Source organism: Centruroides vittatus, unplaced genomic scaffold (genome assembly GCF_030686945.1).
Source record: "Centruroides vittatus isolate TY-2023 unplaced genomic scaffold, ASM3068694v2 contig_436, whole genome shotgun sequence".
NCBI lineage: Eukaryota > Metazoa > Arthropoda > Arachnida > Scorpiones > Buthidae > Centruroides > Centruroides vittatus.
In genome coordinates, this window is record NW_027122237.1 from 452,518 (window position 1) to 524,606 (window position 72,089).

General features: G+C 30.4%; 1 protein-coding gene across 2 annotated transcripts; it reads right to left on the bottom strand.

Moving 5' to 3' along the window:
• Positions 1-3,598: 3,598 nt before the first annotated feature.
• Positions 3,599-42,480, bottom strand: retm (real-time). Of its 2 annotated transcripts, XM_067272320.1 has the most exons (15): positions 42,258-42,480; positions 32,306-32,455; positions 27,798-27,929; positions 26,585-26,713; positions 25,523-25,724; positions 23,830-23,948; positions 22,831-23,020; positions 21,241-21,329; positions 20,675-20,745; positions 18,342-18,377; positions 14,749-15,055; positions 13,612-13,755; positions 10,824-11,111; positions 10,591-10,739; positions 3,599-4,685 (listed from the first exon to the last, which is right to left on the bottom strand). In XM_067272320.1, exons 1-15 carry the CDS (start codon positions 42,318-42,320, stop codon positions 4,592-4,594), a joined length of 2,163 nt encoding a protein of 720 aa, XP_067128421.1. In that variant the 5' UTR covers positions 42,321-42,480; the 3' UTR covers positions 3,599-4,591. The 2 variants fall into 2 exon arrangements, with proteins under 2 accessions (XP_067128421.1, XP_067128422.1); XM_067272321.1 differs by lacking the exon at positions 18,342-18,377.
• Positions 42,481-72,089: the final 29,609 nt, after the last annotated feature.

Genomic DNA, 72,089 nt, shown 5'->3' on the forward strand with positions numbered 1-72,089 from the left:
AGAAAAATCGGAGCTGCTACTGCCCCTCAACTCTCAAAACATACAGAATGACATAGCAGCTAGCGACTCGGGCTCCGGCTCAATAGCTGCACCGACCGACGCTGTTACTGAGTCGAAGACCGAGTCGCTATAGCTGCTAGTTGCTATTGTTTTCGTGTCAGTCAAGTCAACACGTGTTCTATCACTCGCCCGTCGCGGCTTGCGGCCGCTTCGCCCGGCTTTCTCTCACCGCGCATCATCATTTGCGTAATTAGAAGCCAGACTGAGACAGAAGCAGAAAGCACGCACTGTTTTTATTTAAGTAATACATAATTACTTGTATTTGTAAACGCTGTAAGTAGGTACGCGAGTATTGTTGTTGTTGCTTTGGTATTTATACAGCATAAATAGCATAATGTCGGATTCGGAAAGTTCAACGCAAATGACACCACCGAAAAAGAGGAAAGTCTAATATAGTACAAGCTTTAACGAAAACTGCTCGAACGATCAAAATACTTTTAAAGAATATGCAGAAAAATACTTGGAGCGACGTTTGACTAATTTGAATAAAGTGGTACGAATTTACGAGTACATTTATTTGTAAGAAAATGAACATTTTGACAATGGACGAAGAAATTGACTGGAATGAACTAAAAGATCTGAGTTCTTCTCTGAACTCAGATCTTTTAGTTGTCTTTGTCGATGTTCATATGGAGGTTCTAGCGTTATTCGCTTTTTCCTCCGAAGAGTAATGTTTTGATAGCTATGCGACCGAAGAGCCAGCCGTTTATCTTACGGCCTATACGTACGCGAGGGAAACCGTGCCGTCGAGGAGGACTTTTATGGGGAACTGGCCTCCTATTCAGTCGTTATTGGCTAGGAGAAAACCCGGAAAACTCCTAGCAGCCAGCCTGTCCGAGTCGCGGCGCGAACCCACGACCGAACTTCCCAGTGTTTAGGGTCTGGTCACCACCGCTATGAGCGGCAACGGAGACCACTCGCCCACTGGTAGATCTTTTAGTTCATCTCAGTCCTCTCATTTATAGGCACCGAACGTGCCTATAAATGAGAATAAATTGTATGACGATTACTGTTTACAGCGAGAAGTTCGTGAAGTTGTGGCAAGCAAAACAAAGAGAGTAGACTTGCGTTGAGTCAATTTTTTTAAATGTTTGGATGATTCTGGCAAAGAAATAAAAAACTTGTTGCATTCACTATTTCGATCCCTATTGCAAATGCCGCTGCTGAGCGTGTTTTCAGCGTAGTAAACGAACTTTGCTCAAAAAGTCGTAATCGACTGAATGAAACACATGTAAAATCTGAAATACTAAGTGTACACAAATTTCAAATACACCCGTAAAGAATTTTATGATTTTATCATCTCCAATCAAAAGGCATTGCAAGCTGCTCACAGTGTAAAAAATATATAACTCTAAATAAAAATATTAGATTATCATTGTTCTTTTATTTCACCTCCCGGACAGTGCTCTCGAATGCAGCACCTTATCTGGCGGAAAATTCAAAAGTACGAAAACCATATATATCAAACTCGAGCTATTTAATGCCAGTCAAAAATGTGAAGCCCGAGCGATACTCGAGCTCACGTGTTAAAAATATCATAAACATGTCATATCAAGGGATCAAGTTTTGATTCTGACGCTCGTAAAAATTGGAAGAAAACCTTAAATGAAATCGGGAAATAACAACATTATTAATCGAGAGGAAAAACAGTTTTTAAATAACCTTAAAAGGAGATGCTGATATTATGTGTCACACTCAAGGGCGTCGTCAGAGGGGGCAGAGCGGCAGTTGCCCCTCCCTAGACATGCGAAAAAAATTATTTAAATGCTAAGTCATTTATTGCCCGATTTATAATTCCCGCGCGAAAAACCCAAGAAGATTATGTTTTAATTAAAATAATCTTCTTAAGCTTCTTAAAATTTATGAATCGTTTTTATTTTACCTACATACAATTCATATCCTCTATCAATTTATATCATCTTGCCCCCCCTGGCCCATTGGCTGGCGACGCCCTTGGTCACACTTATAAGAATTCGAAACAATTGAATACCAGCAGGAGTTTCAAGTTGCGATTAATATTCCTTGATCGGATGAAAACACGGTGTCGAATTAAACCTTTGGTGGCCCGAAATGGTCTGTCGTCTGCTTAGATACAGAAAACCGACCAATCAGAGGCTGGAGATCCGGGAAAGAGAAATCTTATAAAAACCCGGATCTCAATGACAAGACAGACTTTTCCCTGCTTTCCCTAGTAAGTTAAGTGTAGAGACCTTTTCCTGACTGCTCCCAGCTTCTGTCCGTGTCGACCACTGTTCAGACTTCCCCCGGCTAACAACTATAATCAACTGTCCAGACTTTTACCTGCCTCTACGAGTGGACACCATCAGACTGAACTTCGGACTTTCACCATTCGTCACAACCTCCCACCGTCGAGCATCGACTGTCTGCCCCGGGACCAACAACCGAACCATCGCGAGTCACCAGAAGACAAGACACGCTAGATTGTAAGACAATATAAATAAACGGGTTTGTTTGTCACTGTAGCTATTTGCCTCAAATTCCTTCACCCCACATACGATAAGTCCTGACATTTGGATACCACGAATTCGGCGACCTCACAAAAATCTCTGGAATTTCCTGAAATGGTCTGTTCGGGAAATGTCGGGCCTCGCTCCCTCACCCCATTGTGGATCGGGCCGAACACCCTATTGCCTCGAAAAAAGGCCTTCTTAGTGTCGACGGGGCGGAGATGCGCAAGAAGTCGAAACCAATGACTTCATCTCCGAAATTTCAAATATCCTGAATGATTCTCGAAATGCAAATTTTTCTCGCACTTTAATCCCGCGCCTCCAATACTTATACAATGTTGAAGAAAACTTGGCCCAAACACAATTGAGTTTTCCTTACCAGTTGCATTCTATCATATAAATCTTTTATATTCGTAATTTTTTCCAAAATGGCCGCGACCGTCCGTTTTATCCGAGGTGGCATCGATCCCCTTTACCTCGGATAATCGGGGTTCTGTTAAACATCTACAGGCCCGCTGGCTCGCCAGACCGATAGCTCCCAATTTCTTTTGTGGGTTATAGAAAGTCCGACCCCACTCGAGGCACGAAACACGATTCCCTCGACCTTTAACCACCAATTTTAATAGCATCCGTGCCTCTAATACACAAACCTCTCTGAAAAATTTCAGAAAGTTTCGACAAAAGGCACAAGAGTTATTAATATTCAATTTGGGTTAAGAAATTCTTCCCCCTCACAAACATCCATACGGAAAACCCCAAGATTTAAGGTCCCGTGTCCAAAAACATGCAAAAATCTTGGGGACGGGACATTTTTCTGACCGATAACCACAGTTTCCCTCATTTATAACCAGAAATTAATCGGCTATAAATTTGCTATTATTCATGATTAAATGTTAAGTAATTTAGTATTAGAGATAGACGTTAGGCGCCATATTATTATAAATTTTTGATAATTTATTAACTAATTTGAACTTGAATTCTCAACCTCAGCTTAAATATTCACAGTTCCCCATAAAATGTTTCTGGTACATATGTATAATTACAAACTACACAACTATATACACAAAGAATTATAATTTAAATCAAACTTTTATTTCATGCTTATTATAATACATATTTTTAGGCCCACAAAAGCAATCTTTTGGAATATATATAATGGCAATTTTCCTGCAACTCTGTTGAAAAATCAGGCTGTTAATCATTACTTATCACTAGATCAACTACTTGTTATATTTATTGCTAAGGTATTTCATGCTATATGGAAGAACGATTTGTGCAAATACTGGAACTATATTTTCCATATACATATATGCATTTAGTTCCATTTTTAATAATTACAATAATCATATATTTATATACTTTACTAACTTAGAATAAATATTAATCATACATTTGCTAAAAAATTAAACTATACATTTTTCTTTGTCAAGTATCCTTATATAATCTCTAGCACCATGTACCTGTAATCGGTCAAATTTCACTAAATATTGCTACTTTATAGTTTTGTTCGTTCCAGAATAATTTGTCTTATAATTATTATTAATTTTTTTTTAATTGTGAACTATACAAAATATTATATACAGTCCAAATATGCATATGTATGTATATATTTATACCTTAAAACATAGTACAATATCCAATTTCCTTTTAAATAAAATGCTATTTTCTAAATCTGTTTTGTTACTTTGATGGTTTTTGTTACGCAGTTTTATATAAGAACTTGAAAGAATGTTAACAAAATCCCATGTTTTTAAACCTAATGGTAAACAGTGTATAATAATTATAATTGTAAATTATAGTTAAAATTTATTATAAATACGAAAATTTACTAAATCGTTGTAAGTCTAAAATTAAAGTCGAAATAGTCTTCCGTGGAAAATTTGACTGCATAACTGCTGTACACTTTAAAAGAAATATAATTATACGTTAGAACAAAGAATATTTTCCGACAATCTCAAATAATTGAATTTCTGTACAATTTACAGGTATTGTTCTAGGCAACTTGTGAATAAATCTTTTTTTTTTTTTTGTATTTAGGAAGAAATCTGCAGTCTGGTTTATTGTCATCTGGAAGGGCACGAGCTGGGAGCAGAGTGTTCGCCCGAGGACGTACATGTCGCACCGCTATGAGATGACTGAAGACTTGACATGGAGCCTCTATGTGGAATAAATACAAAAGATAAAATGTTTTAGCCTTGAATTTATATATTATATGCTATCGTTTTAATATTAAGACTATAAAACATGCACTGCTTTCAAACTTCCCTACATATTATGGTTTAATAAGTTTAACTCATAAAACTTATTTTTATTACCATTAGTTTAATTCAACACTAAGTTCTGAATATTGTATATTATATTATTACAATAAAATAGAACTGATTACATTATACCAACCGAATACTTTCTGATTAAGTACATTACAAAACATCTTATATTTGATATATGTAAAGAATATAGATGGTTAAAAGTACATTACTTTAATACGTGCTTTTATATGTGTATTTTGTGTGTCTACGTGATAACATTTAATTGAATATACAAGACGGTTCGGTCGGTTAACTGTAAAATGTCTTCAGATTGTTTTAGGAATGATTACAGTTTGTTTAGAATAGTTACATGTTTTTCATAATTCACTTACTTTGTTAAAAAGACAGTTCTTAAAATGTCTCAGTTACAAAATATATATCTATGTTTGATATATATCTTTATAGATTTAAAAAATCAATAAAAAAATACTTAAAACTGAAAAAAAAACGAAAGAAATGTGTTAATTTTGAAGAAAAAGCTTCAAAGTACAATTTCCTTTGTCTCGCCTTTCCGCGAAATCCGACACCAATGAGTCATTGTTTACACAGCTGGATGACCTTGAGAACAGCTGGTGTCGTCTTTCGCGGGACATTCTCGTGAAACTCTCGGGAGGAGAAGGGTAAAAAGTAGGGTGAATACTAGGTGGCGGTATATTTCTAAATATTTTTTTAAAATTATGATTTTAATTGAAATTTCTAACCCCTCCGACTTAATTAAACGTATATATAATAAAATCTATTAATTAAAAAAATTAAAAAACTATTGGATGTTGTTTTTGACATCAGAAAATAGCTTTAAATAACTTTACCGAAGTAAAATCGGCGCGCTAGAACTTTAGAAGGATGAACGAAGTTCCATAAAAAAATCCCATAAAAAACAATTGAGCGTTAATCGCGCGTCATTAAAGGTTAATTAAAATCGCAATAAAATTTTTTCAAAACATTTTAAGACTTAAAAAACATCCGAAAAATCAAAAAAACAAAAAAAAATTTTTGGGGCCCAAAGTACCGTTTGTTTTGTAACGCTATGTAATTGAGTTTGTGTGTTTATATTTTCTGCAAAATTTAACTGTTTGGCCAATTAACAATTGGAATTCAGCTGGGAATGGCACATTAGGATCACAATTAAAAAGAATTTTATTTCTTTTCGAAAACATGGATATCTACTTCTAAGGAACTATCTGCCGGTAAGATTGTGAGGCCATATCTTTAGTCCTTTCCAATTCTTAAAATCTGATTGATCAGTAATTATCAATTAAAATTGACCTAATAAAAATACAATACTCAAAAGCAAGCATTCACTTGCTTTTGACTATTGTATTTTTAAGTCAGTCACCAGGTAGAAGATTTGCTGGAGGTGAATTTGAATCTTAAGTCCATTCATTTTAAGAGAATATTCTTCGTGACCACCGCTAAAAAAACTAGTATTGTCTAAGGATAATCTCTTATTTTTAAAAAAGAAAATCATATGAACAAAATTTTAAAAAGATTCATATTGTCAATGAAATCTTTCCCAATTGAAACACATTCCTTCATTGAAAACAGAAATCTGAAAGAAAATCAAAATTCTTCCAAAAAGACAAAGAAAAGACAAAAACAACAGTTTTGTGTTTGTTACCAGAGCACAGCTTCGTAGTTCTGACAGTATAGGAATCTATGATCTCGTCGGTCAGATAGGCAAATCTCGGTATGTGAAAACTGATGTTTTTCAACAAAAACAAAGTAGTCATTGATTTCCACCGGATGAGAAAATAATCCAAGCAGTGGACCGGCAGGATTTTTATCTCGGGGACAAAACACACAATTTAGATCAAATAATTAATTTGATTTAGCATATTTCATGAACAGACTTATTTCAATTGAAATTTTAAATTTACATAGAATTTAAAAAGTAGCTAAACTGTCCAAAAAAACTTTTTAAAGTTTAATTCAATTTTCTACTTTCAACATTGATCAAATAGGTTTTGTTCAATAATTTGAATTAAAACAAGCTAGAATTAAATACACATATGCATAATGAGTTGTATTATAAAAAGCAAAAGAATAATGTAAATCTCAATAAAGTAATTGCCCGTTCTGACCCCGTGCAGCCACGAATTCAAGACATACAAATCCTAATTTTAACTTAATATGCCATTCACAACAGATTTTCAATTGTTAACTGGCCAGACAATGTGAAAAATTATCCCTACTTTATGTAGGGATAATTTTCCACATAAAGACTTTCCACTACTATACCATTAAATGATGAACTTAGTAATAAGTGATATTACTTTTATCTACCAAGTTATCTATAAAAGCTAATAAATGAAAATATATATTAACAAAATTTCAGATAATTATAATGATGTGCAGAGTTTAGCTAAAATTTTGTTAAAACTGAAAAAATCTGCTCATTTATCTATACTACTATATAGAGAGACAACATATTTTTTGTTTGTGACCACTATCCATGAAAACTACTGAACCCGTCGTTACCAAATTTTAACTGTAGCATCTTTATGATCCCTGGAATGTTTACCACTAATCAAACCTACAGATTTGTTATTAATTAAATAAAACTGCAACGGATTTTTGTCTGTCTATTTGTCTCTCTCTTCACTAGATGGCGACTTGAATTAGTACTTTCTGTCTATAAGAAAAGTCTATCATTTAAGTTTACTATTATATTTGAAGAACTGACGTTAAATTATAATTAGTTAATTAGCAAAATCTTCGAGGAATTAAAAAAAGTGACGTCATTGTGTTAGATGGCAGTATGTGTACTTATGATGGGTTTTTGAATCGTTATGCATTAATTTCTGCAGGTAATTGTACAAAATACTCAAAACAGTTATTGGATTTATCTCAAGTGAATATTTTTGAGATTGATTGATAAATAATGCATGGATTTTTGTCTGTCTATTTGTCTCTCTCTTCACTAGATAGTGATAGTGTGCGAAAGAAATGGCGTACCCAGGGATGTTGCCAATAAGAAAGGGGGTGACAGAGAAGGTGAGAGAAGAATGGGGGAAATGAATGGGGTGGGGGAGAGAAAAGGGGAGGGAAAGAAGAGAACAGTAGAGCGATATGCAGGGACCAATTGGATGGGATCCTGAAAATAAAGAGTGGTGTGAGCAGTACAAATAAGCACGTAGTAGACAGAGAAGAGTACGCTCTGAAAAGTAACAGTTGTACAGTAAAAAACAGATGTCCGCCCACTAAAAAACATGATTGATAAGCGGGGGCAGATTGGAGAAGGACACAAAGGGGCTAGCCCTTATAATGATCTCCACACATGGAAGCAAACTGGAATTGGAGTTGACAGATTTTGTGCTCGTGCTTAACTTGAAATTTTGGCGAAGTTTTTTATTATTTACATACTATTGTGATATATATTTGAATATTGGAAGTTAAGAAGAACCTGATGATGTCACAATTATGAAGATTAAAACCCGTTTTTGGGAATGATCTGCATTAGAAAGGTACTTCTTATACTAACGGCTTTGTAATGGTTCTAACGGTCGCTCGACTGCTTGACGCCATTTTTGAAGTGACGTCGTTATTGCCTACCAACTAAATCTGATATCGACCAACTGGATGGTTACTTCTGGTGTACTGGATTGTTAAATCTTGGAACTTTGCCTTTCCCCATCGGGTTTCCCCGACGGTTTTGGATTGCATTCAAACGGTTTTACCGTTATCAAAGGCTTTCCGTGACCACGTGGTCAGTCAGCCGTTCGGCGTTGTTCTGGCCGCTCGGAGTGAACGGTTCCTCAGCCTGTATCTTCTGGACGCAGTACTTTCCATTACCGAGTCTTCTTCAAGTGCCCATCGCCCTACCTCCCGGTGTTGCTTGTGTCGCGCTGTTTGGCTCAGTGGTAGTTATCGGCTTGTAGTTATACATCTAAGTAATCATCTCCTCACTTTGTTAGACTTTCTCGTGTGCTGTGACTTCAAACAATGGAAGATAGTTTGAACAACAGCTTTGCTGAAGAAGATCTCATATCTTCAATTAACCAAAACCTGAGCACTATCTTAGGTTCCTTACCTTCGGAAAGCAATATTGCTGTTCGTGTGGCCGATCGTTCACGTGTTCGGGATGCAGCAGTCCAGATGCACGCCGCTGCTAACCAAATTTTTGGCATGGTCTTGGTGCTCAGGGAGCGACTCAAAGAAATCTCTAATTCTACCAAAGCTTCCAATAAGTGCCTCTACTCAGAGGTTGTCAAGAAAAATCCCTGTCCATTGAGTGCCACAACAAAATTTATTACTGTAAATACAGCTAAACTCGAGGGGAAATAAAACCCCAAGAAAAAGAGACATAACGTCATTCTCTCACGCATTACTGGCCCGAATGAACCCCCTCTGATCCCAGAAGAAACAATGAACCTAATTCAGGATCATATAAACCCGTGGCAATTAGGAATAAAAGTTAACCAGATCAGGCCCCTCCCAAGCGGGGACCTCAATATTCAAGTCCATAGTCCATAGTGAGGAGGACTCAAATACCCTAAAACAAACTATTCAGACCCACTCCCTATTATCTCGTAAACTTAGAATCTCAACCAGAAACAAAAAGCAACCTAAGGTTATTCTATTCAATGTTTCTTCGACCATTGATGACTCAGAACTCTTCACTAGATGGCAACACATGAATTAGTACTTTCTGTCTATAAGAAAAGTCTATTATTGAAGTTTACTATTATATTTGTCATATTGAAGCTGTTGATCGAACACCTCCCACAACATGAGAGCTCATCTTGCAGGAGATGACCCTGCATTTCCAAAACAGTTACTGAAAATTGGTGATAGAACAGTAGACAATGAAAATGTCTACATCACTGTCAGTGAAAATGTAGGTAAGATAGTGAGTACAGTCAATGATTTTATTTCTGAAATTTATCCCGATATTTCAGATTTATTGAATAAACCATATCTTTGATTGTGTGAAAGGGCCATAATTTCACCTAGAAATATAATGGCAGAAGAAATAAACAACATTATTCTTGAAAAAGTCAATGGTAACAGCCAAGGTTATCTATCGATTAATAGTTTTAAGCACTGATGATGAGGTCCATTATCCACAAGAGTTTCTTAATGGTCTCAGCCCATCTGGATTCCCACCACAAATTAAAATTAAAAATTTGTTCTCTAATTATGTTGTTACGTAATGTTCAACCTCCCAATCTCTAATGGTACCAAGTTACAAATTACAGCTATGCATGACAATATCATTGAAGCTATAATTCTCACTGGACCAGCAACTGGGGAAATTGCATTTATTCCTAGAATCCCAATGATTCCTACCGATCTATCATTTCAATTTAAACATTTACAATTTCCAATTAAAGTTTCTTTTGCTATTACAATTAACAAATCGCAAGGCCAAACATTCCAACATGTTGGAGTGGATCTTCATATAGAGAGTTTCTCCCATGGTCAATTGTATGTAGGGCTTTCCAGAACTGGAAATCACTGGAAATCATAATGAAATAATTGTGATATCAACAGGTGACAAAACTCGAAATATAACTTATTCAGAAGTTTTATGATTTTATTTTTTTGTATTTTGCAATACTGTACTGCAATACTACACATTGATCACCCAAAAATAATTAATGAACAATTCAAATTTTTGAAGTTCTGTATGTATATAAGAGTGGGCGAGGCCGTGACAGGGGATGCTAGTATTGTATAATTTGATTATTTTATTCACTTTATTATTATTATTATTATATTCACATTACAATAAATGGAAAACTTATACTTACTTATAATCTTGAGATTTCAATACTTCATAATAATACATGACTTTTGCTTTGTGTGAGGATAATGGAAAGTCAAATGAATAATGATGCAATGTTTCTCCATGACGCCATTGTAAAATGTAACTTCCTTCAAATCTTGTTACATGAGATCCCTGACAAAATGAATTTTCCATTAAGCTTAAAAAATAATTTAGATAAAAGAAGAATAATTTATATTAGTTTTAACACATTAATACCTGCACGCTTTCCCCGTCGTGACAGGTAAGAGTCGGTTCGACGACAATGTAATCTTGATCTTGAACCCAATTTTTTGGGATGGCTGAGTGGAATGGAGGCGAGTCTAAGTTTAGCATAGCAAGAGGTAGAGCTGCATGTGCACATCCCTGAACTTCTTCATCACAAATTTGAGCTTCGGGGGGAGGAAGTGGTTGCCGAGTATACAGAACGGTAAAACGAACATCTTCTTTCATCACGTCGAAATCCCAACATATCACACTTCCTCTATCATTGATTTTAATAATTTTCTACATAAAATTTAAACTTCAGTTAAACATAATTTATGAAATAATTATCCTTTATATATCTGTTTTTATTACATTTTATAATTTTATTAAACATTTGTATAATTTATATAAGGTTTATAAAATTCTTTCATTTTAGTTGTAGGTTGTCATTATACTATCATTTCAGTTATTGTTTAAATAATAATTCAATAGTGACAACAGTCCACAACTTTAAATAAAAAAGTTTTAATAAAATATACTTCTCTATAGGATAGGTGTAAAGTAACTAGGCATTGAAAAATTTGATATAATTTCTATATTTCTAATGATAAAATGGAAATTATTTAGCATCTATCATATTAAACAAATACAGATGCATACCTTAAAATTCGATGTAGGCACCAGTGCCATTCACCAATGATATGTTTTCCTCAGATTGCAATGTGGATGCTATTCATCCACATTGCAATCTTGGTGCATATACAACTGAACATTTGGTCATTTTAGCTCCAAATGACAATTCTTGATTGTCTCTGGACAGACTGTGGCATGACATTCCTTTACCATATGCCACTATCTATGCACAGCAACCATTGATTTCAACACCCCATAACATGCAGAAATCTGCACTTATTCCCAAACAGACAAGTGATCAGCCATCTTTTTTTCTGCTGCAAGTACAGCCTCTCGCAATCACTGCCCACACCACAGATTTAAGAATTATAAATTTCCTTTGATTGATGTACATGTACGCACACATTTGAATTATGATTGATTCAATTGGTCCAAATCGTAGGAGCGACAAAAATATGAAATGAAATGGTTCAAATTTTTAGAAGATATTATTATTATTTATTGTGAAAAAATGCCACCCCCTAAAAGTGTCGCCCCCACTACGCTACGCCACTGGTTCCACTCTTCCAATATTAAAGTTTATATTTATAAATTTATTTTGCTCTATGAACTATAGTTTAACTAATGACTACAAAAGTATTATCTTCCTGCCATAAGAATGTTTTTAAAATAAATTTATATAAATAAAAATTTACCAGAGTTCCTAAGGAAATTACAATTTTCAAAATTTCCCCCCTAACCAGCATTCAGTAAGGGTCAAACCTCTGCAAATTTTTCTTTATAACATACTTAAATATTACCTTAAATCCACTAAATTCAAAAATCTTACTACATGCAGACAATATCAAACTTATCAATAGCAATCCAACCATATTACAAAAAATAATTACGTTAGATAACACACTAAAACCAGCAATGAGCTGCTTAACATTCCTGGCAACATTTTGTGGCATGATCTGTTATGATACTTGATTTTAAAAATTTCTTTTATATTATTAAAAAATGGCAAAACACTTAATTTTGAGGATAAGGACAGATTTTTAAATTTTGGAATAGTCCTTTGAATCCATCTTCAAATGTTATATTCCAAAAACTTAAACATTCAACATATTAACTGTTGGAAAACTCTGAAGGAGTTTGAAAATGTTTGTTGTTTGTTTGTATTTTTGCACCGGTTATTTTTCCAAGAATGTTGTTATATGTTTAAATATTATACAGTAGCACTCTGAATACTGATTAACTAAATATCCAGTTATCTGAACTATCACTTGTCCTCCTGTCTTCCACTGATGTCACATTGCAATTCTTACATCATGTGACTAAGAAATACACATGCGTATTCTCATGTTTAATTGAGATTTAACAAAAAGGCTAAACTGCCTCATCAAGCAGACCCTGTCATGCCATCAACAAAACCATCTCCTCCCTAAACTTTATGCATAATGAAGTGAAATTACTTTTAAATATCTCCATTGTCTCTAACCATTTAAGATGCTCCACTTGGGGTATAAAAGATGGATGTCCAACAAATGTTCTCAAATCCCGATTTCAATGGAGCATTTAGTTGACCCAATATACACAACGTCCCTATTGCATGTGTTGTCCCTAATAGGAACACTGTATATGGCTGGAAGTCTGATAGGGTTGTGAAGGTCTTTCCCGTTACATTTCATGTTGAACACAGAGGGACATCTGTAAGTAATACCAACCTTATGTTTTTTGGCAATTCTGGCAAATAAAGATTTTAAGTAAGGGGTAAAAATAATAGGGACCTGTTCCATCTGCTCAGTTTGGTCCACTATCAGCAAGTCAGCTACAGGTGTGGATCCTTGATAGTGTTCAAGTAGTCTATACATAATGTTAGGGTAACCATGTGCAATGGCTACCTGCTCTATAAAACTTAATTCCATTCCCAAAGCCTGGGGAGTAGAAGAATGCATGTATGCCCTCAAACCAAAGCCTCATGAAGAACTCTGAAGGTGTTTGAAAACATTTGCTGTTTATTTGTATTTTCGCACTAATTATTGGTTCCAAGTATGTTATTAACTTTATCCCGATGTGGTGTGTTGTTATTTATAAACATATGAATTAATTTATTACAAAATATACAAAAATAGGTCAATACATATGTTAATATAAAAATACATGAACACATTTCTTAACTCACTTCATGTACTTGTCCTTTTGCCATACTAACAGAATGATACATCGAGTCATCAAATAAATGATGACCTTCTGCCTTCTCTCTTTCATATTCTTCATCAGACATATAATAAGTTTTTGGTACCAAGCCTCCTTCTGGTATAGTTGTCTAAAAATTAAACAAAAGAGTAAGAAAATAATCTAGCATATATTTGAATAAAATCATGCAAAAGTATATTAAATTTGTTAATAGAACAGAAAATGGTGACAAATTCTTATGCTGCAGTTTGCTCATTAATTATTAAAATATGTCAGTATAAGAAAAACACTTCAAAAGAAATGTGATATTTGTAAAAGGGAGATTTTCTCAATTGATAAGTGTTTAAACAAGTTACAGATGATTGATGAATAAATAACAACAGAGTAGACCCAAGTTCATGACTGCCTGGATGACCAAAAATGAGAAGAGATACAGAAGAGACTGGGGTGAACTGGATGCAGGAAAGTCAGGATAGAAGTCACTGGAGAGACCTATGTCCTACAATGGACAATAACGGCTGATGATGACAATGCAATGCAGCAAAAGGATTGCAGAACTTAATAAATTGGTTGACATTTGTTGACATTGATTAGTTCAAATCAAGGAAGGACAATGCTGTGATACATGAAATTTCATTCAACTTTAAGAGTGGCAAAATACCATATATTACTTTAGAAGTGTTGAACACAAGATCACATGGCTTCTTTTCCACCTTTATTTAGTTCAACTAAATAAAGGTGGAAAAGAAGCCACGTGATTGGTTAATAACACAATCTCTAGTACAACACAGTTTCACAACAAATGAAGCATATATTACAGTGAAACCTCTCATATGGGACACCTTTAAATGGAACAAAGCCCTGTGCAATTCCAGTGTTCACAAAGTTACTGTATGCACAGATACTCTTCCATTTAGAATTGTAATGATTTTAGTTTGAAAATTGTCTAAGAATTTGTTAACAGAAAGCATATTAAACAAGGACTACATGTAGAGTATATAGAAATGCTATAATATTTCTATGACAAATAAGTAATGATATAATTTTTCAGAATTTATCTGTGTGAATAATAAAAATGTTTATATCGTGCAAAATTATTTGTAGTAGTAATAATTTCTCTTACCTGACATTCTCCACCAAGAAAATCAGGAATGACACTTTTATCAACAAATTCTAACAGACCTCCAGCACCTTGATAATCATTACCACCATAAAATACAAATTTAGAACGTGTGTTGTCATTAATAAATGTGCTAACAAGCGTCCAAAGAATGGGAAAGACACGAGGTGCACGAACAATTAACACTCTTCCCATAGTTTCTGGATAGTTGGCTTCGACAATTTCTATGATATGTAAGAGAGCTTTAACTCCGGGTCTCCACAAATGTCTCATGTTTAAACCTTCCAAATCCAACAAACAAGTCCAAGAACTAAAATGCAAACATCAATAATAGTATTAAGTTGAATTTGCAAGTTATTTTTGTACATTTATTTTAACAAAATTATAATGAAAAGGAGTATATTAATTCATTTAAATAGTATTTATATACAATAACTCAGGTGACAACATTTTACAATTAAAACACAATATCACCTCTATGTGGCATTTATAAAATTTATTCCAATAAGCAACTGCTGTGCGATCACACAGAAGCATGACTCGAAAGTTTGGTAGTGCTACAAGTTGTCAATTTGTGATATTTAAAGCAGCTTAAAATACAAAGACTCTTATTTTCATTAAAAAAAAAAATCTAATGTTATAAATGCTTGGCATTCTGTGTCTTGTATTTATAAATCAGATGAAAAAACACACATTAAATTAAGAATTTAAACAAGACATTCATCATTAAAAGTTTCACATACAATTAATATGGTGGATTATCGAAACTGGTTTTAGATAGAGACACATGCCTAAGCCACACTATACCAAATGATATTTTTAGGTATTGTTAACAATGCTTAGAAGCATCACAAGTTCTATACTGTAATTATCAAAGTTAAGGATAATAATAATAGTAAAAATGGTAAATTCCATTCACAAATATTCATTGATACTTCACAAGGACGGCAATAGTGAGGAGCCATTATATTGACGTTTGACTGTAATTACATCAATTACAAGAAACTGCAAGATTTCTGATAATAAAAATTTAATTTTTATTTATAAAGCATTTTGAAATAGTCGATTCCTTAAGTTTAAAAATAATTAAAAACTAAATTTTCATACATTATTGATTATTATAATCATTTAAACATTAAATCTTTCATTTAAATTTTAAAAAAATCTTCAATGAAAAAAAAAGGTCTCTCCTAGTTTGCAAAAAGGTAATTCAAGTTTAAACTTAAAGAACCAGTTATCGCTAAAAAAAATATATTTATATTATTGTAATAGAGATTAATTCTATAAGATAGCATTTCTTTTAAACTTAAAAATATCTAGCTTATAATATTTACTACTTGGAAAATATGCTTAAATTTAAAATGTAAATAAGCCAAGTCAAGCATAACTTCCACCATGCATGCTAAGAACACCATTATATTTAAAATTATTAAGTGCCCATTATAGAAACATGCAAGCGAAATTTCATTTCAAAACCCTTTTCAAACCATTAATGGAAAATTATTTTCCTACCAATCATAAACAGTTCCAATATTTGTATCATTCCGCAAAAGCTTGATTTTCCTTTTGAGATAGTTTAATATTGTTAAAACTTTAAAGTTTAGAAGAAAAAAATTATATAATTTTTTTAAATTCTAAAAATAATCCTAAAATAATATATTCCTCTTTATTAAAATATATTTTTCAGGAATAATTGAATAAAAGTTTGCAAGTTACGATTTACATGATAATACTATTTTAGAATTTCTAAATAAATTTTAACAAACATAAGCTTGAAGACTAAATTATTTTCAAGCTATATTTATGCTAATTTATTAATAGAATCTGGCCCAAAGGTAGGAATCTAGTGTCTTGGATTTAAATTAAATACTAATTAATTTAGAAAATTCTAGAAGAAAAGAGCAATTTGGAGTCATGTCGTGGCACAGACATCCTACCTGAATATCCAAGCAGGCGGGACTTTGGTGTCCTTTAGGAAACACAAAACAATTTATCTGATTGTCGACGTAAGGTTTTTCGAGAGAAACATTACGAATAGCAATAAATGAAAGTTTTCGGCCATAATGGCAGCAAATAAATTACGTGACATGAGCCCAGTCCCCACATAATTTAAAATATATAAAATAGATTTAAGAAAATACAAGATAAATGAAAATGGGAATGAATATTTCATATATAAACTATTTAAGATCTATTAGTCAAGAGCAATTTTCCTTATATTTGATTTTATCAAATGAGTCTGTATTGTCGGAGAAATTACATTATGACGACATTAAAATCTATTTCGCAATAAAACATGAAAAAAAAAAAAACAATTTTAAATATTGCCCGGAAAATTTTATTAAAATTTATAATTTTTCAGTTTATAATTTCTCATTTCTTTAATTTATAGTTTTTCAAGGGAAATAAATGAGAAAAATGGTTGCCCTACTAAGACCAAAATTATTGACTTTGGAATTCTTTATAAATCTGATTGTTGTAGAGAAATGTGTATAATATATAGTGTAAAAATTTTAAATACCAGAAAAATCAAAATTATTCTTATTTTATAATTAATTACCTGGCTATTAATAAAAAATCTAGTTGATTTTTCTTTATTAGCCAGGTAATTGAAGGCCTGCTTTTCTTTGGGTCAGCTCTGCTCAAATACTAACTAATATCATTCACTTTAATGCAAATTCAATGCAACATCCTACCAATCTGGCAGTTAATTTTACAAAAAAATTAACTGCTGGTCTATCATTTTTCAACATATTTTTCTAGATTTTTTTTAATTAAAAAATTACAAAAATGTATTATTGCTATCTTTGAATTTTTGTTGTTCTTTGAGATTTTCTTTGCTATTTTTTCACTTTTCTATTCTTCAAAATCTACCCTTTAATAATAACAACTGCGCAGAAAATTCAGTGAAAATTATCAATTTTCAATGCCCTTGAAATTCAAACATTTTTTTCCTGTCAGAGCTGGTTATTTTTGTATGGTTAAGACAGAGAAGTTTTTTTGGTCTGAAAGAAACAGTCAGATTTCTGAAAGTAAGCAGTAGCAAATGCCACTCAGCCATCCAGTAAGCGTATCTTTTCAAACATGCTCAGATATCTGCGTCACTAAACACATCTCAGGACAAGGCTTAAATCTGCCACTCCCACACACATTAGTTTTAGACCTATCTTCCTGTATACAGGAATTGGTATTTAAGTCTATGGATTGATCCTTTCATCCAAAATTTTCTATATTTAACTCATTTAAAATTAATTTCTATTATTAACTTGGATACAAGATCTACACAGCCATCTACCTTCAAGTTAGATACCATTAATAGGTAAACAAATGCAGCTTGAAAATAGGTTAGTTTTAGCTTACGTTTAATAATAGTTTTGGGTTTTAGTTATATTCTTTGTACACAAATGACTTTTCTTCTTTCTAACCTTAGATTAATTTAAGAGAGAATTTACTATAACTATAATTATTATGCATTTTTCAGAATAAAATTAAAAAAAAAAAAATCATGCAAAAATGCTCTACTCATTTAATAAATAGCAATAAAATTTTTGTTTAGTGAAAATTAGTTGTGCGCACACAAAAAGAATTTTGCTTACATGTGCCTTTCTCCAAAACTCTTCAAAGATGTTTTTCTGGGTGTAAGAATGTAGAATGTAGTCATTTACACAATGATCATTACATATATAGTATTATCATTATATATCAATTTATTCAAGATTTAATAAACTAAGTCTATGTTATTGTTTATGAAAAATATTTCATCCTTAATATTCTGTTTTAATGTAAACTAACAATCTTTCAAAAGCTCCATTTTATTATAGCATTAAAATTAATATATAATTTATTAGTAAATACTAAAGAAAGTCTGCATCTTATGGTTAAGGTTAATTTCTTAAGATTGTTTAATTTTCAAGAACTTTTTTGGCTCTTCTTTATCCTTCTTCAGTTTACTCTTACAAAAATGCTTGTAGAAAGCTTTTTGAACCTCAGTGTTTTCAAAATTTATCAAGTATTATTCATCTGTTTGTGTTAATCTAGCTAATTTTCATGAATCAATTTATTAACTACTTTACTGAAATCTATTTTACTTAAAATTGGCTTCCTACAATCTTTTGCATCATTGTAATCATGTATATGTAAATTTGCTCTATAATTTTTGGGACTGTCCATAAATGATGTCTGCATTGGGAGAAGGGGGGTTATGACAAGTTGGAAAAGGGGGAAGGAGAGTCCATAATTTCTTACATTAAGTTTATGCATTTTATTTTATTTGCTAGAAATTCCCCTGTCAAGCATGACAATACTTTTTTTGAGAAAGAGATTGGAGAATTGAGAAGATTTTCAGTAGCAATTTCAAGAAATTCAAGAAGTGTTGCTAATATTTCTACAAATTAAGTAGTTTATACTTGAGCTTGATGTTGTGATGCTGTTTCTGAAGTTCTTAACAAAGCCATTCTTAGTCTATGTTGTTCAAGTTGGGCTTCAGGGGTCTCAGTCATTCTTATTCTTTTAAATCTAGAATTTACCTAACCAATTTTATTCTTATGCTTTTCCCTAGGCATTTTTTTGAAAAAATAGCAAATCTTTTTAATTCCACATTGATCATTTAGTCCAAAGATGAATTTATGTACTGTACAGTGCATTACATAGATTACCAATAGTACTTTTAAATAATGGGCTCATTAGATCATTAGTTCAGTTGGATAATAGAACATCATGTGGTCACTAATGAAAATTTTAAAAAAAATTTGTTATAGAAGTGACGCTGTGAGACTATCTTTTTTTAAAGTTTAAATTTTAAATTAAATGAAGTAAGATTAAAATGCTTCATTTGCCAAAATATTTAAAAATGCAATCTATGGGAAATTCTCTCATCAAGCATGAACTAAATGAGGTCACTAACATCACTGTAACATAAGTGCTATCACTGATCCCAAACCGATAAAACATTTATTCTATAGCTAATATTTCCATAAAATAAGTAGCCTATACTTTTTCAGAACATAAAACAAATATAACCAAAATTTCATCTGGATTGGACAAAAATTTCAGGAACTATAAGTAATTCACACACATACAGATAAAGGCTTTTATATTAGTAATTTCAAAATTTCTTGTATATTTCATTTCGACTTATGGTATCTATCATTCATAAAATGATGAAAGGTTTAAGGAGGTTGAGTTTTATTGAATGTCGAAAAAGAGGAAGAGATTACAGAAATTTAGACAAACTGGAACCAGGAAAAAGTAAAAATTTCAAGAAAAATGCAAATGTAATTTATGGACAGCCCCTTTTGTTCTGCATTTTTGGATAATAGCAGGTTTTTTCCAGCATACAATTACTTTTTTCCCCTTGCCTATATCATTAGCCTAGTTGCTACACTGAGGCTATAATCTATTTTCAATGATATTTATTACCAATAAAAATACAGTATATTTCAATATATCAATTTTTTGACATTAAAGATGTCAAAAAAAATAATTTTCAAGTTAATTTTAAAATCTTCCCCTTCTCTTTTAATATTAATAAGTTTATTAGAATATATAATTAATAGTTACAGAGAAGATATATATATTATGCAGAGTAGATAATGGGAAAGTAAGAATTAGACAAATATACAAACTATTGTAATTTAAATTAGTAAACAAGTTACATAATATTAAAGAATACTTACTGAATTTGTGCAATTTTTGAAAATATGTTTTTGATTTAACAGAATAAAAGAAGCATCATCATCTTAAAATGTCAATTTTTAAGACAAATTTTAAATAAACACGTAATCAGAATATTAAGGATTTAAGTAGTTTTAAATATAACTTATACAAAAAAAAAAAAGAAAATATTTCAATTTTATTAAAAATTCACTTTAATAAATCTAAATGTAATGATTGATTAATCAATATAACATTTTAAGATTATTTTACTAACCTAACTGGTTTTCCACCTAATCTTGTTGCTTCTTCAGCTCTTCTTAATCCTTCTTCACAAACATGTAATGTCTGAAAAAGTTTTGAATATATAATGAAAATTATGGTATATAATTCATAAAAAAATATAAAAATATATGACTATGTTTTCTATTTTGATACTTAAATTAGTTATATTTCAAAATTTCAATTATTAGTATTAATAATATATGCAGTTAGTTTTAGAACTCAGATAAGTAACAGTTAAAATTTTAATATTTTAAATGATGATGGAGTTCAGAACATGTTAACATTTTTAAAATATTACAATGAAATATATCTAATATTATGCCATTAGATTTTATAACATGCGAAAATATTAAAGAAAACTTTGTTTATTATAATGGCCGAACAAACTGTGTAGTCAGTGAGATGGCCATATGGCAAGGTGTTAACTTACAACTGTAGCAGATTCAGGTTCAAATCCTGATCCAAATTCCCATAATTAAAATAAGATACAAAAATAACATTTTAAAAATAATTAATATAAATAAATTCAGATATTCATGAGAATTAAAAAGTAAATACCAATTTAACTAGCCCTTCTTCTCCAATCGACTTAATGAAGCCTTTCACATCCATCTGTCCGAGACGAAGTATATACAGTGGTCTTCCATCTTTAAAAAAAAATTACAACAAATTATTTTTGCATGGTTGACTATATTAATTTAATGATAGGAATCTCAACATTTAAAAATACATAAATCGAGGTAAAAAAAAATCAGAAATAATAATGATAGGATAAAAAACAAAACACACCTTATTGACTTCCAACATTGAGTTTAATACAATAAAAACATTTTTGACTTACAGATCTTTCTCAGTGTTTTCATTGTGTTAAACCAAGTGCTGGAAGTCAGTACAGTGTTTTTTTTTGTATCTCATTGTCTCATATCCAGTTTGCTCAAAGAACATTTTACTTTAATTAGAAATAATAGCAATCAAAATTATGTTGATATTTCAAAATATATTAATTTAAAATGCAATTAGATCTAACTTACTGTTAAAGTATTTAAAACAGAAAGATATGCAATTATAATTAGTTAAAGACAAGAATGAAATCGTTATAAATCATTAAACTTAATAAAAAGATAGACTATGAAACAAAATCACACAAAAACAGCTCAATTATTGGAATACTAGCAGATAAGCCCAGCAGTGCTTGGGCAAAAAGTAACAATAGTGAAGATTAAGATTATTACATTATAGCCAATCTCACCCATTTTCACAGAATGCAAGAATTAGGTCCCCCCGTTTCCAGACTAGTTAGAGAATTTTTAGATGGATCTAAAAATATGTTCGATTTCCTGCAAAAATGTAAAAGAACCGCATCTGCACCTGTCAATCTTGCACGCCGCTTTCTCTTAACACTTCCATTGTTAAGGAATACACTTCTTTCATTCCCACATGGTACCCTACTAAAATTCAGTTAAAAACAAAAAAATTGCATCTAATATAGTACAGTAGAAGCCGAGTTCTTTAGGATAAGCCTCAATCCTCTCCCTCTTCCCCGTGGGGGAATTTCGAAAAATCCCTTCTTAGTGTACGTTCTTGTGACATACCCTAACAGTGTACCAAATTTCAACTCCTAACTGTTTGGGCTCTGCACATATTATCATCATCAACCCATCTCGATTATATATATATATATATATATATATATATAATCGAGAAATATAGGAGTTGAAATTTGGTACACTGTTATATATATATATTTCTGTTAATGAAAGACTTAAAAAAAAACCTATAGAACAACAATTTTGTGCTGCTGATGCTGTAGTCAAACACTATGTAAAAAAAATACAGCAATTAAATCTAAAAAAAAAATAAAATACTAATTATAAATTTTAATTTCAAAACTGCAGAATTCAAAATATAATGGCAACTTATTAACATTAGCATTTTCAGCTGTCACTCATTTCACAATGCTTCAAACTACCAACTCTCATAAAAGCTAATTAAGCTTTTGAATTGCTTCAAAATGAAGTGTTTTTAACATTAGTTTATCAAAAACTAAAACAAGTTTTTTATTCAATATTGTGTAGAATATAAAGATATTGCATTTTAATTGCTTTTTGAAACAAAATATCAATAATTTAACAATTTATTTTAATTTACCTATATCAAAATGATGCCAACCACCCGGAAAATATTCTTTTACAACTTTTGGCGAATTATAAGTACTTAAAATACGATCAACTTGATACTTTTTTCTCCACACTAAAGAATGACATAACATCTCTCTGGCTTTTTCTAAACTATAATCTTGAGCTTGTAGAAATCGAACAAGAGTTTGATCACTTGGAACCTGTAAAATCATTAGATTAAGTTTTAGAATAATTTTCAAAAATCTGTTTCAATTTTTTCAATAATTAATTAGGTTACTTTTTAGAAAAGACTTAAAAATTTCTAATGAGAAGATGAATCAAGAGATTCAAAACTGCTTCATTTAAACAATTCTTTTTTTTTGTTTGAATACAGAGTATTTCAATTTTCGTCTATCATAATTCATAACTTAAAATAAATTTACATGTTTATAATTTTGATCTACTAAAAGAAAACAAATAAAAGTAATCACTGAGCTAAAAATATCATTTTACATATACAAACTTTCAGTATAATGAATCAGGCAAATCAGAAAAGCTATTGAATCAATTTAGCTAAAATTTTACATAAGAATTCCTTGCTGTCTACGGATGTTTTCTTTTGGGTCTCGTTTCTAATGTAATTTTTAAAAAAATAAATGAATAAAAATAATCTTTCTTTCATTTTAAAAATGAAAAATTCTTATATTGATCCTAACATTATTAATATATTGAAAATTTACCAATTTTTATAAAATTAGTATAATACACATTTTGTAATCTTTAAACAGATTCATTGGTTTCTATTTGTAAAATTTTAAAAAATTGGCATTTGTGTTTGATAACTATGTTTTATTAATTCAAATTGATAAGTTTTTCAACAATTAGTTATAAATGATTTTTAAATTTTCATAATTCATCTTTGAAACTTAATACATTTACATAGTTTAGTATCCTTGAAAATATACAAAAAATTGTTTAAAAGTTTCTTTAAAAATAAAAAGCATTCTAAATGTAATGAAGATGGACTTACTTTTCCTTGGTGAGCTTCAGCCATCCATTTTTTTAGCTGAACAAGACATGATTCTTGAAAGGGAGTCAATTCTCCCAAACAACGTTCAATATATTCAGATTCTAACTTCAAGTTAACATCTATTAAAAAGATAATTAAATTCTATTAACAAATTTATATTAATACATTATTTACATCAAATATAGTCCATATATATATAATATATATATTTCCTAATTTTAAGGAAAGTCAATATTTTAAATTAAAATCAATACTTAACTAAAAACCCAACTTTAGAATTAACTATTTTTCAGTAATTTGTCAGAACTTCATCATACTTACAGTGTTAAGTATCTCAATTCACCTTCAGTTAATTCAAAACTTTTCAATATCAATGATAACATCCATCATGAATTACAAAACAAAATTGAAAGATGATTTCATCCTTAATTTTGTTCATTTGTTTCTAATTCCTTTAATAATAGACCTTACTGTCCAAAAGTTTTGTAAGTAATTGAAGGTAAATTGAGTTACTTAAATCTGTAAGTGTAAAAAGATTTCAACAAATCAATTAATAGTTGGTTAAAATTAATGATTATTTTAAGCATTTACTTTTCAGATTTCTTGTAATTTTGCAAGATGCAGAAAATTTAATAGTTTATTAAATTATTTTCTTTTTAACAAAAATTAAAAATAAAGTTAAAATTTTAAAATTATTTTCATTCTCAAATGTTATTTAAAAATCAGTATTTCCTTTTAACTTTTTATCCAACATTCTGATATTAAGAATTATATGCCCTCATGACCTATCAATCTTGAATTCCCTTCCAGATCATCTGCCGAATTTTATAGAATCGGTAAAGATTTAGTCCCAACAATAACTGTAGTAATTCTTTTTAAAGAATAAAAATTTCTTCATTATAACAGAATGTTCAATAATGGGACTTGTCACTCCCAATACATTTCTAGATATTTGGTCAATAGTAATTTTTAATTGTTATTTTAGCAATACTTATTCAACTAATGTAAATATGTAATGTAGATATATTATTTTTAATTGTATTGATACTAGAAATGATAATTATTATGTATGGAGGGAAATAAGAATATAATTATTGATAACTACTGCACCCATCTATCTAAAACGATGTATTTAAATTATTCTGAATGAATACCTGAAAAATTACTAGTGTGCAGTGAGATTGTAGATATGAATACTATTCACATATAAGTATTAAGTTAAAATTACAGTAGACTCTCAATCATCCAGGATCACATTAACTGGAAAGCAATTAACTAGGATGTCAAAAATGCCAATGAATGAATCATTAATTCATCTAAATTTTTTATGATTCATCCACTCTGCCCACTATTGGTTAATGGGTGAAGGAAAATAAAATACTTTGCTGAAGTGCCCATTTTATGAATAAATACAAGTAGTTATTCACATGCATTGTTCTCTTCATGTTTCTTTGAAAATTTACCTGTTCTGTTTACTGAATTTAAATAATATCAGATTAACCAGGATAATTTGATATCCTGGATAATCAAGTGTCTTAGTTTAATTTTTCAATTTTTTAATACTCATTCTAAATTTTAATTTTTTAAATTAAATGCATTAAGATAAAATTATATTTAATTATTTAATCTTCATCTTTGAAAAAACTACTACATCAAATTCTTATAAAACTGCTACTAAAATTAACTACAGTACCACTTAGTTGATGTCCTTCTTGAATTATAGAAGACTGATGAGTTATGCTACCTCTTCTATTATTCAAATCTGATTTATTTGAAGAATTAATATTTTCTGTCACATGTATTTTTGGCAATGCAGGCTTATCTTCAAAACGAGGTATGTAAGTAATTCCTTCACTGATAAGTTCATTGATGTAATATTCAATAATTTCTTTTCCCTATTAAAAAAACAAATGTGTTATTAGTTTTATATTATTAACATATGTTAAGCTTATTAATCCCACAAAAAATATTTTATGAATCATTACTGCATTTATTATCTGTATTAACTGAAACACAAACTGTTATAATTCAATTTATAATTATAAATTGAATTATAAGACGTTTTTAGAATTAGTTTATTTAAATAAAAATTTCACAAATATCTCAAATATTCAAAAACAAAACTGCATAAAAATATCCTTATAAAAATTTTTTCAGATGAAAACTTAGAAACTCAAAACTGCAAGCAATTGTTTAATATTCTAGTTTCAGCAAATTTTATTTTATAAATAACTTCAAAGCCAGATATTACAGTAGTTATATCTGGCTTTGAATGGAATTTTTATATATCTTACATTACTTTGAGATATACTTTCCATTTAGTACTTTGAAAATATTAATTTGTAATTTTGATAGGTATCAGATCTGATAATTAAACTTGATAGATTATAAAGATGAAGTAATATATTCAAGCTTAAAATACTTTATATATAGTCGATTTAAAGTCTAATATGATGTATGTTAGAAAACGTTTGCATTTAAATACTTATTACAGTATTCTCAACACACAACACATGCCAGACATCACAGAATATTTCAATCTGCGATATATGTCGGTTTGAGAACGGCTTACTGTAGACTAGAAACGTTTACAATTAAATATTTAATTAAGTATATATAGAAGTCTAGCAGTGATATAAAGTATTTTAATATCACATATGCAAGTAAGGAGTTGTAAATGTTCATTAATTAATTGAATTTTGCTTAATTCAAGAAAAAAATATAAGTTTAATAAGGAATATTTTAAAATTTTTACCTTTTTGATATTATGAGAATATTGTTTCATTGCTAATTTTTCAATAGCATTTTCAAAACCTAAAAAACTTTTCACATCTAAACTTGCAGTTTGTTCAAAGCATGTCCAATCAGGATTTTCTGGATGAACCTAAAAATAAAAACAAGTTAAAAAAGTTAAAAACTCAATTTAACTGATATTATAGAACAAACAAAATTATCATTACTTATTCATGATAATAAAAAGTTAAACACTAAACTTTAGAAAATTACTAGCATAACACTGATATAAGAACACATTTAAAAAGAAAAATATTTCTAAACACACCCAAACTAGAATTTTTTTATTTTTCTTGAAATTTATAATTCTTAACAATTTTACTTCATTACAATAAAATAAATCAATATACAAGAACAATGTTCATAAAATGAATATACATAACATGTTATGTTCAAACATTTCTCAAACTTTATACCAATATAAATATATAGAACATTAATTTTACTGTAATTAAAGAAAATAAACTTATGATGTCACTGCTCATCCAAGCCACATGGCACGGCCCATTGCAGAAGGACTTTATGACATGTATTTACTAATTTCAAAGTTTAAAAAAATGCTCCATTACATTATGTTTAAAAAATTTTAAACCTTTCAAAATAAACTTTATTACAAATGTACTTGATTTCAAAATTTCTACTAAAAGGGTAAATTTTAAAGCAAAATTGAAAGAGGAAAATCAAACCAAGCTAACAATACAGATTCTATCCTTAACTTACATAAGTATACCTAATTTACATCCTTAATATATACACATAAGTTAAAAATATAATCCATATTCTTAACTTATAAAAGCTATAAAACATGCAATTATTACTTATATATCTTAATTCTCATTCTATAAACTCCAGAATGTTAAGATCATTCTAATTCTATAAACTTGTAGAGCTTAAAATCCATCTTTTAAATTTCATCATGCATCCGAGTTTAATTTAAATTCTTTATCCAGTCTAAGCAAGTGCTAACAAAATTTGCTGTGTAAAGAAAAAATACTATTTTACATACTAAATTAAAGAAAAATAAACTTTTTAATCAATAAAAATTAAATACAATGTATGATAAAATATATAATTAACAAGATAAGAATAACATCTATAATTTAATTACATCATACACACACACACGAGTCGTTAACTAAAAAATAAATAAAAATTAACTTGAATACTAAACTTACTGAATATGTACAATTTTCGTTAATAACAACTCGTGAAGAAAAGCTTTCGTTGAATGCCTCTATTTTTAAACTTCTTTCCCGTCTATCAAGAGTATTTTTCTGAATAAAATACACAAATTCCACTCCAATAATCTAGAAAAACAAACAATTAAAACAATGTTAAATTTATATATTTTACTCATACGGTTTATGCTATAACATAATGTAATCATTTTATTTAATATTCAAAGAAACATAAATTATGTAAAATAATTATTTTGGATTATACAATATCTCAAATATTCAACTTAATCATTTTCTATACATACAATGTGATCAAAGACTAAATTAATTGCTAAGCATAAGGCTAAATTGCTAGTTGGACTAAGAAACAATTATTCTTGCTCTCTGTTAAGGGTAATTTAATTATTAAAATTTAGCTTGTCTTATAAGCAAGGATTGTGGGTTCGTGTCCCATCCTAGATCAATCTTTGCTGTCAAAATATTTTTATTTGATTAACTGAAAATTAACTTCTAGCAGAATAAATCAAATACTGAGTTTAGAAATCAAATCTTTATTTGGTTAAAGGTTTTTTTTTGGGGCTTCTGTCCCATCATCAAACCAAAAAATTCAAATCAAATTTGAATGAGAACATCCTTACATTTCTGTTAAGCATTCTGGAAGAATTTGAAAGCACTAACAGTTTATTTTTTTAAATTAGAACAGAACTTGTAGGATTTAGAATGTCTCCATCAGTTTTTAAGTCCTTGATCTCGTACCTGACCATTACTGAGAAACAAACTCTGCACAACCTCAGAGTTCACCATGATTTCAATTTTCACCACCCTAGAACTTTGAATTGGGACTACTAAATATTTATAAGGCTACTATGTGATATTATATTTCTATTTATATTAATTTAGAATATTTAATTTAATTTTTTTATATTATGTTCTATTTCTCATTAGTATTTTTATTGTTATTTTATTTTACAAAATATAATCAAAAAGTTTCCAAACTGGCTTAATATAAAAATAAAACAGTAGAAATAAATTAATGCTGGTTTTAAAAAGCAGATGAAACTGACTTTCTATAGGTGCAACAACAATCATGTAAAGCATCTATAATTCCAGAAAACTCAATTTTAAGCATGCGTTACAACATCATTTCAGCAATTTCCAATGGAAAATTTATGCAAACAACACACAGCTTTGAAGTTTTGCTTCAATTCAGGGTAAACATCCAGTGAAAGATTTTGAAATTAACAGGTGTTAATTTTCACCAGAAATTTTGTCCATTAAATCAAGATTTTACTGTATTTAAAAAGTTATTAAAGTTTAGAAGCAATTTCAATTCTAATAAGTTTCAATTTCCAACCTAGTTGCTAAGCAACCAGCAAAAGGTCGTTCAATTTAGCCGAAGGATTGGTAAATTACTAGGGAACACGTGGAGGTAGTTGGTGGACAAATTTATATTACATTAGTTATTTTTAAAAATAAAAATATGTTATAATTAACATCTCTTCATTAAAATTTAAAGTATAAAGTATTATTTTCATTTTTAATTTATGTTTAATAGGAATTAATCATTTTTTAGTAAATTTTATATTCATTCTATTTAATTTATTTCCATTTTGTATCAATGTACAAAGAGTCAGCAAATTATGTGCCATTTTGGAAAGAGATTGACAAGAAAAGTTTGGAAATCCAATAAAAAATTTTGGGAATATCCAACTCCAATGAAAAGTGGAAAATTGGGGATTGGAATTATTTTATACTTAAAATAATCATTTATCGATCAAATATAAACTTAATAGATATCAATAAAATATAAACAGTTTCTTCTAACAGACATTAATCTACAGATTTTAACAAATCTTTATTAATTTTTATGTCACTAACATCTGTAGGGAAGAAAGAACTGCCTTCATTTAATAATAAAACCCTTTAAAAATAGTAAGTCTAACAATAATAGCTTTGTCATTACCTTATACAGGATTTTATTTAAAAAGTGTAAGAGCTTGTTTAAAATTCTTTATTCATTATGAAATTTAATATTAAGAATAAAATATTCGAAATTATTCAGTTTTAATTTAGTAATTTAATACACTAAATAAAATTTTAATTAATTCTGTCAGAGCACAAAGAATTAATTATTTTAATTAAATACTGTACTAAGAATAGACACCATTCAATGAACACAATTTATGGTTATTTTTATTGAAAACATTTAATTGTTAATTGAATTCAAAAGTCACTAATCAAATGATTCGTCGGGAATGAATAAAATTCAATAAAAATATATATTTTTTTTTTATGGCTTCTACAGGAAGTTTCAAATATAAAGTACTGAATCCATAGATATAAATTAAGCAATAGTCTTTAAAATTTTAGCAATCTTTAATTAGTAGCTTCACACAAAATGTGCTTAAATCTATAATAAAAAAAAAAATAATTAGTTAAAACATTATAACAACATATCTCTATTAAAAGAAATTCAAATACAGTGGCAGGGCTACGGAGTTGGTAAAAAAACACTCGACTCCAACCCCCGATAATTTTAGTAGGCAGACTCAGACTCTGGCAAAATTAAATACCAAGTCATTTTATGGGGGGTAGAGGCACTCGTAGGGGGTACCCTACTCTTAACTCTGAAAGGAGCTTTGGGCATTTACCCAAATACTTTTATAGTTAGTATTTTTAATATTTAACTTACGTTAATATTTTTTTTGTATAAAAAAATTAATTTTTAACAAATATTTAATAAGAGGCAAAAGTGGCGATAAAATTCTACATCTACATACATTTGCACTTCAATTTCACCCTTCCAGAAGAGTTAGTCCAACTAAAAAGTGTGTGATATAGCTACTTCGGCCCCTTGTTCGGAAAAGAAGAATACGTACTTTGATCAATTAGTCTGGCTCATTCAGAATAATAGAGTACTTATTTAGAGCAGGGACAATAAAGGAATGATTCAAAAATATTTAAATTCAATTGGGTGAAAATAATTTAATTACTAAACACAAATACTACAAAGAACACTACACATTTAATAAATTAAATTGATGCATTTTGTATTTAAAATAAATGAATTATAACAAAATACAAAAAGATTTTAAAAAATTAATAAATATATAATAAATTTTCTTTCATTTAAATAAAAAAACTAAAGTAAATTTAAAATGCGGGAGTTGGAGTCAACACATCATTTCCAACTCAGACTCCTCTGGCCAGAAATTCCTCCCGACTCTGACTCCACAGCCCCGTACAGTGGAACCTCGTTTAACGAGCATAATTCGTTCCAGAATCTTACTCGTAATGCAAAACACTCGTTAAGCAAAACAGTTTTTCCTATATAAATTAATGTAAAATATGATAATGTGTTCCATGCCGAAAAAAATACTCAAATATTTTATGTATAACATTTATTCAAAGAAAATTATGCAATATACATTGTTAAGGAGCATGAACATTCTTTATCTTTTCTTCTAGTGCGGAATGAACCAACCTGGAATGCAAATTCAAATTGCAGAAAAGAAAAAAAAAAAACCACCATAGATAATATGTCTGATAAACATACCAAACAATATGCCAAATTCTTGGACTATATAAAGGCTATAATTAAATATTAGAAAATAAATCTATTGACTAGAGGTAGGCAGTTATGCTGCAATATCGTATTAAATTTAATAATTATAAATAATTAATTTTTAATTTAAACATTTTAAAAATTTAATTTGGAACTGGTCATTAAATTTAATATGAGATGGCGGCATAACTTTCTACCTCTAATCAAATTAATTAATTTCTAATACTTATTTATAGCCTATACATAGCCCAAGAATTTGGCATATCATTTGGCATGTTTATTATATAACAGGCAATGGTTGTTGATGTTTATGCATAATATGTGTGAACACAAGTTTGGAAAAATGTTTGATTACAAGTGACACTAAGATGCTAGCGGAACGAGTGCTAAACACAGACTGATGGAGCATACACACAATTGGGGATTTTCCCTCTTTTTGTCACTTATTATGCAGAACATTGCTTGTTAAGCAAGTCATTTTTTTTACAATTTGTTTCGCTTGTTATGCAAGGTGCTCATTAAAAGTGAGGTTCCACTGTATTCTCTTGCTTCATTTGGAATTTCTTAATTCTGTTCAATTTGAAAAGCTTACCTATCAGAGTAAATGTACTCTCTTTTAAATTTATACTTTAATATTAATCTGATTACTGTAATTATTAAACTAATATAGAGCATGCAGGGAATGCATCATACTCAAATATATAAATTGAAGTGTTTCTTACAATTAAATATCATATACATGCACAATACTTTTAGAATTTAACTCATTTTATTCTCAAATGTTTTGAAGATGAGAACAACAACTATTTTTAAAAGTATTTATCCTAAAGATTGAAAGTATCAAAATATTTTCCTGCAAGGAAATCCAGAATATTGGTTTACTCATAACTTAAGAATCAGTTCTACTTAACATTTATAATTAATAAATGATACTATTCACCTTTTTTAATAAATATGGTGCTTCTACGTTAAGTTTACATCGTCTCTCAATAATATAAACTGCTCCATCCTCACTTTTGTATTCTGATAATATATCACTTCCTAAGAAAACCGGAATCATTTTACATGTTGGAAATCTCTTCTCGTATGCCTAAAATAAAAATATTAAACATTAAATAAGACTAAAATTAAATACTTAGAATATTTATATAAGCATAAAATTAGAGTAATAATGAAAAATAACAATAAACTACTTTACTTTAGTCATATGATTTAAAATATAATACAAAAAATTTGAATCGTGGCAGACAATGTGATTATCAACAAAACTAATTACATTTAATTTCCTTCCTTATTTAGAGCATTATATTGTATTACTGTATTGTTATCTTGCCCATAGTACATATATACCTTTTATTCTATTTTTAAACTTAATTCTTTTCACTTTTATCATATTTTTCTCAGAAAAAAAAATTCTTAATTTATTTATGGTTTCATTCCAAAGTCACATGTATAAATTTCACATAATGTAAGCAAACTTTTGCCATAAAATGAACAAAAACAGTACATAAGTAATTTAATATCTATTTATAAATAACAAAATAAAAAGAAAAAACATAAATGTAATAATTACAAAGTACTAAAACAATAAAACAAACTGCAAATGCGAGTAATAATGCACAAACTCCCATACAGTTAAGTAAATAAACACACACTGATAACAGGGCCCAACGAAGCTGGCTACAATGCTCTATAGCTCACACATTCTATCAGTGCATCAACTAGCAGCAACATGTGCACTCCTGTGTCTAATATCACCACCTGCTATTTATCTGGAGGCTGATACAAATATAGTAGAATTCATAAAAAAAATATATATATATATATTGCAATAACTTAGATTATCAAATAATTTATTAATAAAGATGCTTTATGTCAGTAATTTGTTTGTTTAAAATTACAGATGGGACCCTTCTGGCCCCTAATAACCAGCACCCCTACTTTATTTTTATATACAGGTATCCTTCGTATAATATGACAGTCCTACAACACAGTTTTGCTCTAAAATGGTTCAAGAATTAGGGATATTCTCTGTACAACTCTACCACGGTTTGAGAATTGCAGACACCCACATACAGAAGTCACAATTTTTAAATGCAAACACTGTCATTTGATAATTTTCTTTTTATTCAAGCAAGCATGTGTATTGTCTTATATTTGCCCACAGATTTTAAAACATCAAAATTTTCAATGTTGTTTTGTGCCTTTTGCCCAGCTTTCTTAAATGAGAACTGATTATACAAATTTTTTTTCTTCCTTGTCTTAGCTTCATATTCTAGCTGTCCTATAAATCAGTCATTGGTGATAGTGCTCCAAATGAACCCCAAAAAACTGTTGTTGTATTTTGTTTTTATAGATTAAATTAAAAGTTACTACATAAGAAGATTAAATTTTTAAAAGTGGTATCTTAGGCAAAACACAAGCAAATGAAAATATCAGATTTTATTTTAAAAAAAGTAGAGGAAAAACCAAGATATTGCTGATATTTCAGATTAAGGTCAACAGGAAAGCTCAGATGACAATATTTTGTCAAAAAGAAAGCATCTTGGCTTAACTGTGTTTAGCAGCAAAGAAAAAATAAATATTAATGTGCAATATTTTTGATTATGATTGTTAGTTAATTATTGACTGCTTTAATAAACATATTTCTCTTAATTACAAAAAAGAATAGTATACTTTTGCTTTTAAAACCTAACCCATGTTTTGTACTAGTCCTTTCCTTCATATGGTATGGAATCTCATAACATGGCACTTTTTCAGAACCTAACTACCATATTGTATGGGGATATCTGTAATTAAAGTGCCAGATAGTAATGAATAGAGGATTCAATACTATTGGAGAAATATTTAGGTGTCTAAATGCAAACAAATCTGGTATAGTGACATTTCAGGGTTTGTCAGACATTTCTGTGAAAATAATTTAGTACCAAAAGTCAAAACTATGGCACTGTAAACAACAAAAAAGCAGTTTCCTTTAGATAAGCATATATTTTGTAGTCAAGTTCTAGATATAAAAGTGACTACAACTATTGAATGTCATTCTTATCAGCTATGATGACCATTGACACTACATTCTCTTGGGAGACCAATTACTTGATTCAATGAAACTGGTTGTCCAGAAATACAACCCAATCAAGAATATAAACTTATCACTTTACAAGTTTAAGTTGTTTCTACAGTTGTTGTCGAACGTTAATGAATAATGTTACAGATTCCAGTAACATTCATGCATTGTCATGACAATTGGGCATCCTATGGCACAATGTTTACAATACTGAAAAGGTTGGTGCATTGCTATTCATATAAGATCAGTCATGTAACTATAAATCCCCATGTGACATACTATGATGATTGAAATATACTGAAAGATGTTCAACACTTTTGTTGTACCCCAATTGCTATAGAGACAATGCCTTGAGTCAACCACTTTAATGCAAGATAAATCACTTCCACATATCAGTATACAGCAGTTTATACAATAGCATTTCACCAATAACAGTGATTAGATTGTGCCTTTCCTACCACTTGGCCATCTCATTCTCTGGATTTTGATCCGAGTGATTTTTGATTGAGGAGATACTTAAGTGTGGTTTATTGAGGATACAATGCAAATCTAGCAGTCTTATAATGTGAGATGCATCATAGAGGATTAATTATGGTCAGCCATTGAACTTATTGTTCATCACATTCAGAATGGAGATTACATTGAACAGTATCCTCTGCATCACTAAGGTATCTGTAGAGTACGAAAGTCTAGTACAAATAAAATGTTTGTTTGCAGCATCAAAAGTTCCATAGTGGTAAATTTTGGTACTAGTGTTTTATGGAAATGTCTTTTATATCTTCTGAAATGTTATAATCAGATTTGGTTGCATTTGGACTAAATCTCTTTCCAAACAGTATTAAATAGAGACACTTTAATTACAATCACTCAGTACATACGTATATACCAAGGTAATTTAACCTAGTACTGCAGAAGGCTACAGGCATCCCAGTCAGCATAATTAACCTGTATGGTTACATACTGCAAATTAATAGGACTGGAAGCAACAATTAAATGATAGTCCAAGTAGTAACAGTATAGCAATCAGAAATTGTTGATTCAACTCCTGCTCCAGGTCAATCTTTTCTTCCAAAATATTCTTAATTTATTAACATTAATGAAGTTGACAGCATAACTGCATATTTAGTCAAAATTACTGTTTCAATATTGAATACCTAGCCACAAAATCATTCCAAAGTAATCTGGTTTACACATACAATTGGGAGAGACTCAGAATTATTTAATTATGTTTTTACATTCTAAATAAAATATTAGCTTTATTATAGACTTATTTGTTTGAAATAATGTAACTAAGGTGAAAACTAGCTTACATTAATTTTTTGTTTCTATATTAAATAATTAATGCAGGAAATAAATAATTTTGAAGAATGACAATGTAAAGAAATTTTATTTTGTAATAACTAAAATATTGTATTATGAAGTTTGCATTTAGAAGAAATGTAGAAAATAAACTAAATTAGTTCTACACACTGTTCGGGTTTATCTTTAGCTTAAAATGTTGCAGTGACTAACGGAAAATAAAGTAAAATGTGAAACTGCCAAAGAATATGAAGTACTGCATTACCAAACAATAGAAACCTGCAGAAATTAATTTTCAAAATTGGATAATTTGAAATTTTAGAATTCTTCTGGAATCTGAATTAAAACAATTCAATTGTATGTAGTTATATATGTTGCTTAAACACACACACACACAATGTATATATTGTATATGAATAGTGTTTTATCTTGGGTTACTCTGCATTTTCTGCTGAATGCAAACTCTTCATAATACAATATATAAGTAACAATATCTAAAACAATGTTTTTAACATTGTCATTCTTCAAAATTGTTTATTCTCTACATTATTTTTTAATACAGAAACAAAAAAATTAGGGTAAAAATTACTATTGCATTATTTTGAATAAGTTTATTATATAGGCTACTTTTTATTTATTCATCAAGCTAATATTTTGTATAATGTCAAAATGTTTATATATAACTGAAATTTTTTTTAAATTTTGCTATATTTTTAGTTTCAAATAGCAGATTTTATTTAGAGAATGTTTATAAATAATAGAATGATAGCAGTGCTTGAAACTTAAGAACATTACAGTTTCAGAGCACATAAATGTAAATCATTATGTCATGTCATCTTTAATATTTGATAAATTCTAGTGGCAGGTTTAAAGATTCATCGTACTGTAACGAAAGTTTACTTATAATGATGCATTGTATCTAATTTTCTAATATTCTACAACTATAAAAGCCTACAGATGGCAACCTCGGAAGAGATCATTTTGCCTGGCAGTTTTGTCATTGATGGAATGGAAAGTTTATTTATCTAAACTATATTTAAAATTGTTTGAATACACTAAAGGTAAAATGACATTGTCAAGAAATACATTGCCAACAGTTTTCTTATGTAAACTTTTTATTTGCTTAGAATACGAGCAGTGCTGGAAGTTTCAACAATAAAATCCAAAGATAAGATTCTAATAATCCAGAGTATTTTTATAAGAATATTTCGTCAAATGTTATAGAATTTTGATAATTTTTCTATTATTACTGTGCAGAAGATAAATTCAGAAATGTTACTTTCAAAATAAAATTCCAAATAATTTAGAGTACTAAATACACGAAACCGAGAAAGCAATTATAATAATTACATCGTTAACAATATTAATGATAAATCTACTTCCTTATATAAATTTAGGTAAAGATACTTGTTAATCTTCACATTATATTACACGTTGACAATTAAATAGACTATCACTGCTTCTTTTTGTTACCAAAGTTTATTTAAAGAACAGTTTTCAACTGGATTGAGCCATCCTCACTTTAAACATATAAATTTGCACTTTTGTTGTTATAATAAAGATATTTTTCCAAAACTAAATTCTATAATTAGCCTTAAATATTGAATAATTAAGGCTAAATTAAACAGTTATAAATGCAAAATTTAATATATTTATTATTAAGTATTAAGAAAGTTCATTAATTTACATATTGAATATGTAAACTAAATATGTACAAAAAGACATTTATACTTTGGATAATCTTTTACAATATAACAACTGAAATTAGCACCATGATTAAATGACATGACAAATTGCTCAGCAAGTTATACAAAATATAACCAAATCAATGAATACATTATTTTACGTAACACAGAATTTATCTTTCAATAATGAAAAAAAAAAGCACATTCAGATTATAAATTATTTACAGTGTCATTTGAAAGTAAAGTAAAATTAATCCAATAAACAAAAACTTTGAAACTATTTTAAAAAAAAACACACAATTGATAAGTCAATAAGACACATTGATTGAAGAGTGACTGTCTGATTTTCTCAGAATACAATGAATATCAGATAACACAGCATAAAAGAATATATACATTAAAAAAACAATTTATAAGAATGAAAGAATGATAAATACGTAGAAGTCATTCTGTGGGTTGAATGTGTACAGTAACTGCGTAGGACTAGACAAGAATTTCGAATTGCGTAAAAAGTTAAGGAATACACGAAGCTTTTTTTTAATATCCTTTACAAAGTAGCTTATGTAAATATTAAAAAGCAACCTTTTCAGAAATTTTACTTCCTTATATAAATTTATCAATTTGATAAAACTGTCATACAGCTGTAAGAACAAACTGACAATAGTTAGTTACACTTACATACACAACATTATAGTCATAAATTTTGCATTAATGATTTAAACAAATGAACTAATGTTTATATGTTAAACACATGAATTATTTTGTTATGATTTGTAATCTATTTAGCTGTGAAATTCTTAACTTATAATATAGTATAAAAGAGCAGTAAATGATTTGAATAATTAAATTGTATAAAGAAAAGAAAATTCTAAAACATTTTTGTTAAAATAAAAATTAGGCTAAAGAAAAAATCAATCGTAGCAAATTATAACCTGATAGGCAGTTAAGTTCAATACAACTGCAGTAAAACTTAGATATAATGGATTTTCTCCAGGAAACACCACAGAAAAATTTGTTGAAAGAAACTTATGTAAGAATTGGTAATATGGAAGTTTTGGTTGTATGTAAACACTGAAATTCAAACAAATACTAAGAAATTTCAAGGAATATATTTAGAAAAACTAAATTAACTAAATTATTATCTGCAAATGGAAAACATGCTAAATTATCAGGCTATAATAGTGTTTTTTTTATAACAACTTATTATAAATTCTATTAAACTATTTGTAAATAGAAGTTTCTTGATAAAGATAAGACTTTATTTTTAAAATACAACAGAACCCCAATTATCTGAAGTAAACACGATACTTTTCTTATACTGTAATTCATAAAAGTTCAAAATGGTAACATATATTACAAAATAAGTTGTTTGTTACCTTTTATCATTTAGCTTCAATTCGAGATAAACCGTCACTTTTTGATACGAAAAAAATTCCATAAATTATGAAACTACTAAAATTTATATTTTTTTTTTCCCTGAAAGTATAAAAATAATAGTGTATATTTTTTTTTTAAGTTTTGTACTGAGAAAATTTAGTTTCTTATTTTAATTTGGATCGTACCAGTATATTAAATATATATTACAAATAAAATCTTTTTCTTAAAATTGAGTTGTAAATATATCAGTTATTTGATGTAAAAATAAAAATTTTTCTTTGTCATTTATATATATATACATACAGTATATATAAATTTAACTAGAACATAAAACTGACTTTGTACTTCATCTATTAAATTTAAAATAATTTGATATTTATGTCTATAAGAAGCAATAATTAATTTTAATATGAACTACAAATTTCATTTGTTTTAAACGTCTTTTTGAATAAAATAGAAAACATTTATATCTCAGAAAATGAGTAAAATTGCTTTTCCTATTAAATAAAATGATACTAAATATAGAATAAATAAGAATAGTAAGGTATATAATTACAATAAATTACCTATATTCTAATTTAACTTAGTACAGACTATTTTTATCATTAAAAAAAATAAATTTACTTAATCCTATATTCTTTTTATTCTCTACAGATCAGTAATTTTTGTTTACAAATATCATTAATGTCAAAATGTTTTTAGGTTCTTTGCTCCCAACAGTAATTATTATTAATAAGCAAAAAAAAAATATTTCATTGATTTTTGTATAATTTACACATTTAGAGATTCCCTAATAAAAAAATAGTAATTTTAACTGAAGTTTTAGCATTGAATTAAAACATTTAATAATTTACTTAACTATATTAAAATATTGAGAGAGCATGTTATAAATACATATACATTTGTTTCAGATCAATTGTTAATCATTTGCATGCGCAGTATATTCAACTAGAAACTCTCGAACATTTTCTTCACTATTAACATTATTATCCATTACCTTCATGGTTCAAAAATATTACAGTGTCCTGCAATGTTGGAATTTAGTCAACACATTACTTAAATTTGTAATAAACGGTCTATTCTCATGACAATATCATGATTACTTGTAAGTTCTTTCATATTATATTTATATAAAATATATTTTTAGACTAACTGATCTTGACTATCTGATTTTAAAAATGGTGACTTTTTACTACTATATATGCATACACACATGCATTAATACAATACAAAGTTTATTGTTCATAAACAAAGTTCTCTTATAAAGGGACACACTGTCATTTTTCCTAGGCTCCCAAAATAATAAATAAAAACAAAATATTGGTCTTTAATATCAAACTGGAAATCATGGCTTTAAAATTAATGCCAAACGATTGCCGGATTAGGTCGGACTATATTTGTTTAAAATTAATTTTAACTTCACTTTTATGAATTATAATTAGATCGACTTATGAACCTATTCCATTGGCTTAAATGTATCTTCATGAGAATGTTTGACTTATAAATAACTCTTATTAACTATGCTTAAATCTGTTTTGCTGATAGTGAAAAACAGTTTAATAATTGTATAATAATTTATCTACTAATTTTAATTAATCTACTCATATTTCAGTTATTTATTCATTATCCAAATTTATTAATAAAAAAATTCACCATTAATAGTACTAAACAGCAACATTTAAATTTCAATAGAAGACCTAAATAAAAAAAATTTAAAGAAAATCTATAACCTTACAGTTATTCCATTGTCATATCAAAAGTACTTTCAAAAAACTTTTCTTTGAAGCAACTTAACAAATATTTAAATGTCATCAAGTTAAAATAGTGCAACACGAAACAATTTTTTTTTTGTTAGAGTAACATAACACTTCGTAGACGTTTATAGTGTGTATCTGTCGATACTAGAGATTTTGCGGCAAAATTTCAATGAAATATTTCCAAGAGCGAAATTAGATATCCGAGCTTTTTAATTTTTATAAATATATTTAACCTTAAGATATTTTTACAAAATTAAATTTTTCTTATGCTTTTTAACTCGCGACGTAAAGTTTTACGATAGCTGCCAGCAGTAGGTTTTTACAGTTAAAAAAAAATTTAATCAATTTTTCTAATTATTAACTGCATTCACATAGTTTAAAATAAAGTATCAGAGCATCCGATCTAAAATTAACTTTTTATAAATTTAATTTCACAAATATGTTTTTTAATATAGATTCATTTTAAATAAATTAGGCAAAGCCAAGATATTTATTTACTTCCAAAATTACAGTAAAATTTCAAAACACTCATGATTGTTATACCCACTCAAACAAAACCCTTTAAAATCAGAACTAACTATAAAACAAATAAAACAGTAACAAAATTATTAGGATGATAAAAGAAAAATACAAAACTTGAGATACAAAAAAGTTGGTAGTAATATTCAAAATCTCATAATAGAAAAAATAAACCATTTAGAAAAATACTTTTTAAAGGTTTCAAAATTTGTGAACATTTTTAAATCTACCAGTAATCGATAACAAATTATTTCTAAATTAATTTTATTATTAAAATAAGAAATAACTAATTTATAATAAAATTTTGTTTCGACACTTAAAAGGAAGAGAGATAGTAGTTATCAAGGATGCCGAAGCAGTCTCTCCTTCGCTCTAGCAAACAATACATTCCAAACGACAGGAGACGTATCTTACTTTTTAAAATTTAATAAAAGCCGTACACTTTAACCGCAAAAATAACCATTAGAAATACAAACCGAAAAAGCATCCGTTAACATATTCTTCGATTAAATGGCAACTTCTCGAGAAACCTATTTACTTAATTATAGAGACTCGAAACGCGGGACCGTTTCGAGTATCTATTTTCATTTATAAAAATAAGATTTCGAACAAACTTTCCTACGCTCCCAAAATCTAAATCATCATTCAGAAATTAAGGAAACGCGTTCTTAATATTTCTACGTAGATAAAGAAGCCATATATTTAAAACACTAATAAATAAACGACGATATGCATCTATATTTAAATATAAAAATAAATACGTCGTAATTCGCAAAAAAAAATTCAAATTTTGGAAAGTATAATATGCATTAAATGATGAATTAATTTCATCTAAAACTAGATTCAAATCACTTTAAAATAATATAAATATAAGATACCTTATGTTATAAATGATGATGAATCAATAATTTAGCTTATATAGCTATGTATTTTTTATTACTACAAATCTAATTGAATCAATGCCAAGTATTTAATCATTTATGAGGTCTTCTATATATGTAGAGTTCTTTAATTTTAGAATTATATAAGAAAAAATTTTTCTAGCAATTTATATAAATTATACATCAAGCAAATGTATTTATAAAGTCAAGGACTGCGAACCGAATGAAGAGTCTAGTGTATTTTGAAGTAAATTTACAAATCACTTAAGCTTAATTTATAGAATAAATGATGTTTAATACATTTACTTACCGCCATCACCAGCTCAAAAGGGTATTTATATACCCGGACGGGAGATTGATACTTTTGAACCATGTTTATAAGGATTTAAACGTTAATTTTCTTGATCAAATATTTTTAAAGTATATCGGAATCATGACTTTTTTAAAAAAATAACATAAATGTTTAAATCAAATTAAAGTTTATCATCGGACTCGCACTTCCTCGCCACTCGACTTCACAATAATCAGAATGAATAGCAGTCTTATCGGCCTACATTAGCGCCCTCTGCTACTTCGTATACTTTTTTGTTGTTAGCGTATTTTATAAATTTTTTTTATTATTTCTTTTAAAATATTTTGAAAGTTTTAATATAATATAATATTTTAATATAAATGTAATCAATATTTATATGTATTTTTATTGAGTAGTTTTTATATATTCATTTTTTAATATGCAGTGACGTCATTTCCGACGTAAACAACATTCCTCGCATAGAATAAATATTTGAAGCATATTTTTTTTTTAATTTAATAAACAATTTTTTAGATTAATCTGTATTATTATTATTATTGTCATTTAAACTTAAAATTTAATTACTTTATTTATGGGTTCAACAAATATTTAAAAATAATTTTATACTTTATGTGTTATATATTGTGTATAAATTCAATATACATTCTTAGTTTTAAAATAAATTTAAATATTTAAATAACGTAAAAAATATGATAAAATTTAGTATAAAAAATTTTTATAAATAATTTTCTTTTTATAAGTTTTAAAAATATAATAATTTAATGAATAAATAAATAAAATATATCCCTAAATTTTCCCTACATCTGAGATTTTTGAAAAAGAAAATAAATTAAATATTTCTTTAATTTAATATTTTATTTACGTTAAATATATAATTTCATTATAGAATTATATACATATCTAATCATATTGCGAAATACTTAAATGTCATTGTATCAAAAGTACTCCGTCACTATTAAATTTCCCTTTTTAATTGTCGAAACGTAAACAAATAAACAAACTTATTGCCCAAAAAATAATTTGAATTTCCTCTTTTTAGATTATAACCTCAACAATATATAATAATATAGTCGTAAATAGTGAAATTTTATCAATAAATCTTTATCTAAGTTTTATATTTTCCTGCACCGCCGTATTTTAAATTCATACCATTTGGGCACGGAGGTTGGGCGTTTGGGTCTTTTTCCCATATTCATCACGAATTCGGTCGGGACTGCGACGAAGTCTACCGGATGTGTGGGACGAGATTCGACAAATCCGGAACAGACTGCCCACGATCCCGAATCCTGCAGAACAGTAGGCCGACACTTTAACCATCTTGGCCATCGGGCCAATATTCGGCTTTATGACAGCTGCATTTAAAACCCACGATTTTACGAATTGTATACATTTTCTATTGTGACTGCACGATCGAGTTTGTTCTTAGCCATCTCGTTGTAGGATTGGTCCACCAGCGGCCGAGTGGATAATACCACCGAAAACTGGTCGTGGATTAATCACAGAACCCTGTGATTAATCCACGACCAGTTTTGCCACGTGTGTTTCTGGGTTTTTCAAGATCCGATTAAATTTAAATAAAATCTATCTAATATAAAATATATAACTTATTGTAAAATTAATTTAAAATTTAAATAATTAAAAATATATATAGTTTTTAACTCGATCATCGGTATAATACACTGGCGCGTTATATCTTCGTGGGAACCTGGCAAATTTGAATTAGCGGACCCATTTACAGTGTTCAAACGTTTTTTGGGGGTATCCTCGTTTGTTTCTTAACACTGTGTCAGTGCACCCTGTGCCACAACGGCAATCTAGGGTCTCCAGACATGGCTCAAATTTAAATTTCGATTTCGATACTCTTACTACAGTAATGAGATTATAAAAGATTGGTTTGGGCCCCGGACAATTGACTTTTTCTTCGTACGATAATTCGCCACTGGTATAATAATCCGCTCGAATCTGTTGAGTTTTAAGTAATCATTTTATGTATTAAAATGAATTCAGAAAATTATTTAATTATTTTACCAAAATGTTTTCTGATTATAAAGAACATTTTCAATTAATTTTTAAAACAAAAATATATTTCAAATTATATATATGTAACTTTATGTGATCCAGATGATAAGGTGAATAATCTCACCGTAAAAATTATTTTATTAATTTTCTTATGATAAAATGCTTAAAAACGTTTTTTAAATAATTTATTTCAAATTTATTATTTCATATTATTCGAAATTATGACGATAATCTTCCTCCTTGAAGTTTACTGAACTTTTTTTATAGTGTGGTTCCAGTCATTGACATTTTCTTTTCTTACAATGAACATATTTCGTATAAAATTTATAAAAGACAATATTTTAAAAAATATATTTTTCTTTTCTTAAATAATATAAATTATTTATTTTATATAATTATCCACTTAATTTTTTAAATAGCTTATATAAATAGCAATTCCAGCTTTCTGATTTATGTTCTTATATGTTAGTATAGAAACTGCGCAATTTTTATGTGTTAATATAATTCCAAAATTAATTTAATGGTTTAAATTCTTATATAAGTTTAAAATATCGAAATATAGTTGGCTATTTTAATTTTTATTTTGGATCACGGCGAAATTTAACTTTATAATATTTTATTCGATAAGAATAGTGAAATAAAAACGGCACAACATGTATTACAATACAGTTTATAATAAAATTCTGAACCTTATTTCCATTATACCAAGACCTAAAATTCACTGCCTCTCACACGCTACTTCCCGAAAGACTTAATCCCCGGGAATTTTTCGGGGGTGGTCGTCCGAACATGTCGGGCCCCGTCCCTCACCACCCGGCCGCCTCATTGCGGGCCTGGCCCGACCCGTAACGGGCTGGCCGAAAGAGGTCCTCTTAGTGCCCGCAGGGTGGAAAGAGTTTTAAAAAACTCCCGGAAGACTGCCTTAATCTGTTTGCCACGGTCTATAATGAGAACTTTACATAAAATAATTTTTAAAATCCCTTTTATCTCGATTCTATCGGTCGAAATCATTCTATAGGAATCACAAATTGTGCCAAGTGAACATTCTTTGAAAAATTTTTGTACGGCGCGTTTAGCGTTTAGCGTATCAGCCTGCAAATATATTTCATACATACATAACATACATTTTTAACTTTCTGTTATCGTAACGTTCTCAAAGAATAGTTTAAACAATTGGTATTGAATTTTAAAATGAAAAAAATATATATATGCGCGTCACGTATACGGTAGAATAGCCTACACAAAAAGCCGAGAATAATAAAAAATAGTTTTAATTATTTACTTTAAATTACATCAGTAAAGTCTTTAGAATTGAAATTATTACCCTAAAAAGAGGTAAATACGCAATGTACTGTATACTCACGAATATTTATATTATTATACGCTATTATTCTACTTTATATTTTTACGTAAACTTTTTAGCAGATAAGTTGTTTATAAATCACTAAGCATTCATTATTTATATATTAACACCACTTATTATTGGAAATCTATTAAAAAATAAAAATATTTAAAATTTTTTTACCATAATATAAATATAATATCAATTTTATGTAATAATCAATTCGAATTCTTTTATTTTATAGAATCCTGCGAGCATATATCTAATTTTTAAAAGAAATACTGTATTAATCTCGCAAAGAAAATTTTAAACGAATAAATATATTAAATAAAACTAAAATTTCAATAAGATTTAAATACAGATATAAAACTGATATCGGCCGGAGGTAATTATTTAAAAATTTGTTTTTGGATCTGCTCTTTCATTACATTACACCTCGATGTTATTAACGTCGATAACTACTTTAACTTCAAAGAAATCTCGAAAAGAGACGGGTAAACAAAAAAGACGAGCGTCTTAACTGTAAAAGTTGTCTTCGCAGCTAAAATAATTATAATTAACACTGAAAATTTCCATTCTAATTTACAATAATAAATCCTATAATGATATTTACAATTAAATTATACTAAACTTCTACGTCAACTATAAAGAACCGCGATGAAAAACATTCATTCTAATAAAATCGGGAGTGTTAATCCGAGTTTACGCGATTCAAATGAAAGAGAAAAAAGGTAAATTATTATTTAAACACGAATTAATGTGTAAAATTAAGTTGTTGTATGTTTTATTAGTCATTTATTTATTGAATTATAATTAAAACGATTCATTTATCAGGTTTGTTACATTTAAAAAAAATTCATTTACGAGTGAGAACAAACAACCTTGACTGAGTTTCTTATTACTTTTTTTTTTTCCCATTTTTACTCGAGTGGTAACTATGTATTATCATAATATGTCCTTGTAGTTCCAAGGACATTATTGATAAAGTAGATTAAATTGTTTTATATTACATTAAATTAACAGTACTTTATTTAAATAATTTTATTTAAAAATTATGTAATAGTTTAAAATAGTAACATAAAATTTATATTTTAATTTTTTTTTATTATTATTATATCTGAAATGAATTTATGAAACTTATTTTTTAATATAATTACAACATTTAATTGATGTTATTTATATTTGTATGACATTTCTATTTAGAGAATTTTACTAGAATCATTTTTAATAATTGATCCTTCGGTAAATCCACGAATTTAAAACCGAAGGTCTAAACTGCGCAACCTATATACCATCGTAACGGTGTATTTGACCTTTATACTTTCGTCCTCTAAAATTTAAGCCTTTTAATCGAATTTACTCTACGTAAAGAATCCTTGATCTCTTTATTTTCCATATTTTACAAGAATTGCATTGATATATACAGTTACTAGATTGCGATATTAACGTATAATCCAGCTTTAGTGAACGAAATATCGGGATCTATAGGAGCTAGTCGAACGTTTTATTACGTTTTAATATACTCGCGTATGCTTAAGGACATGTTTATGATCTTATTCGAGCGCATAAAATAAAATACGGGCTTATAAACAACCTTTATAGGTTTGAAGTTTGTCATCTTAATCTCTTAAGCTACTTCCCGTGTAAAATGATTCTAGATATATCGAAATTTACGTTCACTTATACGGAGTGTTAATGATAAAACTGTCTAAATTTCGGGAGTTAATAGAACATCAAAAAATAAGCGTAATTAAGAAAAACTAGCTTCTCGAAGCGCTTAGTTTTTGAGATAAAGAGGGGTTAAAGCGCTACAGTTCTTTCGATATCTCAGAAACAATACGAGATGCTCGGGCGAAATTTTTTGTGTTTGTTGCTACGGGAGGCCTAAATTTTTAAGGGTTTTTATGCGTGATTCGGTGGTGAAAAAATTTTTCACTACGGGCGGAGATGCGGAGACTGGCGCAGTTCGTTAGAAAATGCCATCGAAAACTAATTAAGTTTGAGGGTATTTTTAACCTACATCAAATTTAGTTTACGGGTATTTTTTGTTATTTGTTATCCGTAACTTTAAAGATTTAAATTCATTAGCATATTCTACTTTGTTGCTTTCTGTTTATTCGCGGGACTGCAGAAAATCTAATAATGCCAAAACACAACGCATCTCGCGAATGCAACACCGACTTAAACTGGACGTAGATTTAAAAATCATCAAACTTAATTAGTTTACCATTGACGTCACATACGTTTTGTAAAGAAATGTGCTACCTCACGTCTCCCGTGGTGAAGGAAATCCACAGAAAAAGTATAAAAAAGTAGGCGTTCTGTAGCGAAAACCATACAAATATTTCGACTAACTATCGTTTTCGATGTATTAAAAAAACCCAGAAAATTTTCGTGGTATTTTAATCCCCCAAAACTAACTCGTACTTCCTTATTTTTAATTTACGTTAGTACTTAAGTAGACTGGCGCAGCTCTACGTATCTTCCACGTAGAAGCAGTCATTCTTTCGAGAATTTATCAAATTATTTCTCGAAAATTCTCACAAATTTCAACATTTTACAAACATGTCAAGTCTGACAATGGAAATTTTTCTCGTATCTCTAGTATTTACGTTATGGTGTTTATCACAATCGATACTCGCACTTATCAGTTTGGTATCACACGCTAATATTTTGTACTCGATTCCTAAAGATCGAGATAAATGAATGATACGAATGATACGACGATCCCAATTTTCTAATTAACTTATTACACATCGAATGGTTTTTATACGCTGTATAAAGTTTTTGGTTTCTAGAACTAGGACTGTACTATGTACAGAGAGTCTGAGAGCCCAAGAAAGGCCAGGAAAAATTATCTCTTTGAGGTTCCAATATATTAAAAACAATACAACATTTAAAAGATTTTTAAATACTAGAATTTTACGTAAATTATGATTTTTTCTTTAATTTTTTAAAAATTTTTAAGGCATATTACTTCCTTTCTGCACTCCGTGCAAAGATTTTTGGATCCGCTATTGCTTTCTTTCTTTAACTCTTTGCCCTATGGGAACTAAGAGAACACCCGTATAACGAGTCCATTACGGCCCAAAATGGGATTCGGTCTCGGGTCCCCCGGAGCGACCCAGGATCCGAACTAGAGGGAGGCAACTCGTATTAGTTTCGAGGAAGCGAGGAGGGAGAGTGAGATTTTGTCTCAGATGGCTCTAGTCTAGTCACAATATTCGTTATTCAAACCGATACTAAATTGATACGTCTGCGCTGTGAATTGTGTGTCAATTAGGCTACTATACTTTTAATTTTTCTTCTAAGGAGGAGCCGCTCGCCCCCGCTGGGTACGCCCTTGGCTGTCATATTAACCTCTGGGCCACCCGGTCGTCGATTCCTTACCGATTTTAATTAATAATTTAGTGCTTAATTAGTTTTTGTTACTTAACATATTACTAAACATTATACTATTTTCGCTTAAATAAACAGTGAAAATTTCCTATTTTAGGTCCACCAGAACCCGGACCTAGAGGAGCAAAACTCGAAAATAATAATAATAACAATACAATAATGGAACAATCGTTTTATGTAGAAACAATTGGTAAAGAAATTAGTGCAAATTAAACGCTTAAACAGAAAATAAGATATGTATAAGTAATATTAAACTACGAATATGTTTTGCTCGAACAGAATGATAGCGCTAATGACTGATTTTCGATGGCGGTGCCATTTGCCAGTGGCGTAGCCAGGGGGATGCGAGGGGACGTATCGTGCACCGGGGGCCACTCGCGGAGGGGCGCCCAAATGGTCTCCGAGACAAAGTATATGTGTTTCCGGAGGGAGGAGGGGGCGCCAATAAAGTGTCGTGCCTCGGGCGCCACTTACGTTCGCTACGCCGCTGCCATTTGCCCCTTTGGATGTTTAAAAATCTAAAAATACCACCATTGCAAAATTAAAATTATAGAATAGAATCATTCGGTACAAAAGTGACGCTATTAGTTCGGAGGCGCCATATTTTTAAACGCTTCGCCGTAAATGAAAGAACCTGTATATAAATATACAATAAATAAAAGATTATTTTATGGCACATTTGACTCTCTGCCCTATCGGGACTAAGTGGCCTTTTTCCAAATCTGATAAATTTCTATAGAATTTTTCTAATTTTACGTGTTAAATCTTTTGAAGAAATTTAAAAATTCTAATGACGATAGTTTTAAACTATGATTCAGCTTTAAAAATAACTTAATTTTTTTTAACTTTCTTTTATAATAAGGTCAAGTAAAGCGCAAAGTGAATTAGGACAGCGAGAAGACCAGAAAACCGGAAAATTCTCGATATTCTATTTTAAAGCGATAGTATTTTATGAATATTCTTACATCACTTCTATCTTTAAAACGGCATATTATATTCCGAGTTAAATCATTTAAATCCATCTTAAAAAAACATTTTATTTTAATTATTACTTAAATGTTTCTGCTTAACGTACGGGTGGGCGACCTTCGTTTCGGATCGTCGAATTTTAAAATGTTTTAGTGTTCTTCGAGAACAATAAATGGGTTAGGGTGAAAGCCCATAAATTATTTTTTTTTAAATCTTCCTTAATTTAGTTTCTTCTAGAGAAAAAACGAAAATAATTCTAATTATCGTAACTTAATAATTATTTTCTCGATATGGAAATTGTTCTCTTTAGATAATCCTATCTATCGATGACGAAATGGGGTTAATAAACCATCGATAGGAGTTAATCGATCCCTGTTTACTAATAGCAAACACGTCGATATATTCCTCCAAAACACAATATTAAATTAATAAAAAGTCTAAGTTGATTTTGTAGATATTTAAAAGCTAAATAAATTCAGTTTAATCAAATCGGGTGAGCGATTCATCATCTTAACTTTAGAGTCGAGTACTGTACGTCTACTCTTCGACTATTGACCCATTTCTTTTTCTTTTTTCTTATTTTAAATGTAGAAAGTAAATCGAGTGGACGAAAATAACTCAAAATTCAATAAAAATCATTTTTCCATTATTAAAAATTAATGTAACACTAAAATGTATTAATATAAAAGCACCTCTCTACATTGTTTATTATTTTATATATTGAGAAAAATATATATAAAATTTTATTATTTAATTTATAATAAATATAAAGAAGTTAAAATACAGTTAATTTTTTTTCAATTTAATAAATTTTAATAAATTTAATAAATGTTTTTAATCCTCACTTAGTAATGAAAATGTTAATTCATAACTCGGCCTCGATTTATATTTAATTTTTATATTCGTAATGAAAATATATTTTAATTCATATTTAATTCGATTTAATTCATATATTAAATTGAAAAAAAACTTAAAATAGGTTCACTCGTTAGAACTTTATCGGATTTATACGAAACGTTCGGTTTGTGTTTATAGAAGTGGTAGGAAGGAAGTTCGTACGAAAAATTTTAGTTTCAAAAATTGCCACCAAAGGGAAAATCGGAGCTTTGATCAATGACGAAACCTGCAAATTGCAGTATTACGTCATATCGTCGTTAAAAACGCCAGCAAACCCTAACATAAAATCAAGTTTATAAAAGCGAACGTTAGGAACGACGATTAGTCTTTAAGACCGCGCAATGCTACCGTTTCATTAAAGCGGTTTAGGTCGTCGAAAAATACTTTTTTAAAAAAGAATTCGATTTCTGCAACCGGATTGCGATAAATTACTTTAAAATTCGAAGAAACGGGTTCGTTAAACATTAAACTCGGAAGGAGTTTCGACCCCGTTCGCCAGCGGCAGCTCTATCGGCATAGGGCAGGAATAACGAGCCTTTTTGCCAAAATAGGAATATTAAACTTATAAAAATATTTGTGCGCGCCGAAGATTTAAAGTTCGGACTGTTCAAAAAAATTAAGTGAATATAATTCAATTAGAATGAATTCGAGAAAAATGAATCGAAAAAAGAATGCTGAAAGTAAAAGCGAAATAAGAGTCTGACGTTAAGATAAATTAAAAATGCTCGGTAAAAAATAAACGAAATCGTATGATTCGTTGCGTGCCAGATAAAATCTAGCCTGCCATTTTGGACACCTGTCTTAGATTCACTATACCTATAACTCGTGATGACGGCCGGATGACCGAGCGATCGAGGTGGCAGCCTACCGCTCTGGGGGACCCGAGAACAAATTCGGACGGGTCGAAAAATCCCCAGGATTTTTCGGGGTGGTCGGTTCGGATATGTCGAGCCCCGTTCCTCAAAATATTTTTTTTTTTCAAAAATATAAAGAATATAAAATATTCTCGAATACATTAACATTTAATTATAATAATTAAATATAAAAGTACAATAATTACAGTATTTAAAACTGTTCGGAGAAAAAGTGAGGTGTACAAATTCAGATGTTACACAGATGTTATGTAGCAATTCTATATTTAATGATAACGGTGATGATATATTATCGTTTTTATTATATTATAATGCTTCCTTGCATTTTTACTTTCCAGGCTGGTATATATAACAGACAGAAAATATGGCGATAAGTCAAAAAATTCCAGGGTTTTTATCTGTGTGAGGGGTAGCGATATTTTACTTACCCCTTTGAAGCTTAATAACTCCCTTGCCTTTTGTCGGAAATTTCTGAAATCTTGCAGGGATATTTGTATATTAGGGGCATCGATGCTGTTAAATTTTGGCGGTTAAAGATCGAGGGGTGGGGAGATAGAGGGGAGTCACTTCTCCTATCTCGGATGGGGTCGGATATAACGAAGATTTTACTGGTTATTAGCATTTACAATTTTTATTCTTATTTAAATAATAAATTATATAACAAATACCTGTAATCTTAATTTAAATATTTAATTCAATACTCTGACAATTAAGAGAAATCTAAAAATACAATTTTAAGCTTTAAAAAAAAAGCAATTTGAAAATATTCTTCACGAAAGAAAATTTTAAAAGCTCGCGCAACACATTATTTTCTATTAAATGAATTTTAAAAATACATAATTATTTATTTTCTTTCTTTAATTTTACATTTTCAATGGCTTATTCTAGGCTTAATCGCATTTTAATCGTAAACGTTATTATTTATTTTATTACTTTTATTCAAAGCGATACAACTAACTGCAAGTAGCAAATTAAAGTTTTACTTATTTCGTAATGGAGAAACCGTAAATATTTGCATTTACTTAAATATATTGTAATCGTCTTAGATCTGACCCTCCGGGTGTCTCGAAGATCTCGATGTTTCCCACACCTCCCGAACCCAAAAAAAGGCGAAATAAAAAACGAGGAAAAATGTGTTTTAGTGTATTTCGTTTAATATCTCGGGGTAAAGGTTAGGAAACGTAATTTGGCACGTAACATGTTTTTAAGGGTCGTCGATGCTATTAAATTTTGGAGTACGGACTCGAAACGATGAGACGGAGGAGTCGCGTGTCGGGTCTCCGGGGAGAACGGATTTAATGAAATTTTACTCGTTATTGTCATTTATAATATTGTTAAAAACTCATCTCTACCCTCAAAATTAAGCCGTTTCTGCTTTTTTGTAACGATTAATAATATAAAAGTTATTTTTTAATAACGTCTCGTAACAGATGGAGCCATATACAATTTTTTTTATCTTTGAGCTTGTGTGTCATTGTGTTTTTTAAACTTAAATATTTTTTTAAATGGAGATTTTTATCGTAATTTAGCAAAATATTCCTTTTAATTACTCCGTCGTCCAATTTTAAACCAAGTATAATCCGAAAATCATATCGAGATATAAAACGTGCAGTGCCAAAATGTTGTAAATGCAAAAACAAACTTATCGGGAGAGGTATAAAAAACACTTTTTTAAGCGAATGAATTCGCTTTTACCATTTTAAAATGGTAAAATGGTAAAAGAAAGTATATACGTGATACAGTAGCTACTTTACATTATATACTGTACGCGATGCAGCTTTAGTAAAGTATTTAAAAACTTTTTAAGCTTCGACTAAAACTGGAAACCGTAACGTTAAAGCTATACCGAATACACAACTACAGACAAATAAATAATATTAAACCAACGAGATAATGGTTTGATGAGCCAGCGAAAAACAAACTTTTATATTTTTCACCAATAAATTATTAATGTGAAATTTTTATTCTTAAAATAGCTGAGTCGTGCCAATAAATGTTTAAATAAAATATTTAATTTCATAAAATAAATAAATAACTTATTTATTTCCTACGTGTTTAGGACTATACAAAAATTACAAATTAATTTCTCTGGAATAATCTTTCAAAAATTTTAAACCGAGGAGTAAAGAATACGATGGGCAATTTATTTAAATAAGTAATTTTTTAATCTGGTGTTACGTGTTAAATTAGTAAAGCTAATTTAACGTGTAATGTTTTCGTAGATTAGATTTTATAATCGGATAAACTGAATATTCAAAAAAATTAAATTAATTTATGTTTTTACCATAAAAACTGAAATTGGATCAAAGCCAAAGAGCATTTTATGATTCTAAAATAAAAAATAAAAAATACATTTCGCATACAAGTTTTATTTTATTTAAACTTTTAAAAAGATCTATTGGATATTTTAAGCTCCGAGAAATGTTTTAATACGAAATTAGAGCAATTAAGTTCGTTGTTTTATTAATTAACTTCAATGTCAATGTAAGATATCGGAGACATTCTTTCCTCGATCTAAATAATATAAATGTTAAAAGTTCAAAATTGTTTCTCTCATCATTCAAATGAACTTTTATTTAAGTTCTATTTAAGTTATTTAAATAAATGATAATTCTTTATGTAAAATTTTAAAGTAGTTCGTATATTACCCCGTTAAAGTTTTATAAAATGCATTAATAAATAAGTAATATATAAAAATTCTTTATATATTAATTTTTCCTTATTTATTTCTATTCAAATATAAAAATATTTAATCATTTATATCTAAATAATTATATAAAAACATTTTCCTCGATTCGAGAAATTGTTTTATTAAAATTCTCATTATATAATTCTTCAATTATAAAGACAATAAAAATAAAAATAATGTTAGAAATTGTTTTTAGAAGATAAATAATAAATTTAAAACATTTCAAAATATTTTTTAAAGATGACGAATAAATAAAATTTAAATATTTTAAATAAAAACTTTATTTATTATCTTAAATTGAAATACAATATTTTATAAAATAATACAATAGAATTTTATTGACCTCGTGTCGAAGAAACTCGAATCATTTCAAAATACCTTTTATTGTAGGCGGTCGATGCGAGGGTAAAAATCGTGCTCGCTTTTCCGTAACAACCTACAATGAAATAGTACGAGTCACGTGTCTGTAGGTGGGAAGTGGCCGTCGGTTCTTTATTAGTTTTTATGAACCGTTTTCGGGTCTTTTCAAAATAATTGATCGTTGCCAATTTCTTTTTATACTTTTAAATGTACAGTACATAAAGATAAAAGTGTGCGTGTGTGTGTTGATAAAAGCCTATACAAACGTGTATAGGCTTTTATCGACGCGTAAAGCCTATACAAACACGCGTGGGCGTCTGCAGGAAATTTTTTAGGGGGTAAACCTTGGAGATAAATGAATTTTTTTAGCAAGGAGATTACAAAATACAGTATTGCATCGATACAAAAACACAGACAAAGCGTCCCACGGTCGAGGGTGTAAGGTTACCTATCTCGATCACTTTTACGTTTATTTGTGAAATTTTTTTATTCGATCCCGGAGGAGAGCGACTATCCGTATTCCCCCTCTGCCACGCCCGTGTTTATATGTATATAGCTATGTAGCGTTACACAGATTACGCACAAATTAGGATATCCATACTGTAATAGCCACCGGAAGTTCCGCGGAACACGGGCGTTCTACGAAAAAGATTAAAGTTTTTATTGCAAATTTATTCTAATTTCGTGACTCTATTTTATTCAATACATTAAAATTTATTAGTTTATTGTTTCGTCATTTCCTGAGAATAGTAAACGTGGTATTGCTTATAAATTTAGCATATGCTAATGTTCTGTGTAATAAAAAGTATATGAATAGGATTCCGTGGTCTCGGAAAGGTTGAGACTCACTGGTTAATACGAAATTCTAATTCTAATCCGTGATAAAAAAAAGTATGCCACCATTAGAGGGCAGTATAATTAAGAGCGTCACTAAAAAGCGGAGCGTGACGTACAATTAATTCTGTAGCGTAACGTTTAGCGTAATAAAAATTTTACAGTATTCACCACACTCGTACCCAGCAGAATTCAATTTTATTACCATGTCATCCTTTGTTTTATTTTTTGACCGTTCTAAGATTTGAATTTTTCAAACTATGGTATTCTTTTAATAGAACGATATTGTTTTTGTTCGAAAGTTAAAACCTGAAGATGGCTTATTGAATAAGCCGAAAACGTTAGTTAAATTAATAAATTCTCAGCGAACATTAAGGTGTTTTTTAATTTTTTACAGTATTCGTCGTTCAATTGCTCTGTTATTATTTTGTGTAGATTTAAATAGTGTTAATTTTCAGCTTTACGATGAAGGAAACTGCTCGCTTAGTAGCGCTCCAATCTATTGCACCGAGACTAAAAGTGCGTTCGAAAATGACGTCATCAGTCGATATTTCAATTTTCAAAATTAATAAGATAAAACTTAAAGTTTTAATTTATAATTTTTAAATTGTACTAACAACTTTTAACTTTTATGTAAATATAGAATAATAATAATTATTATATATTTACATAGAATATTGCTTTATAATCGTAAGAAATGTTTAGTGTAAGGTACAAAATTTTATAGTAAATACAATAGATCGGAATTTCTTAATATTTAATAATTCAATTGCATCAATAATATGGACCTCTGTTTCCTCTCATTTGTCTCCGATGGAATCGATAATACTGATTTCAGACGGTCGAATGGCCCAGTGGATAAAACCACTGAACCCTGGTAGTTGGTCGTGGGTTCACGCCTCGCCAACGGTTTTCTTCACGTTAATAACACCTGAATAGGAGCCAGTTTCCTATAAAAGAATTTCCGGGAGTCATCCCCTCTCGGCAGATTGCCCACGTGTGGTGTTGCCGTAAACAGATAAACCAAACCGTAATGCCGAGCGGTTAAAAAGTGACAATCTACCATTCTAAGGACTCGAAATCGAATCCAAACGGGTCGAAAAACCCCAGGAATTTATTCTGGGGTGTCCGTCTGGATATGTCAGGCCCCACCTAGCCGCCCCAAAATAAGCTTCCTAAACAACCCCTCTTAGTGCTCACAGGGCGGAAAGAGTGAAAAATTTATATATACCTGTTGCAATATTCAGTTTTATCGTTCCGGTCCCAGCTTTTAGCAAAATTTGTAACTATTGATTGTTCGCATATTGTAACTATTGTAAGGTTGGCATAATCTGGCAAATTGTAGTACAGTACTTGATCTAACGCACTAGGGTATCTTAGTAGATTGAGTAAAGGATCATCCATAAGCCATGTGGACAAAAACAGAAGAAAACATACTCTCTCCCAGTCAGAAGATCCTCTCTGAAAACCGCGTGGACATGTTTTCAATCCTTCAATTATTATTTATCAATGAAAAAATTGCAATGAATCGAAATAAATTACAAAAAGTCTAACATTTCATAGGTATGCAATAAATGCATATCATAAGAATGAAAATAACAAAAGAAAATATAAATAGAAACCTTTAATATTTTTTCAAACAGTTAAAAACGAAATTGAGTATCATTCCCTTCCTTAAGAAGAGGCTTTATCACTTGTATACTATTTTTCCATCTTGTATTTGACAACAGTTTTAAAGTTAAATTTTTAATACGAAAATTCAATAGAGCCCATCGCTTAGGAGAAATGGAAAAATAATTTACAATTCTTAGACAATTCGATAAAAATCAACTGTTTCAAAAGTTAATAATTTTGCCGCATCATTAACTACTAAATTTAATGCGCGTGTGCAGAACATGGAACAAAGAACCATCTAAAATTTGTTTCAATAATTTTATGTCGAATCCTCTTATGTTTACCGCGTATATTTGTGCTGTTATCGTATCCTCCGCAACATAAATTAGAAATACAGTGGAACCTCGCTTAACGAGCATAATTCTTACTCGTAATGCGAAACATTCGTTAAGCGGAACAATTTTTTTCATAGAAGTTAATGTAAAATACGATAATGCGTTTCACGCCGAAAAAATGCTCAAATGTTTAATGTATAACGTTTACACACAAAAAAATGATACAATATACTCTGTTAAGGAGCCCGAATCGTCATCATCTTTTCTTCTAGCGCAGAATGAACCATCCTGGAATGAAAATTCGATTTGCAGAAACAAAAAAAAATTCACAGCTAATATGTTTGATAAACACTCCAAACGATATGCCAATTTCTTGGGTTATGTAAAGGCTATAATTAAATATTAGAAATTAATTAATTTGACTAGAGGTAGGCAGTTATGTTTCCATCTCGTATTAAATTTAATAATTATAAATAGTTAATTTTTAATTCAGACATTTCTAAAATTTAATTTGGAATCGGTCATTAAATGTAATGACCCAAGAATTTGGCATATCGTTTGGCGTGTTTATTATATAACGGGCTATGGTTGTCGATGTTTATAACATGTGTGAACACAAGTTTGGAAAAATATGTGATTACAAGCGACAGTAAGATGCTAGCGGAACGAGTGCCAAACACAGACTGATGGAGCATGTCGCATGCGCACAATTCGGGACTTTCCCCTCTCCTCATCACTCGTTATGCGAAACATCGTTTGTTAAGCGAGGCAGATTTTAACAATTTGTTTTGCTCGTTATGCGAAATACTCGTTGTGTGGGGTGTTCGTTAAGCGGGGTTCTACTGTATTGAGATTCAGCGATTGTAAATGATTTATAACAAATTCATATAATGCACGAGCAATGGTGTCCTCAACAGACAAAATCTCAAAATAATGCGCAATATTCTTTTCCTCGGATGTTTGAATGTTGCATTCAAACTAATTTTGCAATTGTTTTCCTACCATTTTTAAAAATTCCCATTATCGTTGGCAGTGGCGTGCGTTAACGTTTGATAATAGGGAAGCTGTGCCGACCCCGGATAGAATCATTGGAAGCGTTATACGATATTTTGGTGCGTAGCATCCACCAGCTAAACCGCGTGAGACTGGTACTCCGTAAAGCGCATACGCGAATGCCTATAATCTGACTGCTTTACACCATTCAAATATTTTCGCCGTGGTAGCTGTCCCGTATTCGACAATACGGCGCTTCCATTGGGGATATACATATACGAATTTATATTCGAATATACAATAGTAATCTTATCAGTTTTTTTCAAATGTAGTATAGAAATTGGGGATACTATAAATTACTATCTATGGAATTTCGGAACTTTGAGTATATATCTGAACTGAGGGGACCGAAACGAGTTCAACGATATCCTACTTTTGGACCGGAGACGAAAAATAAAAAAGTTATCATACTTTTTCGGCGATCGCGAGATGATAGGGAGTCGCGTCGCTCTCCGCTAAGTCGGCCTCGCTATCGCGATCGGGAGTCCCGTCGCTTGCCGTTAAAATTGCCTTTAGTAGACGTTTCCCCCTTTTTTTACTTTGTTTAAGAACTACCGTGAATCGATCACTAGTTTAGCACATGGCGGCGTGTGGTGGCGCCCATACGAGAGGTCAGTCGGGCCGCCACGTTCGCTGCCATAAGTAACATTAACCGAAATGGTGATCGCGCGATGATTGGAAGTCGCGTCGCTCTCTCCGCTCTCGTATCGCGTGTTTAACCCTACTGGAGATGACCGTAGTCCGACGTCATGGTTTGCAGACTTTACCGCAAGATGGCAGTACTAGCAACTACGGTGCCGTCTTCATGAGAGCATTAAAAAAGTATGGTAAGTGAAAAAGTATGATAACTTTTTTATTTTTCGTCTCCGGTCCAAAAGTAGGGTATCGTTGAACTCGTCTCGGTCCCGTCAGTTCAGATATATACTCAAAGTCCCGAAATTCCATAGATAGTAATCTATAGTACACCCTAGAAATTTGTAATAAGATACATAATGCAGTTATAATTAAATATTAATTTTAAGTAATTCAAAGTACGGTAAGATCCCGCTTAACGCGGGGATACGTTTCTAGACGACAAAACTCTGAACGAAACATCGTCATTTTAACATAGAGTAAATAGGGAAAGGCGAACACTCGACCAAAAATAAACAGATTTTACTTTAATTTTAAGTTATTTTATATTAATTTGCATAATAATATATGTTAAATAACACATAAATATATGCACACAGAAATGTAAAGTTCATTTTTCGTGATGAAGGTCCTGGTTTTTCTGATATTGTTGTTCTTTGCGATAAAGTCGTGTAGTTTCATTTGTCGCTTTTTCTTTCCTTAAGAAAATGTCGGCAGCGGAAGATCACATCCAGAACCAGTGGCGTAGCGTAGTGGGGGCGGCAAAATTTCACAATAAATAATAATAATTAATATCTTGTAAAAATTTGGGGATACTATAGATTACCACCTATGGAATTTCGGGTGTTTAGCTATATATCTCAACTCAGGAGACCGAGACGAGTTCAACGATACCCTACTTTTGGACCGGAGACGAAGAATAAAAAAGTTATCATACTTTTTTCGGCGATCGCGCGATGACAGGGAGTCGCGTCTCTCTCTCTGCTAAGTCGGCCTCGCTATCGCGATCGGGAGTCGCGTCGCTTGTCGTTAAAATTGCCTTTAGTAGACGTTTTCCCCCTTTTTTTAGTTTGTTCAAGAACTACCGTGAATCAATAATTAGTGACGTTTAGCACATGGCGGCCTGCCGGCGGCTCCCCTCCAGGAGGTCAGTCGGGAGCACGAACAGTGGGAACGGCCGCCGTGTTCGCTGCCATAAGTAACATTAACCGAAATGGCGATCGCGCGATGATCGGAACTCGCGTCGCTCTCTCCGCTCTCGTATCGCGTGTTTAACCCTCTTGGAGATGACCGTAGTCCGACGTCACGGTTTGCAGACTTTACCGTAAGATGGCAGTACTAGCAACTATGGTGCCGTCTTCATGAGAGCATTAAAAAAGTATGGTAAGTGAAAAAGTATGATAACTTTTTTTATTTTTCGTCTCCGGTCCAAAAATAGGGTACCTTTGAACTCGTCTTGGTCCCCTGAGTTCAAATATATAATCAAATTCCTGAAATTCCATAGGTGGTAATCTATAGTACACCCAAAAATTTTTGTAATAAATGTTGCAAAACATATATACTTGACTTTTTTATTTGTAACCTGTGTACAATACACAATAATGATGATTGTTATTGCCGAAAAGTTCTTTAGAATTACTGTATATTTTAATCTTTTAAATTGAGATGCCTAAATACGGGGGCGGCGAAATTTTCCTCTGTCCCGGGCGGCTGACCCCCACGCTACACCACTGTCCAGAACGCCTCGCTTTGTTTTTGCACTCCTTTCAAAATCTGGATCATTCGCTACAGTTTGATCAACGATTTTGGTTATCGTTACCAAACTTTTAATAAGGAAGTCTATAGCAAGTTCTTTAAGTTCTTTGTTTTCAGAATCACTATTTTCCACTTCTACACGAATTTCTTGTTTCGCCAGTTCTTAAAGATCGTCTTTGGTGAGAGCCTTACTAACGACGGTTGGTAAGACTCTCACCAGAAACCTGCAGTAACTCCTGTTCGTCTACATCTCCCAGTCCCGTTGTATCGATTAGGTCGACAATTTGGTCAACCTAATACCCCGTTCGCACCGAGCATTTCAATCTAGATTGTGACCAAGGTCAGCGACTATGCCTTGGTGCGAACACCCTCGACCGTTTCAATCTCGACTGAAACGACGTTCAATCGCGATTGACTGGAGAGAGTTCTTGAAACTAGATCCAGTCATAAGAGAGATCCCACAATCCCACGCGCGCAAGAAAATACAAGATGGCTACAGAACACGTGTCGGGCTATCGGCAAAGAAATAAAAAAGATGTTGGGAGAGACGATGACATCTGTCTATTATTAGATATATGGCAAGAAAAAGTATTTATTTCTAATCAAAACTTCCATTTTGTGTGTTGGTGTTTGTGACTTACCGAGTAGTTATGCCAGTTTTATCATTGCTTACAATAGCCGGGTTATTCTCAAGCGAGTTACCTGTGCGAACGGCACGACGTTCGACTGGCGACAGTCACAATCCAGATTGTAGGCAAATCGAGATCGAAGTGAGTCGTGGATTGTGTGCGAACGTAGTATAACGATATAGCGATAGGCTCTTCTCGTTGAGAATTTTTGGATACCTTTGGCCATAACTTCTTCCACATTCCGTTCGTGTATTTATCAGTTAATTCTTGCCAAGCCAAGTCGATATTTCCTATGGCATTCACAATGTTATATTTTTTCTAAAATTGCACAAAACGAACATAGATTTAAGGGAAGTACAGCTCTACCACAAATTGCCACCTTTTGCCGATTAGTTCCTGTTCGTAAATAATCGTAATATATAATATGATTATCGTATTATATACGAATCAATTAAATGATGCAATAATTTGAATCGGCGTAAATTTTGAGCGTTTTTTTTAAGGCTTTGAGCAGACCGTGTTATATCGAATCGATGTTAAGCGGGGTCTTACTGTACTGTAATAACCGACAGTGAATGGTAAGCGAGGATTAACAAACACACTTTGTTAATTTACAAAACTATACTTTTATTCGCTACACTTCAGGGTTCTTTTTACACTGGATCCCAATGTGTAGGCGGTGAAATTACAAAGTCCAGAATACATAAAACAATACTACTATTACTACAAGGGTCCTTATCTATCTTAAACCTACTTACAGACTATAAGAATGGAAGAAAGAGAGAATATGAGCACAGAAAAAGGGGAAGGTGGAAATACCCGGGTTTCTGCTCTGGGTGCTCCGTGATACTGGGCGGGGTTACTGATGCCTCCGATCATCTATTTCAGTAGGTACAGGAGGGTCTAATGATGTGTTCACTTGTTTATAATCGATCAGCGCCGCCGTAACTTATCCGTTACAATTCCCAGACACGCACCTGTTATCAAAGAGTTGACCGTTACGAGATTGACGGTTGCGATTTACGCTGATCGATTATAAACAAGTGAACACATCATTAGACCCTCCTGTACCTCTCGTTCACTTTGTCGATGATCCACTGTCGAATCCGTCCAATAAAATTGGCAGTTCAGTAGGAAGTTCTTTGTCTACTTTAACACTAGATAGCTTCTCCGTCTCGATCTTACTCGTCGAGCTTCAATTCCTATCCTATGTCGTTCCGACTTACAACCCGTGCTCCACGACCTTTCTCGTCGAGAGCCGAGATCCCTTCTGTCTTTCTTTCTTCTTTTTTTTCCTCCCCTCTGTTTTTATTACTTTGTTTTTAACAACGCTGTTTTTCGTTGGAGGCATCACTCCCCATCAGGTAGTAAAACAATTAGATAGTAAAGTGATTAAGAAGGAAGTCTTTTTTTGTCAACAGGAAAGGGAGAGAAACAGAAGAAATTTTAAACCTAACTTAAATTTATAAAATTATAAAATACAAAAATATACCTTACTATGGCCAACGGTCACAGTATGTTAAAATATGAAAATAATCGCACAATATGTATTTGTATTTTAGAAAATACAAGAGAAGCGGTTCTTCCACAGCTTCCACGGACGGCGCGCCGCTGATCGTTGCCTTATAATTTTTTGTCCCTTCAACCCCGTCACCTCATTATGGGCTTGGCTGAATCATAATGGATTTGCAAAAATAAAAGGCTCTATTTAGTTCCCACAGGGAGGAAAGAGTTAAAAGAAAAAAACTTATGTAAATTTTACTTTCTCCGCTATTAATTATAACAGGAAAAATATGGTGATCGGTCAAAAAATGACCCCCCTCGAGATTCTTACATTTTTGGACTCGGTGGACTTTGAAACATAAGAAATGCAAAAAGTTGGGGTTGTTTTCTGTATGTATGGCTGTGAATGTGTATGAATGAATGGCAAGATTTTGATCACTCACTTCAAAGCTTAATAACTCCTGTGCCTTTTGTTGAAAATTTCTGAAATCTTTCAGGGCGGTTTGGGTTTTTTTAAAACTTTTTCCATCCTGTGGGCACTAAGACGGTCTCTTTTAGCAACTCCATTATGGGTTCGGCCAAGCCCACAATGGGGCAGTCGAGTGGTGAGAGTGGTGGGGGATGGTGCCCAACGTATCCGGACAGACCCACCACTGAAAAATTCCTGGGAATTCGTCGACCCGCCCGGATTCAAACCTGGATCCCCAGAGCGATAGACTGCCACCTTGACTGCTCGGCCATCAAACCTCCCTACGCCGCTAGGGAGGTTTGGGGTATTAGGAGCAAACTATGAAGAATTACATAATTTGCAATATTCTCATCTAATAATACAAAGATTACAACCACTAAAAAATATATTGCTTGGTGTAAACAGAATAAAAATCTACATTTCTATTGCAAAATCAATCCAACATTGCAATTATTATTATTATGTTGAAGACAAACTACAATAAATATACAGTATATAACAGTAGGAAATAAACTAAAACATACTTCTTTGCAATGAAATTTAAAATACTCCAGTAAAATACTTATCAAGAACATGTATTCAAAAATAAATTGTGTAACTCAACAACACAAATGGCAAGGAAAATGGTGACATACATTTCAAAAGATATGCAGAAATTCATAAATTTAAGGTGACCAACTTTTTTCAATGAAAAGGAGGACACAAATAAATTGAAGGAAAAAATATTGTAAATAAAAGAAACATTTTATTCATTGCAACAATAATACACTATAATAATCTCTACTGCATATGTATGTGCCGTGTTGTGTTTCGGTAAGAAGTAAACAAAGCTACTCGAATGCAGCTCACTCTCTCAAGGTCTCCCGTGCAGAGCGCACGCGTTTCATAATCGCGTCTTGCTGCTGCACTGTACCAAGCCTCGATGAACCGTCATGTCAAATACAAACACATCACTCACTTACATGCAACAGATCGGCTCGGCATCAATCGAATATGGAGATTTACAGATTAGTCTTCAAATATCAAAAAGGAGGACATGTAAGAGGACACTTTTCGAGGGAGAACAGAACTTACAAAAGGAGGACGATTGGTCACCTTAATAAATTAATTCAACTGGCAAGCACATACAGTCACTAAAAAGACATACGATACCAACAAGAATAAAGAAAAAAGGCAAGTTAAAATTAATATTCGTGTTTTCAGCTCTGGTGACCATTTGGACTTAGCTGCTTGGCAAGTAGTGTTGTTTCAAAAATGATAAAAATCCAAGAATGGTAACTGCAATATGGCTAGGACATACTGCCATTAAGTAAGTACAAGCCAGTGCAAAGAATAAAAATGAAAAATTAAGTAAATGTTTGCATTTTCAGCAATATTTCTCCATGTTTCTAAGGTGGTTTTTCCATTTTATTAAAAATATTTTTAATGTTATTCTGAGCACTATCTTCCATGTTGACAGTTGCAAGTTAATAAAACCAATCCCTAATAATTTAGGGATTTGACTGTTGCAAGATGAAACTGATAAATTTTTCTTTTTTCAAAATTTTTCAAAAGTGAATTGTCACGTTAAGTCTAGACTTCAAAGAAGTCATATCATATTGATTCACGTTCAATTCATCATCCACTGAACTTGTCATTCTCTAATAGGAAGACTCATAATGTAATTCATACAGAATCTTTAGTTGTCATTCATTTTATTTAATTATCTTTCAATAAAATAAAGAACAGAGCTGAAGATAATCAGCACTTCACTTCAAAAATGAAACTAGCCATTCCAATAAAATACAATAATGAATTATGTTTATCTTGGAGACTCAGATCAGGGCTGGATTTACCAATCCAGGGGCCCTGGGCACAAATTCGGTGGGGCCCTCCTTTAAGAGTAGGCAAATTTGATGATTTAGAAAATTTACACAAAATACTGTACTTTCAATTAGATTTCAACTAGGAAGTTGTAAATTTCATTTAAAAATAAGGTTATTGTAAACATACATATATTTTATTGTGTAAAACTAATTATTTTCATTTAATCGAAAAATACCTATGTATAATTTTTTTCCCGAAATTTTTTGACATTTCGTAGGTTTTTTCCCGGGTTTGGTTTTCTTTGCCTGTGACCCTCGTGATTAGGCCACGCTAGGCTGTTGCATTAATAGAAAAAAAAAATTATGTTTAAACATAGTTTTGTGGGGGCCCTGGGCACCGGCCCCAAATGTCCTTATATAAATCCGGCCATGACTCAGATTGAGATGCATAGTTACAAAGTATTTGAAAAGAATAAAACAAATAAAAAATTTAAATTGACTAAAATGATACTTATAATAAAATGTAAAAATTATAATCTACAAAGAGCAAATAAAATTTTATGCATATTATGATTAATGCTAAGTTGCATATTAAAATTATTTCACTAAGTTTGTTTTTGCTCCTCATTGGAATATGGAAGAACATAAAATATCATTGTTTTACAATATTAAGTTTACTATCAGTCACTATCATAAGTTCAGCAATATTAAAGTTGATTAATCTCTAAATATATCTTATTAAAATGTTTGTGTTTTATGTTTTGTATAAATATTTTAGTTTATCTTATTATTTGATTTGTAACAATTATAAATCATGTATTATACAGTAGTTATTCTTTTATATTTTTTTATAATGATAAAGAAGATTAGTCCTTTATAGTTTATTTATTAATGTTTTATTTTGGTAATTGTTTTTAGGGATGAATATAAATCAAGCATGAAAAAATGGAAAAAATAAGTGCTAAAATAAAATAGCAAAAATATTTTAAATCATGTGTTAATGGTATATGATTTGCAAATGACATTACATGTCATTTGCAAATCATATCAGTTGTCAAGATATTATATAATTTGATGTCAATTGTTAAGAAAATAACATGATAATACTTAAAATAAAACTATATTACTTGTTCTTATCTGTTAAAATGTTTTCTATGTTTTTGATTTCAAACCTTTGACACAAACTGATGTCAAGAGACAAATTGTGATTGACGTGATTGACATCAATTAATATCATGCCCAGATATTTTTGAAAATATGTTGAAAAATATTTTATTGTTAAACATTTCTGACGTCTATAAAACTATTTAACAATACCTTTTTATTTAATGGTAGAATCAGGACCAGTCCAAATAATTTTGGTGCCTGAGGCAGTTGCCTCTCCATCTCATCTTTAACAAGACTCTGAGTAGAATAGACATGTCAACTACATAAAATATGGTAAACTTTAATTGGACATATCATTTGATATCATTACAAAATGATGAAAACATTTACTGGTAGTAAGTATAGTAAGCATACGACGAAATCATAATTAATGCAATTATTCTTAATTGGTTAGATGCTAACTTCTTATAACTTATTCTAAACAATTTGACGAGTACAACTTCTCTTTTATTTGTTGAACTATAAACTAGCCACAAAATTTGAGAAATAAAAATTTCAGTTATCAAATAACTTAGAATTTAAGAAGCAGTATCCATTGATCAAAAATAAGAGAAAAGTTATCCAAATCAAACTACAGTAAACAAAACTTAGAATAAGAGTCACTGTTCTTAGCCCAAAGTTTGTGACTTTCAATTTATCACAAAAAGCTGCAGTTTTAGAATGTAGTAAAAATGCATTAAATGAAATAATGCTTATGATTTATAACTTTTAAATTTGTATGATCAAATTGTTTTTTTGCAAATTACAATGCTATTCTTTATCATACATTCAGTGAAATATATAGTAGTCATGTATTAAAACCATGTTGTAATATAATTTCAAACTCAAATTATTCCATTTGATATTTAACGAATATATAGCAAAATATCACAAGAAAATTATCATTTTGGAGTCATTTATCATTCAGTTCCATAATATTCTCAAGGAACATCTTGTCATCAGCACTATTAAGTATGATAACATTAACGAATAATATGTAATCACATTTAATAATGAAAACAAAAATTAGCCTGCATGACAACTTATCAAGCAAGTAAATAATATGTCACCATTATGTTTAGTTTATTTTGTAACTATATTCTCAATTTACACTTTTAAGTGATATCATATAAAATGGTAAATGTATAATATACAAATTTAAAAATTAATTTCTTAAAAATTTTGTTAACAGGGCCAGACTAGAAATAAAATTTGGCCTTCTAAAATAAGTCTGATTTGATTAATGGAAAAACTAATACTAAGTAATTAGATTAATTTGAATGTAATACAGCATAATCAATTACAATGAACTGTATATTACCAGTGAAATAGAAGAGGAATTACTATATTCGTGCAATGAACAGTTTTTCGGCTGACTTTTTTCTCTAACAATATCAATAATTTTGCCAACGTTGAGATTATGAATTCCTTGTATAATTCAAGTGCTATGTTAACCAATCCTAGAGGGCACTGTCCTCTGGCATTTGTCAGCTGGCCAGTTCAGTCCAGTCCTGTTACTAAATATTACTGTGATGGTGATCGTGTCAATTATCTATGCCAGATCAAGACGTAGCTTTTTACAACTATTTTATCATGTTTGAATGCTGTTATCTGTGTTTTTAAAAACTTCAACTACAATGGCATACATTTAATATTGCTGATTTCTGTAATATGATATAAATATTGTGAATAAAATCTAATGTTTCTAGATTTTTGTGTGATGTATGTGATGACATCTGGAAAGAGATGAAAACAGCCATGACATTTTATCCATTTTCCACATTTATTTATTTGTGCAAGTTCTACAGAACATTATGGTCACCTGGGAAACTAGAGCTTCTTCGGAAGGAAATGGAGATATCAATGCGACACATTAGGCTTAGCAGAGATGCATTGGACAGCATCGGGAGAACTGAATGCTGGCAAAGTCATCTAGTTGGGAAATGATACACGGCATGAAGCTGGTGTTGGCTTTCTGCTTAGTAAAAGAGCACGAGCAGCATTGTTAGGATACAATCCAGTTAGTGCGAGATTGATGATGGCAAGGTTTGAAGCAAAACCACTTAATATATCAGTAATCCAGGTATATGCACCTACCTCAGATAGCAGTGAAGAGGAGATTGAACTTTACTATAAAGATCTACGCATGATGATAAAGAAAACATCACGGAAAGATATGATCATCATTGGAGGTGACTGGAATGCTAAGATTGGAAATAATAAAGGTTGGGAAAGAGTAATGGGTAAGTATGGATATGGAGCAAGGAATGAACGAGGGGAAAGACTTGTAAAAGCCTTTCCAATCTTTCCAATACTGCAAAGCCTTTCCAATAGTGTGCCAATCTTTAAACACCAGTATAAAGTCCTATTAATAAGTAAAGTCCAAGTAGACAATTAACAATAATATGAGGGGAAAGACTGCTTGAATTTGCCCTAGATCAAGATTTAATGATATGCAATACCAAATTCCAGCAAAAGAACTGTAGAAAATGGACATGGAAATCAAGGGATGGAACAACAAGAAACATGATTGATATGATTTTGACCCAAAGGAGATGGTCAACATCAGTTCGACAGTGTTGAACCTTTCAAGGAGCCGACATAGATTCCGATCACAGCTTAGTCATTGCAAACATAAAGATAAAACTGAAGAGGCAAGTTAATGCACATTTCCAAAAGAAAAGAGACATGTCAAAACTAAAAGATGAGAAAATAGAGAGCATATATTTGAGAAGAAGATAAAAGTCCTAGACAAAATGGTAGAGCTAGACACAACAGTGGAAGAAATAACAAAGACAATAAGAGAAGCAGTTGAGCAGACCCTACCAGAAGAGGAAAAAATCAACAAGAAATGGATCACACAAAAGACCCTAAAGCTTGTCCAAGAGAAAAGAGCTCTTAGGCTTAGAAGAGACATTTCTGAAGAGTTGGAAAAACAGTATAAGGTAAAGTGCAATGAAGTGAAAAAAGCAGTTAGGTTGGATAAAGCGAAATGGCTAGAGGATCAGTGTAGAAACATAGAAAAATATTATGGAGAATGTAAGACCAGAGTAGTATATAAGGTGATCAGAAATGTCAACCAGAAATGGAAACCAAAGCAAATGGCAATCAAAAATGAGAAGGGAGTGGTTTTAGTGGACAGGATGGAAGTCCTATAGAGTTGGACAAGTTATTGCTCTGAACTATACAAGGAAATGTTAGATACAGATGTATTAGAGAATCTAGATGAATTAAGAAAGATATCGCCACCAAGTGTTGAACATGAAAATGATAATATGAGGAAGGAAGTTGAAAGGGCAGTGAAACAGTTAAAAGACAATAAGAGTCCCAGACATGACAAAATCACAGGATAGATGATTAAGCATGGAGGAGAAAGCTTTAGAGTGGCAGCATGTTAGACAGTAAGACAGCATGTTAGAGTGCAAAAATTATAGAACGATTACCCTATCAAGCCACATAGGAAAAATTCTGATGATGATCTTAAAGGAGAGACTAAGTAGTTTGATGGAAGAACATTTAGCAGATGAACATGCAGGTTTCGGGAAAGACAGAAGTACAACGCAGCAGATACTAACATTACGACTATTAGTTGAAAAGGCAAGGAGAAAGCAGAAAAACATCTATTCCTGCTTCAGAAGGCATTTGACAGCATAGACCAATAAGCCACCTTGGCAGTGCTAAAATCTTATGGAGTGGATCATAAACTAATAAACCTGCTAAGTTATATTAATGATAATGCAGAAGCAGCTATGAGATTGCATAGGGAGCTAGGAAACTGGTTCAAACCAAAAAGAGGCACCTGACAGGAAGATTCTATATCCCCAACTATCTTCGTAAGTCTCTTAGAGTCGTGGATAAGATGTCGCAAGAGATGTAGGGATCAGTTCGTGGTGTAAAATTCAATAACCTGAGATTTGCAGATGACATAGTTATCATCTAAGAAAGTGAAGAACAACTAGAGAAAACATTACATCCGCTTAATGAAGAAAGAAAAAGATATGGACTGATTATCAACAGTGAAAAAACTAAGACAATGATATTTGGTGATAACAACATGACAAGAAACATCCTAGATGAGAAAGAAATTGAAAATGTAGAGAGCTTTACATATTTAGGAAGCAAACTAACCTATAATCTGGATTGCAAAAAAGAAATAGTGATTAGAATAACCAAGGCAAAAACAAATTTGGAAGCAATGGGCAAAATCTGGAAAAGTAAAGCAATTAGTTTGCAGACAAAATTAAAAAGTATTGAACACCTGCATCTTCTCCTGCATGCTGTATGCCTGTGAGACATGGATAATAACAAAAGATATGGAAAGAAAAATATTAGCATTTGAAAGACACTGTTACAGAAAGATCTTACAAATAGGATGGTCGACAAACGAAAAAATAACCTGGCAAATAATTTTTTATTTTAGCAAATGGATTGACCATTGCTATAAAAAGCCAGAGTAAGTCCTGTTTATCGAATTTACCAGTATAGATATTTTATACATTGCAAATGTTTAGAATGAATATTTATACACACATCCATTCCAAACATTTCCAAAATCAATAAGCACGCAGATCTTTTCTAAGAAATAAAGGGCTATTGTAAAACATCTGTTTTCCGATATTCGGCATGCTTGTAGTTCTCCATTCCACAAGTATATTTTGCAGTCTAGAAAAATTAATAAAATTATATACTCCCTATGTTGCAAAATACATTCGTAAAATTATCATGTTTTATAAATATTGATACTTTCGACGTTTCATATTTGTCAATTTTTATCGTACATTTATGAGAATCTGTGGCGTTGATAAATAAATAATTTATCAATTTATTGAATTTTTCTGTAATATGATAGAAATTTAGGACATAAGATTTCACATTCCCCACACAGTTTTACTAGTCCTGCCTGTTTAAATACAAAATCTTCAGGAATTAAAATTACTATTTCAATTTATATGTTTATACAGTAATCTAACTAAATTTAAATATTGATATATAAAATAGAATTACGTATTAGGTGTAATTTTACTAGACAAGAAAAACTTCTCCACAAATTAATTTTTCACATTAGTAATTAATTAACCACTCATTTATTCCAAACAAGAATACGGTAGAGCATCGATTATCCGAAGCAATTCGGGACTGGGATCGTTCGGATAACCGATCATTTACAAAAATATATTAAACACAAAACTGTACCGTATATAATTTGTATCACACGTCTTACTAATACGTACCTTACATAACGTAGTACATTAAAGTAGGCCTACAGTTTAGGTTGGCAGAGAGGGAGAGTGCCACAATGCCATGGCACTAGTGGAAATTGAATTTGCCGACCGGAATGCTTTCGGTTAAGACGTTTCGGTCGATCGGTATTTGGATAATCGATGCTCTACTGTATATAAAATTTATGTTTCGGTTTGTTTCATCTTTAATATAAATTATACATATTGATTTTATTGGACTATGGTTGGTTGAAAATATTGATTAGAAATGTAATTATTAAATATTT

Excerpts from the sequence above, each read along its gene's own strand:
- retm (XM_067272320.1), bottom strand. The coding sequence starts at position 42,320 with ATGGTTCAAAAGTATCAATCTCCCGTCCGGGTATATAAATACCCTTTT. Across the intron at positions 21,330-22,830 it reads TTGGCATCATTTTGATATAG|ATGGAAGACCACTGTATATA; the intron begins GTAAATTAAAAT and ends TTTTTTTTAAAG. Across the intron at positions 13,756-14,748 it reads TTCTTGGTGGAGAATGTCAG|ACAACTATACCAGAAGGAGG; the intron begins GTAAGAGAAATT and ends TTTAATTTTTAG.